The 72,089-nt window shown below is 35.2% G+C and overlaps 1 protein-coding gene and 1 non-coding gene across 2 annotated transcripts; both read left to right on the top strand.

Annotated features, from left to right (window-relative positions):
* Window positions 1-3,722: 3,722 nt before the first annotated feature.
* On the top strand, window positions 3,723-3,794 carry TRNAD-GUC (transfer RNA aspartic acid (anticodon GUC)). The gene has a single exon. It is a non-coding gene; the product is annotated as a tRNA-Asp (tRNA).
* A 13,329-nt stretch (window positions 3,795-17,123) lies between these two features.
* On the top strand, window positions 17,124-57,642 carry LOC150109117 (uncharacterized). Its single transcript, XM_090405670.1, has 3 exons — window positions 17,124-17,360; window positions 35,506-35,589; window positions 56,290-57,642. The coding sequence occupies exons 1-3, from the start codon at window positions 17,159-17,161 to the stop codon at window positions 57,363-57,365; spliced, it is 1,362 nt and encodes a 453-aa protein (XP_090261796.1). The 5' UTR covers window positions 17,124-17,158; the 3' UTR covers window positions 57,366-57,642.
* Window positions 57,643-72,089: the final 14,447 nt, after the last annotated feature.

Here is a 72,089-nt window from a genome sequence, read left to right as displayed (position 1 = left end):
TTGTTTGTGTAATCACTCTTTCTCAAACTTAAAAAAAAATAAAAATAAAATAAAAATAAAATAAAATAAAATAAAATAAAATACAAAAAATTCTGTATAATCTTCATTGTTAATATTAGAAGAACATGCGCTGTAAATACATAATAAAAAGGCAAAAAAGTATTATTAAAAATTTTAATTGAAATCCAATGTAGGAATTGCAGCACTTAGTGCTGAACTCTGTAAAATTATGAGACGCAATGTCACACAAGATGTTTATTGTATGTATAAATATTTTAGCAATCAATAAATTATTATTATTTTTATTATTATTATTATTATTATTATTATTATTATTATTATTATTATTATTATTACGTGACACCTCCAGGGAGTCCATGGACTCATCGAGGGAGGGCGCCTACTCTACAGCTCTCCGTCTCCACCACTCAATCCACCAACTACAACGCCATCTACCGTTAACCAGCCACAACCACTAGTATTTTCACAGACAATCACAAACATTCATGCCATGGCGGAATTCGAGCCCGCAGCCTTTTTGGCCGGAGAGTGGATAGCTAACCACTCGGCCAACCAGGCCGCAATTGTTATTATTACGTGGTACCTCAAGGGAGTCCAAGGACTCAAGAAGAAATTTAGTTGAACGACAGGTGACGTTTGGTCCTAAAATTATATTAGAATCTCAAGAACGCAAACGGGCTAGAGGAACACACACGCGCGCTCGCTCATGCAGAGTTAAATGACGTAAATATACGTCCTCGTAGTTACTTCGGCCGTAAATCCAAAATTGTCAACCTGATGTGCATTTTGTCTCTGGTGAGAAGGGCAGAGATCGTTAAAGATGGTTAAGAGAAATTTTACTTGAAAAAATTTCTTATAGTCTACAATTGACAGACTTATTTTCTTAACACTGAAATTAAGGCATCACAAAGAAAAAATAATAAAGATGCACCTCTTCAAAACGAGGAAATGAAAATTACAAGTAATTAAACGATTTCCCAGTAAAATATTTTATTTGTAAATACAGATCTAAAGGTACCACCAGCAGCAAGCAAACAGTGATCGTTTAATACCAAGTTTTTAAGGCACTCCACAAAGACAGTTACATACTCATTACTCTCCTTAACCTTTAAGGAAACTTCCCTCCCATATCACCGACACCCTGTTGTCGCACCCACAGAGCATATACTAAAACTTAACGCAGTGAATATCAGAGCACGTATGGAACTAAGAAAGAACTTTCCTGATAACTTTATTACGTTATGTTCTATGCAATATACTTAAGGACATCGTGCGAATGTTTTGTCTTTGATGCAAAGGCGAAAAGTTATCACCTGATTGGTGATAACTTTTCGTATTGGTATCTGCTTTGCCCATACTTCCAGTCTATTTAAATCATCCTATGAAATATCAATATCAGTCTTATTGACCATTGCTCTACCTAATTTTGCATAATCTTCAAACAAATGAATATTTCACTTCAGATCATTTCCTATATCATTAATGTAGGATTCAAATAGTAATGACCCCCCGAGTACAGAGCCTTATGGCGCGGCACTAGTCACAGGCCTTCTACATCACTACACACCTGCATAGACTACTATCTGGTATCTCTGTCAACCAATCTCCTATCCTCATGACGAAGTTCATGTCTCCATACCAATTTGAAGTACTTTATGTATCAGAATTCCATGTGGCATCCCATCAAATACCTTTGCAAAGTCCAACAGTATGACCGTGTAACCATTACCTTAATCCATCTCAACTGTCACCTTATTATAGGTAAGTTACTGAAGTCTTCACAAAGCTATGCTATCCCATTCCCATCCACCTAGTTCTGAATTTTGTCTTTAAACAACTTCTCCAATATTTTGACCATCACTTCTGAAATACTAATTAGTCTATAATTAGCTACATCGGTCTTGGAACTACCTTTATGCATTGGAACTATTCTCCTTCCGTTATTATCTAAGTAAGACTTGAAGTAGGTCTACCTGATAAAATTATTAAATTAATAACTTAATGAGCCTCCGTATCTTAGTCGTTACAGACGAAGCCCTTTGGTCGGAAAGACCTGGGTTCGATTCCCGTCCGTGACCTGAGAAATCTTTATCTTTCGGCGAAAGGTGAGTTAGCCGGTCTCGTGTGTAGATAAGGAGTTTTTTCACCGGTAAACTCAGGTTTTTCGTCCCCCAAACAGTCCAAGCGGTCCCGTGAACACGCGCATCTACAGACATAGGACACTCCGGAAATAAGGGTTGATCGACCTATTCAGTGGGATTTCCGGTTTCGAATCGTAACGGGCCATTAGGCCTCATACGTCAAGGAAGAAGAAGATTATTATTAAGATTTTTATTTATTATTTTATTGATTAAATTATTAATTAAGAATATTTTATCAAAGATATCTAAGGATAGTTAAGCAAAGAAAGATAAACGAGACTAATTAAACAAAGATAGTTTAACAATGATAATAAGCAGAGAACAATCGATAATCAATAATTTTAGAGGTGTCGACACAGAAAATCAATAATTTTGTTTACAATGACAATTTCAATGTTTACAGTCCGTTTTTATTTTATACCAACAAGTGCTAGTCATATCTGCTGGAACTAAAAGATTATGCCATATCTCGATTATAAGCATTAAACAAAAAATAAAGAATGGGAGAAAAAAAAAAAACACGAAATGTGCACAAAATTTTTGTTTTCAGAAATTTTAATTTGCAATCAATAATTTTTGAAAGTACAATAAAAACGAATCATATGATCAATTACTTGTCACTTATTTTATTTAGTAATTACTCCAGGCCGATATTACTCTAATTCTAACTTAATCCATTCTAATTAATTAATTTCAGCAAGCCCCTGTGAGTGAACTGAGGCCGACGTCATCAAGTGGCAGAGGCAGATTTGCTTTGAGTGTTTACCCTCTACAACACAGTACAGTCACTTGAACTCGTGCAAACTATGATGGATTTTTTTTTTTTTTTTAAATCTGAAGAACAAAGTTTATGACCAATGATACATTTAATCAAAATACAAAAACTCATCCAAGTTACAAAACACATAGTTAAATATATTCAGCATTTGAAAAGCAAAACACATAAAAATATATTTATTTGGAGCAGCTAATTTTAGCAGAAAGAGTCGACAACGTTTTATGCATATTACACATTGGACCAGAGAAAGGTCGTTAAAGTTTGCGATTTAGTTTTAAATTATATTTTTCTTGGAAAGATTTCATTTCTTGTTGACAATTCTGGCATTTAAAGAATTTCGGTGCTAACAAAAAAAAAAAAAAAAGTATTTATTAATACCAAAAGTCTTTAAAATCTATTGTTATCAACAAGAAATGAAATCCTTCCAAGATTAAAAAAAAAAAAAAAAAAAAAAAAAAACATCATAAGTGTTTATAGAATCTCTGCCTAGTTTAAAATGCTTAATTATAAATATGCCTTGTTATGATTAGTATCTGAAGTTAATTCGTAGTAGATTGTGCTGAAAAAGCCATACTGTTTGATTATGCAGAGGAGAGAGGGAGGGAGGGAGGATGCGATCCAGCAAATAGCAAGACACAACTGGATGAGGACTGTCCATTGGAGGAAAGAATGGAGAAAATTGGAAGAGGCATGCAACAGCTCATAACAACATACAGTATATTAAAACATCTCAATGCTACAAAATAAATTTGAGGAGATTTATTTAAAAATTATACAGAAATTCCTCGGTAGTATAGTGGTTAGTATCCCCGCCTGTCACGCGGGAGACCGGGGTTCGATTCCCCGCCGGGGAGGTTTATTTTTACAAACGATAACTAAGATTGCATCGAATAATTTTCGCTTGATGTTGTCTAGAACAGTTTTCTATCCAGTAATTTGACTTTTCGTTGTTTTGAATTACAATCGAAGAAATGAAGGGTACGAGGCCAATATATTAAATGTTGGCAAGTTCACCTTTTCGCGAAAGGAAAAAAAAAAAATTCTCTCACTACCAGTTTTCTATCCAGCAAGATGTGAATAGTAAAGCAAGCTTATGTGGCACCTTTATATTTCGCAATTTAAAGTTATATAGTTTAGCATCAGTTTTTGAGCAGTTCTAATTAAAATGAGAAATAGGAATAATGAATAACATTTATTAAAAAATTATAAATCAATTATTAGACCAGTCATTACATATGAATGTGAATCATGGACTCTACCCCAAAAAGAAGAGAATTGATTAAGGACTTTTGAAAGGGAAATAATGAAAAAAATTTATTTACCAATTAAAGAGAAGAATAACAATTGGAAAATGAGAACAAGTAGTGAAATTAACGAATTAATAAATGGAGAAGATATTGTTAGATTTATTGTGGCATAATGAATAGCATCGATAGGCCACTTAGAAAGGATGGAAGAAGTAGAGGAGTTAAAAATATATATAAATGGAAAATAATTGGACAAAGAAGAAGAGGAAGACCTGAAAAGAGATGGTTAGATGAGGTTGAGAAAGACCTCGGAATTCTTAAAGTTAAGAATTGGAAAAGTGTTGCACTGAATAGAGTAGAATAAAAAATCTTGTGAAGCAAGCCAAAATCTATAAGGGGTTGTGGAACTAAAAGAAGAACAACAACAACAATCACATTTATTGAAAATAAAAATGCAAATGCATTATATTTAATGCTATATAATTAAAGTTTTATAGTTTACAAACTTTACATATACAGATAAAAATAAGAAAATTTAAAAAATAACAAAACCAATGGAGGTGATTATCAATAATCAATGTCTGCTACGATCCCAGAATTTTTTCGCAACCAGTAATGAATGGGTCGCAACCGACAGTTTATTAACCACTGATCTACGGCACATAAGCCAATGATAGCTACTATTATGGCAAATGACGTCACTGTGTAAGAATATAGTGTACCTTTTTTTTTTTTTTTTAAGATTGTCTAGGATCATTTTTTACTTGTTCCTCTTTTCCTTCATTGCATTTCCGTTTTCGCATTACTTTTTCTTGTTGGTTAGTATTAAAATTCTTCTAAAAAAACTAACTATTTCCGTCTGTTGATAGTATTACTACTTAGGGAAAAAAACTCTTACCTTTTGCATTTTATTCATTTAGCAGAAATGCATATCTGAGTGTATGATTATAAATCATAACATTCCAACTTTCTATGGTTCAATGAGAAACTGCGGACAAATGATTCAAAAAATATATATATTTGCAATTGTACTAGTTGTAATTAAATCTGGAGTCTGAAGTGATGAGTTCCGCTTGCTGCTGCACCATGCTGATGACTGGTCCGCATTTGGAGTAAATAGCATGAAGACTTATCTCCTGGTTGCACAGTTGGGGTTCAACAGGCCGGTGGAGGTGGTATATGGTCTGGAGAGCTTTTTCATCGCACGCCTTAGGTCCGTTGGTTATTATCCCACAAACAGTGAATGGTAAACGCTACAGGGACCTGTCAGCCGACCATCTCCATCCATATCTTCAGGTCTACCCGACCACAGTGCCAACTTTCAATTTTCTGTATCGGGCTGATACAACTACTGAGTGATTGGAGGAATATGACAACGAATTTGCCACATTGACTTGGCCCCCCCCAACTCCCCTGACTGTAACCCTATTGAACATGTGTGGGGTATGCTAGAACGGGGATGTGAGAACTGCCAATCCTCCTCCACAGAACAGCGTGAACTGATGGAGTTGCTGCAGCAAACATGGGTGGAGTTATGCACGAAGGATGTTCGACATCTTGTGGAATCTGTTCCTAGGCGTCTGCGAGCCGTGATTGCACAGAGAGGTGGACCAACGCGTTATTAAATGGTGTTCCTAATGCAAAGGTAACTCAGTGTGTGTGTGTGTGTGTGTGTGTGTGTGTGTGTGTGTGTGTGGATATAGATACATATTATCAAGTTTGACAATTGAGTGCTTGGAAATGAAACCCGATTCATAACTAACAAAATCTCTAGTTAGACTTTTTTGTTGTTGTTGTTTCTTTGTTCTTTTTTTTTAACAATATGCCAAGATAATTAAGTCCAGGAAGTTAACATCATATTCTTCAATTGCAAGCGTACCTCTGCTGTTTTATTTGTTTCCAGAGAACTCGAAAAATGGAGTTTCCTAAGAAAATCAAAACCAATTCGGTATGCATATTGGCTAACTCATATTCTGCAAAAGTTATTGTAAATATTTTTGGTGTTTTAGATATCTCTCCAAATGAAAAAGCAAGCATCATTCAATCCCGTGAACCACGGGGGGGGGAGGTGAGGGGTGTTCTATTCGGGTTGATTCTGCTTCACACATTTCGACATGTTTGGTGATACCTTAAATGCATCTACAATCCCAGTAGTAGCTTGATGTTTCGCCCAGGTCATCGCCATCAAAACAGATGGCGATGACTTCCTTTATTCCTTATTTTATTTTTTTCTCCTCATCATAATAATTGTTCAGAGATGGCGTATTTCATTTTGTAATCACTTAGCTTACTTTGTGGTGTCTTGGGCTAGTTGCTGTCGATCAGATATCTTTGAAATATTTTTCACAAGATAATTTACTTTCAATCACTTCATCCAAAGGATTATCTATTCTTCAAACCGTCTTACGAAATTCAGTTTTCTGAATATTAAGCATTCATTTATTCCAGGTCTTCAGTATTATCCAATTTGGATCTCTTCTCTTTAAAACCTCAATTCTGAAATCATCCCTTCACTATTAGCTTCCTCGAAAATACCACTTTTGATATTTTCCAGTTATTAATTTTCTCATTAAACGTAAATTCCTCTTTTACTTTCAGTCAATTGCAAAATTTTATTTCGGCGTCATTCTCGATCTTTTAAAAATCTTGAGAATTTTATGGCCTTCCTTACTTCAATAGAATGACCTGTACGTAGATGAATACCATCGCAACCAATCATTTCCGATTATTAACAAACTGATCCCAGAAATGAATAAAGCCACAATTATATGCAGTAAACAACCTTCTTGGATTCCAATTAACACCATTGCTTTCACCAAGAATTTCTTCCTGTGAAATCTACGCTTTACGTTAATCAAAATAACCGTTTTATCTTCTGATTACGCGACTAATATCAGAGCAAAGAATCGTTCTGTATCTCCTGTAGTTCTGCATTACCCCAGTTTAAAATAATTCGAAACTTGCCAGCATAAACATATGAACAATTCCCGTCATTTTCCATACAGATATCTTCCCTTTGTTTCTTCGTAATTTATCTTTTAATACGGAGCGTAATAAACCTACCACGAAATAATGGGACTCTTGTGAACCATCTCTAAAATTTGCAACACAAGTACAGCCATATGCTTCAATTCCATTTTAAAAATATTTATTTATCAATTAGCAGAACACTTAAAAGTGAATGAATTTTCTTAGCTTAGATTTTCACAGATATTAAGAAAATTCTAAAGATATTTCAAGGAATGGTTCGTTACTTTATATATAAAGGAGAGGCAGGAAATAAAATATATTGCAATTTAGAAGTAAGTGCACATGTCTGACGATAGATGGCACCAAGAAAAAAAAAAACGTTTTTGTGTTCATGGGCTTTACGTTGCTTTCTTGACCCTAGGTCTGAAACAAAATTACAAAATTCGAATATTCGAGAATTTTTTTTTTTCTAGGACTTTTTTAAACCGATTCCTGAGGTAATCGATCAACAAATACTCATTGATAAAAATATGATCTCTTGATCCATTTTAGACATTCGCGTCATATTTTTGCCGCCAGTGGTTTTAGATTTCAAAAGAAATCGTTTGTCAGCCAATTTCTCTGGAACGCTTTTAATTTTGATGATCACCGTGGCTTCAACATAAGCATAAGCTGAGAGTGAAGAATTTGTGGTCTTTTGAATGCTCTTTCAAAAATAAACAAAAACAGGAATGCAAATTTGATAACTTATATGCTTATAGTTGAGTACAACGTTTCTAATTTTTCTCCAATTTCATATAACGACTTTTTTTTTTCTTATATATATTGAGAGGATCTTCTACTAATTAGTGAAATATTACAAGAAACTCACAGGGGTATATTTACCAACTGCAACTGTGTTACTGCTCTGTATTGGTGGATTACATTCCCTGATTGTTACTTTATGTCATTATCTCCGCATTGAGTTCCGTGTTTGTGCGTTAGTATAAAATTTAGTTAGCTGAAACAGAGCAAGGATGAATTGAGATCAATGACATCGTTGATAAGGCGAATCACAGGAGGTGGACTAAACTGTAATTGGTGCAATGTTCGTTGATCTGTGTACCGCCCCTTCAGCACTACCATGTTGCCAGATTCCCAGAAATCGATAACACTCATTTTCCTCAGCTTCCAAAGTCCACTTCACTTTTGACATGACGGTTTAATGTTCTGCAGACATCAAGGGAAATATGAACTTTGATTTTTAGCTGATTATTCGAGAAATAGAAAACCTGTTTATTTGAAACGTAACTAAAGAATAAAGAGTTTCACTTATTTCTTACACAACCTTTGGAATGAATGGAAAAGCTTTAACTAAGGTTTTTTTTTTTTTTCCTACTCTCAGGAACGAAATTTTGATGGGGTTCCAGAAAGTTTTCATTGAGTTCACATGCTTGGGCCCCTATTGTCTTCTGCTTGTCTTGCAATTCAGAGTTTCACAAAAAAAAAAAAAAAAAAAAAACACTACTAGAACTCTATCGGATTCAAATAGTATTACGCGTAGTAATATTGTCATTTTCACTTATTATGGCTGGGGGGTGAAGAAATGACGCTGATGTCCTGAATAAATGCTGCATTAAATATATATATATATATATGTATATATACATATATATATCCCGAACACCCTGTATATATATATATATATATGTATATATATATATATATATATATATACAGGGTGTTCGGGATAAATTTGACATATTTATAATTAATTATATTTTTCCGTAATTTGACATATTTCGGGATAAATATGTCAAATTTATCCCGAACACCCTGTATATATATATATATCCCGAACACCCTGTATATATATATATATCCCGAACACCCTGTATATATATATATATATATATATATATATGTATATATATATATATATATATATATGTATATGTATATATATATATATATATATATATATATATATATATATATAAGTGCTATTTCTTGTGATCAGATGTTTCCTTGAAGGATTTTTTTTCCAACGTGCAAAAATAAAATAAAAATAAAAATTCTCACAGCTTTTATTCCCTATAGGAAGTAGGCGAGATCGTTTTAGCCCTATCTATCTTTCGGAGACTAATAGATTAAGTCTTCTAAACGTTATGAAGAATAATTTCGTCACAAAATTCACTTGGCGCCATCTATCGATCAATCGTAATAACACGTTATGGAATATAAGGAAATTATTTATTAAAATAAAGAGCCAAAGGCTTCATTTCGGTGATGCAAAATTATATAAATTAAGTGGATATTGAATCCAACATCATTTGAAAGCCGAATATAGAAACTATAAAAATTTCGTGCGAAAATTGACCAGAGAGCTTGCTGGAAAACACAGCCGCAATACTACGAGTTACCCTAGCTCTTTGGTCAATTTTCGTAGGAAACTATAGTTTCTGTATTCGGCTTTGAAATGATGTTGGATTTAATATCCACTTAATTTATATAAGAAAATTATTTTGAAATGTCACTAATTGTAATTATCTGTTTATTTATTTTTTAGTGATTAGTTTTCCTTCTCGATGAATATCTTGAATACCTTCACTGTCAGCAGTATATGTTGCTCTCCTTTAAAACATTGCATGGGTGTTGACAGCAGCAATGCAAAAACTGCTTATAGCAATAAATGTCATCATCATATTAACACTAGAGGTTTTTTCTACTACAGGAAGTTTTTAAAATGTCTGTACGCAATCAAAAAACCAGTATATAATGCTTTTTTCGTGTTTTGCGTATCTTGACACAAAACTACCCAGTAATGTGAACTTCTTAAAAATCACGACACATCATTGATTTATAGGTTATATTTGGATAGTTAACCATAAAATTTAATGTTACATCTCTTCGAATTTAGAAAATTTGAATGAAACAGTAATTTTCCTCTCCTTTCGCCTCTTTCTGCCCTTAGAACAGATCTCCTACTAAGTGAAAAAGGACATGGTATTTTGATGCAGTCGGTATGCTCTTCCTCTGCTGCATCCCCTAAGAACGAGGATTTTATGCCTGTAGATATCTGTGCCGAGCTTTCTTAGCTCAGTCGGTTTCAACGATGCGCTTTAATTCAAAGATTTGAGTTCGAATTTTGTGTCAGTTTTCAGTTGAAAGTGAGTTAGCCGAGCTGCGTAGGCTTTGTGAAATCAGATATAAAAGGTATTACCAGTTAAAGAAGAAGTTATCGTTTGATACAGGATACAATTTTCTTTTTTAGTGATGTAATGTCATTCCACTAAGACGGTTTACACATTTATTACTTCAGTAACTTTTAGGGAGACTACACTCCTGTATCACTCACACCCCCTTGTCGAACCTATAAAGCACATGCTGTCATTAATCCAATGAACATCACAGCACGTTGGACATAAGGGGGAGGGGGAGAATAAAAGACATTAAAGAATTCCCCTAATGTGAAAAAAAAAACGGATATTACAAAAAATAAAATAAAAATACAGTAAAATGAATCAAATTCGCATTTTTTTCCCCCTTGCATTAGAAGTCAGCAATCACAATGTCTCATTTATGATATCTCATGTATCAGGCTTTTATACAATACCACACGAAACCGGATCACCACCTGTTAGCATGCACTTGACGTATTCTAAGAAATGCGTAAAAGTAGCACTTAAACCTATTCTAAGGAATGAGTCCAAATAAAATGTCACCTTTCGTTCATGGTTTCGAAAGCTGTCTGCATGACCCTTAAGCAAAAAACAGAAATTAAGATATGCGTGCTCACGGAGTTCGTTGAAATTAATGGTTCGTATCATGATTATTGAGTTTTTTAAAATAATTTTAAATAAATGAACAAGCAAAACATTTCTGAAAAATCCACACATTAATATATAAATAATTTTATATATTAATGTAAGTTTATGTAAGTTTTTATTTCAAAAAAACCTCACCGATCATTGCAAAGATCGGCTTTATTATCAGCATGATCAGGGGCGGCTCGTGCATAGGTACTACGGAACTGCAGCACCCCCAATTTTACTCGATATATAAATATATTTATTAATTTATTTATATCTGCTTGTAATATTTAATTTTATCATCAACAATCCTATACAATTCTCTTATTTTGTATAAAATAATAATAAAAAGCCATCTTGTAGCACTTAGGAGGGCGAAGGACGTTGGCAGCACCGTGTTTACCACAGTGTCATATTGCTACGCGCGCAAACATATGCGTGTCATTGTGAGATGCGAGCTATTAGCGTAATGCGGCACTGTCCGTCGCGCAGTTCCACTGTTGTTTATGTGCAGTTTATGGCAGTAGTAGATCGTGTTTACTCCGTCTCTTTAAATATTTGGACATCACAATTAAAGACATAACATTTGTTATAGATTTTATTTTAGAATATTATTAGGGTAACGATAATGGATTTTATTTTAAAGTAATTTTGAATTATACTAAACTGTATAATTTGATCGATAATAAACAATATTTTTTCATGTTTATTTTTATTTTTTTATAATTTTTACCATAATTTTGATATTTTATCCAAGACGTATGTTCTTACAGTGTGTATATATATTTCGAAAGTTGCAGCACCCCACGATTTCAAGCCACGAGCAGCCACTGAGCACGATATTTATATACAGTAATATACAAATACACAGTATACTAATCACACGTCTTATATCCTTATACAATGATTAGAATTTCGACTGACGATTAATACTCTTCTTTTTTTCTTTACTTTAGCATCAGTCCAAAGAAAAACGAAGAATCATCCTTCGCATTGTACCTCAACTCTTTTGGCACAACTTTGCGGCAATTTTCTGTTTTTTTTTCTTCTTCTTTATTTTGATTTCGCTTAGAGATTCCATAAGCACAGAGACAGTATGTAATGGGTATCCAATACGCGCGCGCGCGCGCGCGCGCGTGTGTGTGTGTGTGTGTGTGTGTGTGTGTGTGTGTGTGTGTGTGTGTGAGAGAGAGAGAGAGAGAGAGAGAGAGAGAGAGAGAGAGAGAGAGAGAGAGAGAGAGAGCCCACCCGCACATGCTGTGGCTAGTTTTTCTATTTTCGTAGAAAAAAAATCCCATCCTGCTACCGGCTGAGACTGGCTATCTCAGCCTTAGTTGAAAACTCCTCCGAAATGTCCCTCCTTTCTTCAAAGGGATTTGAATTAAAGGTTTTCCAAACAACGGGCACTTGACGTTCTTCCGACTGCACCAAGGAGGAGTCGCGTTGGATTTGGAACTGAGATTTTATATAAATAATTCTTTCCTGTGACATCTTGGAAATCTGGTAAATAGAGCAGACAACAGCGTGAGCCAGATGAAGTCAACTTTCACTGCGAATCATCTTCTCTTCCTCCATCGTTGTTCATCTCTTGGTCTTCACTCTGACTATTTCCAGTATCCATTCATTGAAAAGCTACAAGGAAAATAAGAAATTCGGATTTTTTAAACTGGATTTCTCGGATGGGATTACCCATACGGAGAAACACTAGTACAGAGCAGAGAGTGCATCGTCCCTCCCCCTTCTGACGGGAAAATACCTGGGGCGTTCGTGTCCCCATCCATATCTTCGAGGTTCAGTTGCTCTGTCTTAATATTTCGCCCCAAAATCAGCGTTTCTTTTAGCGCCCATCCTACAAGTTTCCTACACTTATTTGACGAGCTTGCTCTGAGATGGATGCGCCGGTTTCAATCATACAACCCCACTGTGTATGATTGAAAATGATGCAGTGCTCCAATCCCCATGACATCGTTACCTGCTTTTACTGGGTCTTTTTTTTTTTCCCACCGATTCCTTCCGCAGTTAGTCTACCTTTGAATTTTTTTCTTCCAGAAATTTGTTTTTAGCCTGCCAACTCATGAAAATCAACCCATGGAACTCAGGCATTTTTAGACAATTTATAGTGTTAGGGACAATGAGATGGCGGCAAGTGTTAGCAACGCTCTCTTCCCCTATGCCAATTAAAATCATTGATAGTCTTCAGCTAGATATCTGAAATTGGTTAAGAATGAAGACTAACTTACCATCGAAAAGAGCGAAAACGGCGGCATCATCTACTCTTCTTGGGACATAAAAGCTTGTGTTAGCAGATCATTCTGATTCAGATAATAATATATTAGTTACGGTTTAAGATCACAAGATGGCAGCAGCTGTTTGCTATACTCTGAACTTTAACCATTAAAATGCATTTGAACACTTCACCTATTTTTGATGGCTACAGGTGAAACCTGGCTGGCTGCATAACAATTTCGAAAATCAGTTATAGCTAAAGCATCGCTGTCTACTTCCTTTGTACAGAAAGAAAGGAATTACTCGATTGATTTATTTCAAATTTTAGTGTTGATGTGAAGCCCTCTCAAAATGGTATTTGCATTTTTAGTACTCAATACCAGAAGAAAGATATTACAGGCTGATTCTAATCGATGACTAGAGGAACTTTTTCTAGGCCTTTCACCTGCTAGTTGCCAAGTTAGTCGATCTTTGGCACAGGCAAATAGAGTTTTTCCTGCCTAAAATTCGGATTTCTCCACACAGCTGAATCAATCGACTATCGAACTCATACTGTTTCGTACGCTTGTCACACTTTAGGGTCTCCAATCTTCAACTAGTTAGGGCTGAAGGAACTCCTTTCACTTCGTTTATAATCTTATTAGAGAAATTACTATTATTAGGGGTTTTTACTTCCCAGTAACTCGGATGTTTATTCCTGAATCTCAAGAAATGCACCATAGATCTGAAACAAATACAGACGATAATATATTGCTTGGAAAGAAGTTAACGGACAATGTAGTGTGAGAAACAAACAGCCATGGCACCCACTTTTCAGTGCAATAATTGCAGCAATCCTACAGGGCATACTTCCCACAAGCATACGAGAGTGATCAATGGGATTTCTGACCATTCTTCCTGTAGGCATATAATGAGGTCCTGGATTGTTGTGGAACTGGCATCCCTTGATCTCACAGTCACTCCAGTTCATCCCACAGATGTCCAGTAGACTTGAGATCAGGGCTCTGTGGAGGTCAGTCAAGTGTGATGACGTTCATGTTCACAAACTATGCAGTTATGGAAGCAGCCTTATGATATGGTGCATTGTCTTGCTGAAAGAGACCATGGTCAGTTCCATAGAAACATCACAAAGGAAGCATTACATCGTTCAGAATGTTCAGATACTTCTCCAAGTTCAATGTTGGTGGCACCACAAACAGAGCTCCGAGGTCAAACATACCATCTCACTGCCACCTCTGTATTTTATGACTGGGGTTACACAATCTGATAAGATACATTCACTGGGCATCCGCCACACCCACACCATCCCATCTGCTCAGTAGAGGGTGAAGCGTGATTCGTCGCTCCATGATACAACTTTCCAACCTTCCATGTCCCACTTTACATGCTTTGCACTACATCGTCCTCAGTAGTGCTTTGCACTACTGAGGACGATGCCGCATGTTGATTCGGGTAATGTGGGGCTTGTATATTGTGATCCTACCACCGAAACCCATGTTATGAGCTTCGGTTCTGAATGTTTATGTACAGATTCGTGTTCCAGTCGATGCTCGGAACTCCGCATTCAACGTGTCGGCCAACGAATGACAGTTTGACATATTATCTTCGTAGCATCCTAAGGTCACGTTCCGTAGGTGCGGAAGGTCGTCCACTGTGGGAAGGACTAGCAGTTTACTTTCTGCGCTTCCATCTCGGTATGGTATCACTGATTGTTGACCTGGGATGGTCCAATTTGTCAACAATTTGCTGAACAGATAGACCTGTAACAATGCATGCTATCACAACGCCTCTTTTAGATTCTGTCAGTTCCCTTTTCGCAGCCATTTTACCTGGACACAGTTGCACGACTTGGGAGCATCACATTGCTCCAATTTATGCTGGCTACAAACACGTGACTCGTTATATGCAGTACCGTCGACAGGGTGTAGCATAGAAGCAGCCTGCCTCATGGCGCGGCTTAATAAGGGCGCTCATTCAGCCATATTGCGATGGGCGCCATCGCTACAAAAATTGCGAAAAGAAGTTTTTCCAAGGTTAAACTGATTAAAAATTATTTGCGAACAGCAATGACCCAAGAAAGATTGGTTGTTCTAGCAACTATATCGATAGAGGCGGACATACCTTATAATATAAATGTAGAAGAGCTTATAAACAGTTTTATTGTGCGATATCTCCGTAGAGCAAACATTTAATTAATATTATTATGTAATCGTTTTGCATTAATGTTTCTCTTGTAATAAAAACAAAATAGCAATTGGAGATTTTCTTATATTTTTGTCTTATAATCCATCAGAGGCGATATTTAATTGTTTGCCTAAGGGCGCGATCTAATCTAGCGATGACCCTGGTTACATGGCACTCCGCGTCTCGCCCATTGTGGTGTCCGTTGATATCTTTCCAAGCAGTGTATTTTGAGTTAGAGTGATGGACTACGAGATGGTAGCAGTTGACTGCTGTACTCTTTTTCTCGGATCATTGATAATTTTGGCTATCAATGACGGCCAAAGGTGTAGCGTGGCTATAGATTTTCAGAAAACTTAGGACTAAAACGACGTCGCCTATAAAGCGCATTAGTAGAGAAATAATAATCATTATTATTATTCATTTTATTTTATTAATATGTTTATTTATTTTGATCTGATGATTGGATTATCAAACTACTCTTTCGTGCACATGTATAAATTAGCTTCAACTTACACTCTGAAACTTCCCTTTGAATCGCATTAAGAAACGCAGTATTTTCAGAGTAACGGTACCTGGAAATATCAGAAATTAGTTATTGTATTTCTTCCAGGGATTATCGGCACCCACAAATTGTACCATTAAAATATGTTTTCACAACCACTGATGGGAATCTGCATTTTAAATGACATAAATTTCAACTGTTACATTCTAGTAAACACGAAATTAAATGAGTTACTGTTGATCTTTTTAATATGGATGTTTGATCATTTCGATAAAAATGCGTAACAGCGTTGCTATATTTTCAAAATGAAGTAAGTTTGGAACAGGGACAAACGGATAGCACAGCAGTGGCTACTGGAAGAGAAAGTGTGAAAATATTACATTTCCGTAAATCCACAAGAATGTCATAAGGGATGTAAAGTAATAGAACATTTATACAAATTAGATGGTTGCTTCGGAACCGGTGTGAGCACGTGAACACTTTGGCTGTAAATAATTTCTCTCTCTGCTATCAGAAGAATCTGCACGAAGAAAAATGTTACATACAAAAAGATTTCATTAGCTACGAGGACTGTTCTTGCAGCATGCCGCCTTAAAAAAATGCTTCGTCTTTATGTATGCTGCTCATGTGTTGTGAATAAGTATGCATTTTTCTCTACATTTCTATTGTTGAAAATATGAACCCTTCCCTCCTCCATGACAAGCTTTGCAAACAGATAAAATAAGAACCATTTTGGTGGAGCTCAAAACCGATAAGCCAGGCTAAATCTTTATTTATCCTGGCTATATATAACAATGCAATCTAATAGGCACTCCACGGATTTTTGTTGTAGTCATAAATAAATCTTGTGGTTGTTAACATTGGCTAATATGTTCAATTCAGAGAATGTGTTTTTCTCTTTACGTACTAACTTGTTCATTTTCCTCACAATCGATTTTAAAAAAAAATATTATGTTTTTTTTTTTTAAATCCCATATATATATATATATCGAGTGTGTAGAAAAGAATATTTTTCTTCTTTCTTTTCCCTTAGCATTTTTTTTTTTTTTTTGTATGACTGATCTTATCAGTCACCTTTCCAGGAAAGTGAAAATGTTTCTGATTATTTCGAAATAAGGAAAAATAAAGAAACTATGAGGTTGCCGAAACTTGATGAAAGAGAGCCCATATGAACTGCAGTCGCAAATATTTTCTGATTGGTTAGTTAGCGTCGCCTGAGGCGAGGAGTGTTTTATAGTTGTTGCTCCTGCGAAGGATGTTAATATTCAATTTAATTTATGTTTTTTTAGCAATAAGAAATGGCGGATTTCCCAGAGGAAGAGTCAGTAGTTCGTATTCAAGAACATCGGACATTATCAATTACGCATTCAGAATTTAACAGCATTACTTCTAACGAAACTGGTTCACCTGAATCGGATGATGACCATATTAGAATCGCTGAGGAAAAGCTTATCAAACACGGGGAAGATAATAATTTCGTATATAATCTCAATCCCAGTGGTAAGTTGCTATTCGTTATAAGTAATGAATGTGAGGTTATGACCGGTTCTCATTCCAAAACAAAAATTATCAATTTATAATATTATGTGTGTGAAATGCCTTCCATCTGTTTTCTGATTATCACCGTGATCTTTGATGAATTGGAATTGGTACTGGCAAGCTGTCAACAAAATTGTTTAGCAGCTCTGTATTAGCTGCTATAGATAATGAGTTTATGGGATTCATTCTTCTCCCCCTTATAATTTTACGAAGTTCCGATTTAATCTATGATAATATTAGATTACTATATTTTTTTAATTTAAATTTAAATAGTGCTCCTGAAGTATCATTTATTAGCATTTCACCGATTTTTTGTTTATAGAAGGACAGGATGAGTAAAAAAAAAAACATAACCGAGAAAGAATAGAATCACCCTGATAAAGATGACTTGAAACATTGTAGTGGGGTACTAGTTTTTTTTCTTTCATTCTTTTTTTTTTTCCTCCTGAAGTATGAAATTTAACAGTTTTCTTAAAACATTACAGTTGCGTAATATTTTATGAAACAGATTTTTTAATGCAGTGTAACGTCTGCTACTTTATTTATCTAATTCTATACTTCTGAACAGCGAAATAATAATAATAGTAATAAATTTCTGTTGGTATGGAAATATTTTACAGGTGACTGAAATAATTCATGTAAATTTTGCAATAGCCTTAATACCAGGAATCTAGAAGTGCTTCCTTGTACCTGCTACAAACAAAAATGAATTGTTCTTCCCCACCCCTCACAAAACAATATGATATTAAACCCTACCAAAAGGGCTTTCTTAAGTTTTCAGTGCAGTGCCACTTGATACCATCATAGCTATATTCTTGCCTAGTGTCTTATATCCATTCAGCTAAAAGATTTGATTGGCTGCTCTGCAGATTTCTTTTTTGATGGAGAGACAATTGTGGAAAATGCACTTAAATAAGAAAACACACATAAATGCAGCAAAGATTTTTTAATAAGTTCATACTGTAAAACACGGATATTTCAATTAGTGCATCACTGACAGTCTTTGGTGTAGAATAAACAATGCAAAATTCGAATATTTGCTATAAACAGTGGTTACCTATTGAAGTGTCAGGTTGCAAACTCCTACTACACTATTAGGATGTTAAAAAAAAAAAAGTTGACTACTGCTACTAATAACAGTCTCTCAGATTATGGGTATGGGAGAGTTCATCATTGAGGTTTAGGTAGTAAACTGTAGGATGTAGAACCTCAGCAGTCATTTTTGATTAGGCGTTCAAATTTGTAGATATTCTATGTAACAAGTTTTCATCATTCCAAAGGATCCTGTGGTTGGCATGTTCTGCACACTGGTCTTATACTCAATCAATTAAATGTCACAAGTCCGACCTTACAGAAGAAAATGTAATTAACAACATTAACCACAAGATCCTTTGAAATGATGCAGAGTTGCCACATAGAAGCATCTACAAATTCGAACACTGCTGCAAAGAGTGCCAAGGTTCTTTTTCATCCCAATCTAAACCCCAATGATGAACTGGCTATCCCTGATCAAAATTTAGAAAATTGTTATTAGCAACTTTTGTGTCTTCCCCCCCCCCCTCCTCCAGAATTCCAATAGTGTAATAGCTTGCAGCCTTGGCACCCTTGCAATGCATATGACAAGATAACATTATTTATGTCATACAGTTTTAATTTGTTGTATTTTAATTTTCCATTGTTTATTCTATGCTGAAGATGGTATCGTTAGACAAACCAAAAGATATGTATTGTATAGTATAATCTTATTAAAATATATTTACTGTAGTTAGATTTAGTGTAATTACACGTTTCTTATGAAATGGTGATGCTCTGAAGGTTGTAGATGCTCTTTTAGCCTTTCCAGAAAAAGCTATGAATCTGAATTTTATTAAATAATTTTTATAATTTCTCTTTCATTTTTTATATTTCAAAGCATATATATATATATATATATATAATGCTATGTATGTATGTATGTTTTATTTGATAAGAGTTATTTGTTAAAATTTCTCAAAATTCAATTATTTGTTTCCTGTTAGACTGGTAAATTATATATAATTTGTCAGTGGATGGAGAGAACAGTCAAGTGTGCATTTAGCCATCCCTGAAACAAACGAGTGTATGTACAGAAATGAGGTTGCAATGCTGAATGAAGTTTCACAAGTTTCAATTCTGATGGGTTGGTAATAATATTACACAAGGGGATTTTGAAATGCATCTACACAAATGCCAAAAATATTAGAAATAAAGGAGAGGAGTTTGGGGCATTGGTCTGCTCGACTTGGTCAAAAATTATAAGCATCAGTGAAAAATGGTTGACAAAAAATTATACTATTAGAGGGATAGAATGTAAAATGGTACTGTATTTGCAGGGAGGATAGAGGGAATAGGATAGGAAGTATGGTGTATTGTGGATGATAACTGAAAAACTTCACCAAAAAATTAGAAGAGGATTTAGGTCTAGGAGAGATAGTTAATTTGAGACTATCTGGTGTGAGATAGATGTCAATAGGTCTATAGCAGCAACCAATAATATATTGTTGGTTGCTGCTATAGGCTAGGGGATCCATAGAAAATGTAGATACCATGCATTGGCAAATTAGCACAAGTGCAGGCTGAGCAATTATTATGGATTAGAGGGAGGAAAGGGAGCATGGCAAGATGGAAGTGAAGTTTATACAGTTACTAATGGGCAATTACCTGAAACAATTACCAGGAGTTTGAGGGTGCTGATTTGGTAATAGCATAAAAGTAACTTGGATAGAGGGAATAGGATAGGAAGTATGGTGTATTGTGGATGATAACTGAAAAACTTCACCAAAAAATTAGAAGAGGATTTAGGTCTAGGAGAGATAGTTAATTTGAGACTATCTGGTGTGAGATAGATGTCAATAGGTCCTCCTACTTGCACTTAATAAAAAAACTCTTTGGGATTTCCTTTTGCCTGCTCTGCTAACTTCTCATAATCTGATTTTGCCTTCCTTACCATTTACCTTTCTTTCCATATACAAGTGACTTCTGCATTACTCCAGCCTTGGTATCACTTCTGAGTCCCACTGATGAGACCTGAATAACGGTCGAAACCAGTCTTGGTTGTGGCCCTTCCCATAATGCATAGCATTATACATGTCCATAAGGATATGTGCTTTGCATTATGGGATACTAAAGCAATTGATGTGAAGTCATTAGCCTCTATATACGAGTTGTCCTCTCATGAAGTTACTTCATTCAAAAACTTTGTTTGCTTACACTTAGATAAAGGATGAAACCAAGAATATAATTTCTTAGCATCTTTAATTTATGGCCAGATAGAAGTTGTTGGTATCAGATTTTCACTTTAAGAAAAATAGTTGAGAAATCATGGGAATACAACAAGGATCTGTATTTAAGTTTTATAGATCTGGAAAAGGCTTATGGCAAGTTGGACAGTTTTACTCTTGCCTTACCATTTCCTCTGAATTAGTTCTACAATTGTATGGTGTAACCTGGTATTATAAACAATATGTGGTCTGTATTTAAGTTGTAAGTCAGTAGTTAGAGTAAATGCTTAGAAAGACATTCATCTATATACAACAGAATGGTTTCAGGAAGATGATTTGATGTAAAATAAGGTGCAAGACAAGGATGCACACTACCTTTACTTTTATTCATCATCTATGTGTAATAGGGTAGCCAAGTGATTAAGGTGATGAACTGCTAATCCATTAGTTTAAATTCCCATCCTCATTGTTCTCATATTTTATAATATAAATGGTTAGTATGAATGATCTTGGAGGTAGCATGAATTGAGTGATGATAGTTCTGAGGTTAATGTTATGAATTGTGAAGCAGAATGGTGTGCAAGAGAAATTACAAGCATATTGTCCAGATGTGATAATGCGGAATTGAGGAACAGGACAACAATAATGAATGACATGACAAGTGAGAATGTGTTTAGAGATCTGGAATATGTGGAGGCTTGCAGTGCATGTGAAGATGGAAAGATGTCATCTGGAGAGACTGCTGTTTTCTGGATAAGTGAGAGTGTTAGAACAGGGGAAACTCAAGTTGCCATGGCGGATGCCGTTGTGGGGATAGCTGCTTGGGAGATACATGAAGGGTATGGTATATTACCATTATTACTGGCAACTCCAAAGAGTTCTTAGACTTGTCAAGGGAGGCCCTAAACATCGTGTCAAGAACTATCAAACATTTACACCAGTGGCGGCCTGTACATAAGCACTGTGACACTGCAGCACCCCCCCCCCCAAGGAAAAAATGAAAAATTTAAATTTTGTTTGCGTTTATAAATAATAACAATGCTTACAACATTATATAAATGCAATACAACATGTTAAAGGTTACAGCTTATGTTTTGACAGTAATTGAATAGTTAATAATTGGAATTGTTCGATTAACGCTTTAGATTATGAAACAAATACACTGCGATCTAACGCAGTGTCGATATTAATACATTCGACCAATCGTAGTCAGTCTCAACGATATTCGTTTGTGCTTGTAATTGCACGTTACAAGTCATTCCCGACACTGCTCATTTGGGCAGTGTATCGCATGCTTGCAACGTTATTTTTATGAGATATGAAACTTTTATTATTGGTGTTTGTTCATGGTGAGGGTGAAATATTTTTAATAAAGCAATTTTTTAATATGTACATTTATTTATTAATAAATTGGTTACTGATTAGGGAAAAAAAGAATTTTTATTTATTTTTTTATTTTGTATATACAGCACCCCTACTTAAAATTTTCACTGGCCGCCACTGATTTACACAGTCATATTTATCATCTATCATACTTTGCTTTGAACTCATTCACAGTCATGGCACCTACAACAGACTCTGGCAACCTATTCCACTCATTCCAATTGAAAAAAAAACTAGTTCTAATTCCCTTGCTAACTACACTCTTACCCTGTTTCCATGGATGGCTCCTAGTTTTCCCACCACCACACCTTTTCTGAAAAATTTCCACTGAATTAATCTTGTAAAAACTCCTTGCCTTTGTCTCAGTCATATCATCCCCTTTCTGCCTATCAACCAGTTTCTGTAACCCACAAATCTTCAATCTGTTCTTGTAAGGTTCAATCTATAGACCTGTTACCATCTCGGTCACTTGCCTCTGGATCCTCTCCACCTCCTCCTTATCAGTGTGGAAGGATATGATGTGTTTCGTGAAGATAGAAAGAGTAAAAAGGGAAGGGGGGGTGTGCTATTGATGATAGAGAAAGAGTTATGTCCATTCAAGATAGAGATGCAAGGGTGAAATGATGGTAGTGGTTTTGAGGCAGTATGGTGTGAGATAGAGGTGAATAGAATGAAATACTCAGTTGGATGTTGTTATAGACTTGGTAATGTGGATGGTAGTGACCATGAAATGTATAATCAAATTAGCCAAGCAAATAAGAAAAGGGTGATCATTATAGGCAATTTTAATTATGGCAGTATAGACTGGGATGATGAGTTAGCAACCAGAAGTAAAGAAAACGAGTTTCTTGATATTATTATAAATAATAGATAAATTAAAAATAAATGAGATGTCAAATCACCTGCCAGTTGGTGAGAGTGACCATGAAGTGATTACATAGGTGCTTGCCAGCAGTGTGAGGATCTCTGTGAGGAAAGGATATTTATGGAACTACAAGGCTGGTGATTATGAGAAGCTTAGGAGACAGCTTGCAGGGGTATGGGATCAGGAGTTGGCTGGAAAGGAAATCAGTGCTGCTTGAGTGATATTCAAGAACTGTCTAGTAAAAGCAATGTCTAAATGTATTCCAAGGGTCAGAAGGTTAAATAAGGTAGTTGTGAAATGAATGAATGAAGAGATTAAGCATGCAGTACAGAGGGAAAAGGCATTATGGAGGCAACATAAGAGGTAATAATCAATTCCATGAGAATTACAAAAAACAAACAAGGAGGGTGACTTGGTTGGTAAGGGTAGCAAAAGTGAAGTATGAGCAGCAGTTAGCTAATGAAGCCAAAAAGAATCCTATGGAGTTCTTTTGATATGTAGTCAGCAAAAAAGAAATAAAGAATGATTATGGAGGGATGACATTGATTGGAGAAAATAGTATAAGGACAACTTCTGCAGAGGATATAGTTGAGATATTTAGTGAACAGTTTGTAAAGGTCTTTCATTCTTGTGAATTTGACATCATGGAGAGTTTGTGAGCAGTTGATGCTGAGAAGGAGAGACTGCCTATAAGTGAGAAAGAGATATATGAGAAATTGAGCAAATTTGATGTTAAAAAGGCTGTTGGTCTTGATAATATATCACCATGTATTTTGAAGGAATGTGCTCTTGTGTGTGTGTGTGTGTGTGTGTGTGTGTGTGTGTGTGTGTGTGTGTGTGTGTGTGTGTGTGTGTGTGTGTGTGTGTGTGTGTGTGTGTGTGTTCTTGACATGTTTGATATGAGTCTTGCACTGGGTCAAGTTCCAAAGGAGTTGAAGGAAGGCAAGATTGTGCTGCTACGTAAGGGAGGTGACAGAACTCAAGCATTAAATTATAGGCCTATCTATGTGTCAGTTGTTGTAGTTAAAGTGTTGGAGATGCTGGTGAGAACCACAATCCAGAATTAGATATAAAACAGTGATATTATCTTTTGATGAGCAGCATGGATTTGCTAAAGGGAGGTCACGTTTTAGTAATCTATTTAATGGACAAAGAGATGGATACACAGTAGTATATTTGGATTTTGCAAAGGCTTTTGGTAGATTACCACATTATAAGTTGATAGTCAAACTAGAGCAGATGGAGCTGGATATTAGACTAGTGCATTGGATTGGAGATTGGCTATCTGATATGTGTATGGGGGAGCAATGTCCTGGAAGAGGAAAGCCACTAGTGGTATGCCTCAGGGGTCTCTTTTAGGGCCATTTGTTTAACTTGTATGTTAATGATATTGGAACAGAATTAGAAGGGGATATTGTTTGAAGATGATGCAAAGTTGGGACGAACTATGAGGAATAGAGCAGATGTGCTGGCCTTATAAAAAGACTTGAATAGAATGAGTGAATGGGCATGGAGGTGGAGATGCCAGTTCAATGTTGCAAAATGTAAGGTTTTAAAATTTGGGAAACAAAGATAGGATATAGAATATGTGCTTAGTGAGGATATATTGTTGGAGGCGAAGAAAATAAGAGATCCGGAAGTGATGGTAGATAAGGATCAAAATTTAAAGAACATATTGCCAAAATTGTGAGGACAACACAACAAATTCTGGAAATGATGTGGAGGACACTGATTTATAAGGAGATTCTTGTTCCATTGTATAAGACATTGATTAGGCCACATAATGACTGCTGTGCATGCATTTGGTCACCTGGTTTACAAAAGGACAAAGAGATGTTGGAAAGGGTCCAGAGGTGAGACTAATGTAGTTTCTGATCTCTGGAATGTTGAATATGAGGAATGGTCAAGAAGTTACAATTTACAGAGTCTAGTGGATAGGAAGAAGAGGAGTGATATAATAGAGATGACAGTGGGTAGGGGATTGTTATAGGATTAGTGTTGAAGAGATTTTTCATGAAATGGTGGAAGATCAGGGGAAAGTAAGAGATCATCTCTGGAAGCTGTATAATGAACAGGGGAGTGAGAAGTAGGGTTTTTTTGCATGCAGAGTTGTGAATTATTGGAATGCCTTGTCTAGAATGTGGTGTCTGCAGAGAATTTGAAGGTGTTTAAGGCAAGATATGATGAGGTGTGTGTGTGTGTGTGTGTGTGTGTGTTAGATGAGCCTTTGACTCAATGGAGGCCTTAGGATAATAATAGTAATAATATTTCACCTCCAGTTTCTGAGACATTCTCAATGTTAATCAAATCAAAATATGGCATGCTTTAAGACCTGCTGTTTCCTTACAAATGGGGAAATATTGTAATCAGTTATGCACCTCTGCAGCATGGTTGGAAGAACAATATGCCCTTTGATTAGAAAAGACTTAAGTTCAGTTCTTGTCATAAGAGAAATTTTCATAATGAAGTTTTTTTTTTTTAGTTGAAAGTTGAAAGAAATCAAACAGAAAATGCATGCATTTAACCAACAAACTACAAATAGTGGGAAGTAGATGGGGTAAATAGATAGGGGATGGCAGCTTGTAATGGATTAAGTGGTGTCTTCTGTGATGAATCCTTGGACTTGTCAGAGGTGTCATGTAATAATAATGATGTTATTATTATTATCTACAACCTTGCTTAGCAAACAAGCCATTCAGATCCTTAGTCGAGGTCTTATTTAATACTCTAACAAATGTCTGGAAGAATAAGAAAATAGTAGCATCTCCCTTACTGGCTCTTGTTATGACTATTATATCCACACCAATACCTAAAAATAATACACTGCATATAACTGATAATACAGATTACCCTGTGCAGAACTCAGCCGCTGTATAGAAAAACTAAAACTAAAATGTATCAGCTTATTAGTGATCTTTGACATCATGCCATCGTTATTCACAAACATCCCTCTAAAAGAAATGTGAATCCCAAAAAGTGAAGATTTTTGTCTGACATCACTTGTGCTCTTTAAATTAGTAATTCAATCAGATTAGTTCATATGGATAAAGAAATCCATTTAACTTCTTTCACTAAGTATTTTTAAAGTGCAGTTTGAGGGGGGAAAAGCACTAACATTTGCTTTCTAATGTTCTCCAAATAGCTACTTTACATCATTATTATTGTTGTTGTTTGTTGTACGAGTCCTATAAAACTCTTTAAGTAACTTAAACATTTCTATCATATCCCCTATTTTTTTGCCTATCAACCAACTTCTGCAGTCAAAGCACCATCAATCTCTCATCATAGGGAACATTCCATAGACCACTCACCATCTTTGTTGCACTCCTTTGAATCCTGTCCACACCTTTCTCATTCCCAGGAGACTAGACCTGAGCACAGTAATTCAGATGTGGATGTATCAAGGACTTATAAAGAGGAATGACAACTTCCTTATCTCTACTTGTGTGTTCTTCAATAGTCAAGTATTATGAGCAACCTTAGCAATATGTCCTATAAACTTTAACTTTCTATGTACCTACCCACCCATAAATCCTTGGCTTCATCTATTTCATGGAGTACATATCCATCAGTGTGGTACACAACTTGTAATCTGTTCATCCCAAAATGCATAACTTGACATTTCTCTACATTAAACTGATACCCATTATCTTTTGTCCATATTGCTGGCCTGGTTGGCCGAGTGGTTAGCGTATCCACTCTCCAGCCACAAGGCTGCGGGTTCGAATCACACCGTGGGCATGGATGTTCATGATTGTCTGTGAAAATAGTAGTGGCGGTGGTTGGCGGTAGATGGCATTGGTGTAGATGATGAAGGTAGTTGCAGTTCTTTGTAGTTGGTGGATTGATTGGTAGAAATGGAGAGTTGTGGAGTAGGTGCCCTCTTTCAATGAGTCTTTGGACTCCCTGGAGGTGTCATGTAATAATAATAATAATACTGACAGCCTGTTTAAATAATCCTCCAAGCTTTCCACATCGCCTTGATTCATTATTTTGCATTATCAGCAAGCATCTGAATATTTCCTTTCAGGTAATTTCCTGATGTGAGATAAAGACCAATAAGAAAAAATATATGGTTGAGCAATTATTATGGGGGACTTCAAGTATGGAGATATAGATTGGAAGGAAAGAGAAATCAAATAGCAGGAAGGAAATGGAATTTATACACTTTACTGTGAGAGATAATGATTTTTGATAGCTTGATAGAGATAATTTGAGCGAATGGGTATGAGGCTAGTAGCATGGATAGAGGGGTGGCTGATGGACAGGCACTAGAGAGTAGTATATGGTGGAGTGGAATCTAGGAGAATGATGGTGACTAATGGAGTACCTCAAGATTTGATAAAGGTCACTATTCTTTAATTTGTATATCAATGATATAGGGAAAGATTTAAATGGGGATATTGAGTTATTTGCTGATGATGCAGAACTGGGGAGAGCAATAGTTGATAAAGGTGACTTAGATATCTTGCAGGATGATTTAAATAAATTGGCAATTTGGGCAAAGAATAATGATTGTCAATTTAAGTTTGCAAAATGTAAGTTTATGCACTTCAGGTTAAAAAGGTTGCATATGGTGTATCATATTGATGGTATTGGATTGCAGGAAATTGATGAGGTTAGGAACTTGGGGATAATGGTGAACAAAAGAGTTGAAGTTCAGAGGGCATATTGCAAAAGTTAGTAAAATAGCTTGATTAATTACTTGGATGTTGAAAAATATACTAACATGTAAATTATTATTAGTAATAGTGCAGATGTGGTAGTCATGCAAGAGGATTTGAATAAGCTAGACAGATCGGCAAATGAATAGGGGTGTCGGTTTAATGCAGCAAAATGTAAGGTCTTTAGGTTTGGGACACATCGATGGGACGCTGCATACTTTATTAGAGGAGATATATTGTAGGATGTAGGGGAGACGAGATCTGGGGTTGATGATTGATAGAAACCTGAAATTCAACGGACATATTGCAAAGGTAGTGAAGGTAACACAAAGGATTGCTGCAATAATGAGAAGGACGCTGACCTGCAGAGATAAAAGAGTTATCATTCCATTGTATCAGACCACACTTAAACTATTGTTCTCAGATTTGGTCCCTGGGATTTGAAGGGGATAAATTAACTGTGGGAAGGGTACAGAGGCAGATAACAAAGACAGAGTTAGTTATGAGGATCGGCTGAGGGAATGTGGACAGCAGAGTTTGGTGGATAGAAGAAGGAGAGGTGATATGATTGAGACTTTTAAACTGTTGAGAGGTGGTTACAGGGTTGACACTGGGGGAGTTCTTTTGCTTGGTTGAACAGCGGGAAAGAGTGATGACAAGGGGCCATCCCTGGAAGTTACGAAAGGAAACTGTGAGCAAGAGGGTGAGGAGTGGTTTCTTTGCATGCAGGGTGATTGAACCATGGAATTCATTGCCTGATGGAGTGGTGAGAGCAAGAACGGTCAATGAATTTAAGGAGTGGTATGATAGATTTTGTGTTTCCTAGGAGGGACCTCCCACGGTGAGTCTTGATAGACTTGTGTTTCCTAGGAAGGACCTCTCGCGAGAGTCTTTTGACTCCTTGGAGGCCTAAATAATAATAATAATGTAAAGATAAAGAAGTTATTATCCCTCTTTATGAGACTATGATTCAGCACATCTTGACAACTGTGCAAAGATTTGGTCTCCTGGGTCTGGGTTTCTTGGGGACCAGGTAGAGAGGATTCAGAGACAATTGACCAAGATGATGACAGGTCTGTGGAATACTCCCTGTGAGGATAGGTTGAATGTTTATGGGTTACAAAGTTTAGTTGATAGATGGAAAAGAGGTGGCATGATAGAAACTTTTAAGCTATTAAAAGAATTTTATAAAATTGATGCAAGTGAAATTTTTCAATATATGACAAATAGTCAGACAACTAGGGGACCATCCGTGGAAGTTGTGTAAGGGTGTGCAGACCAGACTTTTTTTTCATGGAAAGTGGTGAGTGGAATGGATTGCCAGAATTGGTTGTGAGTTCCCTGATGGTGAATGGCTTCAAGGAGAGGTATGATAGGATTTATGTGTATAATGCTTAATTAGGGTCTCCCATGATGCGTCTCTGGACTTCATGGAGATGCTGTAAAATAATAATAAATAATAATTACTTGTGGCAGCATGTGATAGAGGTGACTCAAGGTGCAAGACTATTGAACCTGGTCATAGGATCAGAAGAGTTATCCATAACTAGGATGGCTGCATTGCCTTCAATTGGGGGAAAGTGACCATGCAGTCTTGACTTGTGAGATTGTAAAAAGTGATGAACATTCTATCACGAAGGGGTATATGTCACACGTGGTCCACACAGCCAATGTATAAAGAACAGTAGTAGAAGATATTCAAAGGAATGCATTCAGTATGTGTGTGTAGGTAGGAAATATATATGTAGAAAATTGCTATCAGAAATCTGGAAAAAGGCAGCTGGAGTAGCTGATATTCGATCAGAAATGGTCAAACATGTAAGTACAAAATTTTATAATGGCTTCACTGCATAGTTTGTAGGGTCTAGTGAGAGCATTGAATTTCAGATGATTGGAGTACAGATTTCATATTTCACATCTATAAAATGGGAAAAACTTTATGTAAGAATCATAGAGGAATTTCCTTATTGAGCATTTCAGGTAAGAATTATGCAAGCATACTTGAGAATAAGAAAAACTGAGAAAAAAGAAACTTGTGGAGGAACATGCTGGGCTCAGGCCAAATAGGCATTTGTCAGAATCAGAATTTTACATGAAGACAGTTAAAAAATTGTAAGAATATTAAAATGATTTATATTTAAGTTTCGTAGATCTGAAAAAGGTGACAAGAGAAAAGTTATTTAGAGCACCTTCAGTTGTATGGTGTAAATGGAATAATATATAGAGCAATATGCGGCTTATATTTAAGTTGTACATTAGCTGTTACAGGAAGATAATTTGATGTCATAACAGTGGAAATTGCCTTACAGGTGTAAGGCAATTTCCATTGTTATTCATCATCAGTATCAGTGACATCATGAAAGAAAGTGCATTAAACCTGACATCACAATCTAAATTTCAACTCAGGGCTTTACTTGAATTTTTGAATGAATGTTAATGAAGTTGGTGAAAGTGACCATAAAGTGATCACTTGGGTGGTGGCGGTGGCTAGCCATATCAAGACTTTTGTGAGAAAGAGTTTTTGGTGTGAACTATAAGGCAGGTGATTATGGCAAACTCAGGAGGCAGCTTGCAGCGATATCATCAATGAGAAATTGATGGAAGGAAATCAGTTCTGCTTGGTATCTACTCAGGAATTATCTGGTAGAGGCAATGACTGATTGTATTCCAAAGGTCAGGAGATTAAATACGAGGGGGGGGGGACTGGAAAGTTCTGATAAACACCTAGAACAAAAATGATATTAAAGCACCTTATATAACCACAAGAAAGGACATATTTTAAAACATCATTACAATTTGATGAAACATTGGGATCAAAGTTTCATCAAATTGTAATGATTTGTTCTTTTTCTTTTAGAATATATAAGAAGACAATTGGAGGTTTTGAAGAAATTCGAAGACACAGAGGTGAGGACCATCATCAAGTTTTTTTCGTGTTGCAAGAAAGTCCTCAGCTGAGATTCACCACAAACTTTGTGGGAGACTTTAGAGGACTGTGTCCCAGCCAGTGGTTAAATTCATAAACTTTTTTTATGAACTTTCTGTTTTGTGAATTTTTTCCCTTTACAGTAATTATGCCTACATTATTGTGCTATTATTCAATAATTGTTTACAGTTTTGAATGTGTCTATAAAGTCGATATCAACAGTCACCCAATTATGAATGCGTGATGAAAGGGATGGGGGAGGTTTGGAGCTTCCTGTAATGCATTAACATGCAGCAATTGACAAGCAAACTATATTGCAGAATTTTGACAGACTTGTAGCGATATTTTGTGTTTTCTGGTTGGCAACAGTCAGTAACCAACAGCAGATTAGCAGTTGTTTATCACAGCTTGTGATTGTGAGAAGCACAAAGAATATCGTGTAATATTTTTGTGTTTATGTAGGCCTACTACTGCATTTACTTGAATATAACACGCACTTTTTTTCCAAAATTTTGTGAGAAAAATCATTTAACCCTAATATGCAGGGATTTTTGGAATTATCTGGCAGTTTTCAGGAAGAAACTGAAAATGGATATGACTTACCAAGAATCTCCTATTCACTATTGCCATTTCCGGCCTAGAGAGCGGTTTTCTTGTGTGTATCCTACCCAAATAACGTCATCTTCTTTTCCATTATTTCAAACAAACGTTACCAGTAATCAGGGCTGTCGCCAGATTAAATTGCATCCTGAGGCAAATAATTATATATTGCTCTTGATGGATTATAAGACAAAAATATAAGAAAATTTCCTATGGTTGTTTTGTTTTTATTGCAAGAGAAACATTAATGCAAAACAATTACATAATAATATTAATTAAATGTCTGTTCTATATAAAATTTTTAAATAATAAAACTTTTTAAGCTCTTCTAATTTTAAATTATAAGCTATGTCTGCCTCTATTGATATAGTTGCTAGACCAACTAATCCTTCTTGGGTCATTGCTGTTCACAAATAATTTTTAATCAGTTTAAGCTTGCAAAAATTTCCGCATTTGCTCTGGGTATTTCTCTTGGAAGAACAAAATCTACAAGGAGATAGAGGGAACCGCCATAGGTTCCCCCCCCTCTCACCCCCCCTTGCCAATTTCTATATGGAAGATTTCGAAAAACAAGCCATAGACTCAGCCCCACTCAAACCTTCTATCTGGCTAAGATGTGTAGATGATGTGTTCTTTATTTGGCCTCATGGCCCAGACACATTAGACTCCTTCCTCAGTCATCTTAATTGCCTACATCCAAGAATCCAGTTTACTATGGAAAAGGAAAAGAACAACTGTTTACCCTTCCTAGACACCTTAGTCACATGCCTGCCTAATGATACACTTGCCTTCACTGTATACAGAAAACCCACACACACAGGCAGATACATTCACAAACTCTCCCACCACCACCATCCCTCACAACAATATGGCATCATCAAAACTCTTACTAAGAGAGCCCACAATCTTTGTTCCAGTGAAACCGCCCTTACTACTGAGCTTAACCACATACACAACACTTTCCTCTCCAATGGCTACAGCGAACACAGTATCAAAAAAATAATCAGTTCCTCCCCCATTCCCCGTCCTTCTCGTCATCAAGATTTTAAAAATGCCATCACCATACCCTACATCCGTGGCACATCTGAAAAAATAGCCAAGATACTAAAAAAGTACAACCTACACACAGCATATAAGCCCTACCGCAAACTTGCTACCCTTATCCGTTCTACGAAAGATCAGCTCCCTCCTCTCTTGCTGCCTGGAGTTTACAAAGTACCCTGTTCCTGTAAGCTGGCGTACTTTGGACAGACAGGCAGATCAGCATGCATCCGCCTGGAGGAACACAAGTCTTACATATGTAAACATAACTATGGCCATTCAGGCTTGGCTGACCATGTTTTGGACACCACCCACAGAGTATCATGGAAGAAAACCACCATGCTCCACCACAGCAAATTCAAGAAAGAGAGACTTTTCTTAGAAGCAGCAGCAGCAGCTCTCAGAAACCAACCAAATCTTAATAAATACGGTTGCATTAAGCTTCCGAAGATTTGGGAAACACTCATCACCAGAGTTCCCCACCTTACATTCTAGGCCACCTACTACCGCCCTTAGAGGGCACTCCACCTAGACAGGACTTTAGTGTCACCCACGTGGTTGGGCTTAGTATTGTAAGATTTGTGTGTGCATGTTACATTAATTGTTTTTGTAATCCCCGTAGATGTCCTAGTGACTAGGACGAAATATAGGAAGTATTAAATTCTATTTTAATTCTTTTTGAGTTTTGTAAAAAAATCCATTAAGCCTCCAACATGATTTTAATAATGCTATATTGTTGGGAGGGGGTGGTGGTGGGAGAGTTTGTGAATGTATCTGCCCGTGTGTGTGGGGGGTTCTGTATACAGTGAAGGCAAGTGTATCATTAGGCAGGCTTGTAACTAAGGTGTCTAGGAAGGGTAAACAATTGTTCTTTTCCTTTTCCATAGTAAACTGGATTCTTGGATGTAGGCTATTGAGATGACTGAGGAAGGAGTCTAACGTGTCTGGGCCATGGGGCCAAATAGAGTACACATCATCTACATATCTTAGCCAGATAGAAGGTTTGAGTGCGGCTGAGTCTATGGCTCGTTTTTCGAAATCTTTCATATAGAAATTGGCAAAAGGGGGTGAGAGAGGGCAATCAAAAATTACCAAAAATCCACAAACCCAATTCCCCACTTAGACCTATAGTAGATGCCACCAATGCACCTTGCTACAGACTGTCTAAACAGCTGACCAACTCTCTGACCCCCCCCCCCCTCGCTGGAAGGTCCACTTCCTATATAAAAAACTCGACCCACTTTAAAGCCCTCATAGAAAATTTAATCTTGAATAACGCAGACATATTGGTAAGCTTTGATATCTCCTCTTTGTTTACCAATAATATTCCCTTAACTGACACCTTATCTTTCTTAGAAAACGTTTTTCCGTCTGACATCTTAGATCTTTTTCCTTTGCCATTAACTCTGGGTATTTTTCTTGGAAGAACAAAATCTACAAACAGATAGAGGGAACTGCCATGGGTTCCCCCCTCTCACTCCCTCTTGCCAATTTCTATATGAAAGATTTCGAAAAATGAGCCATAGACTCAGCCCCACTCAAACCTTCTATCTAGCTAAGATATGTAGATGATGTGTTCTCTATTTGGCCTCATGGCCCAGACACGCTAGACTCCTTCCTCAGTCATCTCAATAGCCTACATCCAAGAATCCGGTTTACTATGGAAAAGGAAAAGAACAATTGTTTACCATTCCTAGACACCTTAGTTACACACCTGCCTAATGATACACTTGCCTTCCCTGTATACAGAAAACCCACACACACAGGCAGATACATTCACAAACTCTCCCCACCACCACCACCCCCTCTCAACAATATGGCATTATTAAAACTCTTACCAAGAGAGCCCACAGTCTTTGTTCCAGTGGAACAACCCTCACTACTGAGCTTAACCACATACACAGCACTTTCCTCTCCAATGGCTACAGTGATCACAGTATCAAAAAAATAATCAGTTCCTCCCCCATTCCCAGTCCTTCTCATAAACAAGATTTTAAAAATGCCATCACCATACCCTACATCCGTGGCACATCCGAAAAAATAGCCAAGATTCTAAAAAAGTACAACCTACACACAGCATATAAGCCCCACTGCAAACTAAGATTGCTACCCTTATCCGTTCTATGAAAGATCAGCTCCCTCCTCTCTCTCTCTCTCTGCCTGGAGTTTACAAAGTACCCTGTTCCTGTAAGCTGGTGTACTTTGGATAGACAGGCAGATCAGCATCCATCCGCCTGGAGGAACACGTCTTACATCTGTAAACACAACTATGGTCATTCAGGCTTGGCGGGTGTCTTGGACACCACCCACAGAGTATCATGGAAGAAAACCACCATGCTCCACCACAGCAAATTCAAGAAAGAGAGACTATTCTTAGAAGCAGCAACAACTTTCAGAAATCAACCAAATCTTGATAAATACGATTGCATTAAGCTTCCTAAGATTTGGGAAATACTCATCACCAGAGGTCCCACCTTTCATTCCAGGCCACCTACAACCGCCCTTAGAGGGCGCTCCACCTAGATAGGACTTTAGTGTCACCCACGTGATTGGGCTTAGTATTGTATGATATTTGTGTTCATGTTACATTAGTTGTTTTTGTAATCCCCGTAGATGTCCTAGTGACTAGGATGAAATAATAATAACCATTATTCCTCCACTTAATTGTTGTGCTTGTTAAAACATCGGCAACCACCTAGCATTCCTTTTCAGTACAACTGCAAACATACCAAAACTACTTCTCCTCTCCCTCTGTTATTCCATTTACTTCCCCCCTCTCCATTCCCCTCTGGAACAGCCTTTCTCATGAAGTATTCCCCAACAATTACAACCCTGAATGCTTCAAGAAAAATGCCAATAAATTTCTTCTTGAGATTGTTAACATTCAAGAATGTGGGAATAGAGCTAATTTAAGGTGGTGTTGTCATGGAGAGGAAAGGCTAGCTAAACAGGTATTTGATAGCAGGAAAGGACCCAGAGTGTGACCACAATATAGATGGATTGATGCAGTTAATAGTAAAATGTTAGATGTGACCATATTGAAGACCTGATATGTAACAGATTAATTTGAAACAAAATTGTTGATGGTGAACTAATAATAATGCAAACTTTATCTTAGTACTGTCATTATATCTTGCACCTCATGAGGTGCAAGATATGATGAATACATATCAATAATTTGATGATGTCATACGATGTTTAAAAATATGAAAATGCTACAAATTAAGAATTATTTCTCTTGTAGTTTATGTGCTGCAATGATATTTTCTTTCAAAATAATTATATATCTATTGCAGTTTGTGACTCATGTAAGAGTGCATTTTGTTTACAGAAATATGAATTCTTTTGTTATTGTCACTTACCATAGTTTTATTATTGTTATTTTTAGATACCATTTGTAATAGTCCAGTCCATGTCATTGATACTAGTTGTGATATTGATGTGGATGAAAGAGATAAAACATCATTCACAGGTGAGGCAGCACATATGTTTATTGATCAGTAATTCTTTTACTTTAGGTTCAAAATTTATTCTGTAATTTTAACTTAAAAAAAAAAAGTGTACGGTGCATTTCCTCGGCTTACTTTTCCAACGATTTAATAGTTCCTACAGTACAAGGTATGATAAAAAAAAATTCCTGGTTGCCAAATCATGTTGTTATGGTTAGTACAAAACTTGTCTGCCAGATATGGGTGGAGTACAATCTGCTGGATCATTCACTGTTGTAGCTTTCATTATTAAGAAGCAGTACCTTGTAAAGTGTGAATGAATGTTGTGTCCTTTGAGATTTCTGTTACATCTTGCATGTGTATAGTCTTTCAAACTAGGGAAAGTTTCCACAGAAACTTCTGAGATGCAAACTTTGCTTTCAGAGAGAGAGAGAGAGAGAGAGAAATTAATGAGCTGAATTCAAATGTTTGATTGGTTTTTCGAGTCAAAATTGGAGAGATGTTTGCTGATGATGATGCTAAATGTTGAGGACATCCTGAGCATAAATGATGAAAATTGGTATAGATCAAGCCTTGAAAAACAAATGTATCACTATCTAAAAGACGTGCAATGTAAATAACTCAAGAAGTAGCGTACCATAATGCCAAGCACAGAACGAAGTGTACTTGGCATTAATCATCACCCCAAGTGTAAGCAAACCTTGTTTGCTTACACTTGGGTGATGATTAAAACAAGAGTGCAGTTTCTAATCACTCTTGCATTTCCATCCTTAAGATATAACTTGTTTTACAATTTCTTTTCCCCTTTTGATTTTTAGACTTCAGGGTTTGTTTTTCTGTGCTCACTATGATAACCTGAGTTTTTTGGTGTGTGTTTTTTATTTAATATAATGCCACAATTTTTACTTTGTGTATGTATTTGCTATATTGATTTTTTGTGTCTTTCTCAGCAAATCAATACAATATTCACTGCACAATGGAGAATATTTATATTTCTTCCTTCTTATTTTAAAAATTGGAACACTTTCTTCATTGTAGTGATTGAACAGAATGGGAGAAAGTTTATGACCCAATCTAACACATTTCAATATTCGGAAATTAGACAGTTCTTTGTTCGTTTTTATATTTGCAGTTTGGTACCAGCACATATAACAGATTAGTGTACTAATCTCCTATCAGCAGTTTTTCCTTCAAATTAGAATGTCACTTGTCAGTACTCCACACCTTATTGTTTCTTTAACATCTGACCTCCATAGAGTTGTGGGAGGTACACACAAGGCCGTATTCATGGGTGTGCGAACTTTGCGGTGGCACAGGGCACCTCAAAGTGCAAAAAATTTGAAAAAAGAAAATCAATTAATTTTTAAAAAAATTATTATATAAATTAATATTGTAATTATTATATAAAAAAATATTATTATATAGAAAATATATGTATATAATTTTACAACCAACTATTGTTATTATAGTAAGCGAAATAAGATCGTAGCAGTAGTATTTGAAACTACTCTAAGATATATAACAATATCGTACAACATAGTGTTAAATAGGGAAAAGTGCATTTCAAAACAGGTGTTTTTAATAATCTTAAGGAGTTTTTTGATTTTAGTTTATGATTTTATGAACAAGTAAGTATATTATTATTATTACCACCCCAAGACTTCTTGGAGTCAAAGACTCATCTGGGAGGTCCTTTTATCACACACACAGCTCATCATACCGTGTTTTAAACACATTCAAACTCTTTGCAGACACCACATTCTCAAGCAAGGCATTCCAATCATTCACAACTCTGCACGAAAAAAAACCTGCCTCTCACTCACCCTACTCACACCCTCTTTATACAGTTTCCAGGGATGACCTCTGGTTCTCCCCTGATCTCCCACTATTCTCTGTAAAACTTCTCTGGCATTGATCCTATAATAACCCCTTACCAACTTGTATAGGTCTCTATCATATCTCCCCTCTTCCTCCTGTCCACCAAACTCTGCAAATTACATCTTCTCAATCTTTCCTCATGCTCGACATTCCAGAGGTCAGAAACTACCGTATTCAGTCTCCTTTGGACCCTTTCCAACATCTCTTCATCCTTCTGAAAACCCGGTGACCAAATCTGGGCACAATAGTCCATCTGTGGCCTAATCAAAGCCTTATACAATGTAACAAGAATCTCCCTACTTCTATAAGCCAGTGTCCTCCGCATCATTCCCAGAAGCCTTTGTGTTGTCTTCACAATTTTGGTGATGTGTCCCCTAAATTTTAGATCCTTATCCACTATCAGCCCCCAGATCTCTTATTTCCTTTACCTCCAACAATATATTCTCACCAAGCATAAATTCTGCATCCCATCTTTGTTCAACATTGAATCACGTCCCCATTTTCGTCCCCAATCACTCAATCTATTCAAGTCTTCCTGTAAGGCCACAACATCTTCACTACACTTCATGGTTCGTCCCAACTTTGCATCATCTGCAAACAACTGAATATCTCAATCCAAATCTTCACCTATATCATTAATATACAAGTTAAACAGCAATGGAGACTAAAACAGACCCCTGAGGCACTCCACTAGTGACTTTCCTTTTCCGGGATATCGCTCCCCCATACACAACTTGTTGATACCTATCAGATAGTCAGTCTCCAATCCAATGCGCCAATCTAATATCCAACCCCATCTGCTCTAGTTTGACCGTCAACCTATCATGAGGTAGAGGAAATGTGAGAACTAGGATCCAGAGTTGGGTTGATAACAATGGTATTATCTTTGATGGGCAGCATGGATTTGCTAAAGGATACACAGTAATATATTACTGTGTATCCTTTTCCTCTGTCCAAAGAATCAGTCACTTTATTGTAATAAGTAAATAGATTACTAAAACATGACCTCCCTTTAGCAAATCCATGCGGTCCATCAAAGATGATACCATTGTTATCAACCCAACTCTGGATCCTAGTTCTCACAAGCTTCTCCAACAAGTTAACCACAACACCTGACACGCAGATAGGCCTATAGTTTGATACTTGAGTTCGATCACCTCCTTTATGAAGTATATACACATACTGTCATGGCAATTTTTTTGTGACATTACTTGCAAAACATCTTAAAAAATATATTTTGTAAACTGATTTTAGGTTATCCTACATCAGAATTTTTCTTCAATAGCAGTTTTCAATCTATATTAGATTTATTTATTTTCTAATATTATCTATTTTAGATATATTTTATTTATCAGGTAAGTAATTTTGTTTTAATTATTAACTATTTTATAATTAAATCTATCGTATTTAATTCTAGAGCATGACTAGTCTTGAGAGAGATTATTATGGAAGAAAATACCCAAGTGGGCATGAAAAACGAAAGCGAAAACAAGAAAAAGAAGCAGCTGAGGAACGTCAAAGAAATTCACTGTTTAAATTTATGAAGTTGAACTCATATATTTGTTCAGATATATTAGTTGATAACGGGAGTTCTGAAATAACTACAAACAGTTCTTCGGCCTCAACAATAATTAATAATGCGAGTTCTGAAATACTCAAAGGAAGTGGCGAACATGATGCGTTTGGTCAAACAATGAGTATTGAAGATCCTAAAACTGAGACACCAGAGGAAGGTGAACTATTTACTATTGATGATCCAGCAACGTGGCCCAAAATTTTAAACAACGCAACACTAACACAAATTGCACAAAGTGGTCCACCGTCTCCTCTGACTGAAAATGATTTTCCAAAAGATGACAACAAGAGGTGTTTTTCCACAGCTCACTATGTTAGGACAATTGCAAACAGAGAGAAGCAAAACAGAAGATGGCTTGTATATTCAAACTCTTCCAACTCTATTTTTTGTTTTTGTTGCAAATTATTTTCTTCTGATGATAATTTTTTATCTAATAATAATGGCTTTTCTGACTTTTATTTATTCATATGGAGTTTCCTCCCTTTTTCCCTCATCCCTACTGGAGCGAGTTGAGTCCCCTCATGGAGGGATAAGTATTTATGGCTGTAGATCCGTTTGTGTTCACGGGGCCGGTTTGCTTGCATGCGGGATGAAAAACCCCAGATAAACTGGGGGGAAAACCCTGCTGTTCACACCCAAGACCGGCTAACTTGGCTATGGCGGAGGAAGATCATTAAGCTCCTCACGTTGGCGACGGGAATCGAACTAGGACACTCCTTCCCCAGGCATATGGTTGCGAAGCGCAAAGCCACTAGGCTAACATGTCGCCAGTCAGAAGAGTATCCACTAGTGTGGACGCTTTTTTGACGGGCGACATGTAAGTGAAAGATTAAAGTCGCACAAACGAAATCCAGTGCACATGAAATGCATGTATTCATGGACACAAATGGAATGTAATTTAAAAATCACAATACAATTGATCAGGCAAATCAAAATGTCATAAAATTTGAAGCAGAATGGTTAAGAAATGTTTTAAGATGAATAGTAGCAGCAATTCTTTATTTATTTATAATTATAAACATAATTTAGCTTTTAGAGTTAATTTTGATACTTTGTACACAGCCATTAATGGTAATTTTTTTGGAATCATAGAATTAATTGCAGAATTTGATCCACTTTTAAAAGATCATTTAATGCAATGTTTGGGGGAAAAAATGATAGGTAAGAAACAAAATTCGTATCTATCACCCATTGTGCAAAATGAATTACCGTAATTGTTGATATGGGAACCAAAATTCAACAAAATATTGTAAATATGATACGACAGGCAAAGTACTATTCAATAATTCTCGATTGTACTCCTGATGTTAGTCATCAGGAGCAAATTTCAGTAATTTTTAAATTTTTACATATATTTGAAGCAGATATTGAAATTCGTGAACACTTTTTGATGTTTTTAACAATGACACTATTAGTAAAGGGTTTTATATATGAAAATATAAAATCACTTTTGAATAAATTAAATCTTAAATTGTCAGATTGTAGAGGGCAAGGGTATGATAACAGAGCGAATATGAAAGGAGTATATAAGGGAGTCCGTGCTTACATTTTAAATGAAAACGAAAAGGCATTTTATGCTCCTTGCACCTGTCATAATTTAAATTTGATTTTAGGGGATGTTGAAAAATCATCATTTATAGCAATAAATTTTTTTAATGTTATACAAAAAAAAAATACATTATTTGCTACATCAACTTCACGTTGGGACATATTAAAGATATTTGTTAAACAATTAACTCCAAAACCGTTATGTGATACAAGATAGGAATTTAGAATAGAATCAGTTAGAGCGCTGTACGTTTTCAAATTCCAGAATTTTTAAATGCACTAAAAGAATTATTTAAAACTGCATCAGATAATACTATCAAAGTAGAAGTGGTTTCAATATATGAACAAATAGATTCATTTGAGTTTATACTAAGCCTTGTAATTTAGTATGAGCTTTTGTCAAAAGTTAATTTAGTAAGTAAAGTATTACAAAATGCAAAAATTCCCACAAACGTAGCAACTAAGCATATTAAAGAGTTAGTGCAGTACTTTGAAGAGCAGAGAATATCAGGATGTGATAACTGTTTTGAGATTGCTAAAGAACTGTCAAATCTATTAGGAATAGAAATTAAATTTAATGAAAGTCTAGTATGTTGAAGAAAAGTATTTTTTGATTATGAAACACCTGATGAATCACACATAGTGATGACAAAGATAATTTTATGATAAATTTCTTTTTTGTAATTTTAGATACTGCTCTATAATGTGTCAAAAAAATAATTTGAATTGTATGAAATTCACCAAAAATCATTTGGATTTCTTTATGATATGAAATTAATAAGAAAAATGACAGAAAATGAATTAAAATTTTGCTGCAAACAGCTGTATCAAAAATTAAATACAGATATTGATAAATCTGAATTTTACAATGAATTAATTATTTTTAGAAATATTGTTCCAGAAGATGCACCCATTAATATTTTAAAATTCATAATTGCAAATAATTTGTTGGATATTTATCCAAATATTACTGCGACATTTAAAACATTATTGACCAGTCCAGTTACGGTGCATCAGCAGAAAGGTCATTTTCCAAATTAAAATGAATAAAAACCTATTTGCGATCTTCTATGTCTCAAGAACGTTTGTTGTCCCTGACAATAATATCTATAGAGCATGAAATTGCAAAAAATTAGAATTTTGATAGTGTTATAAATGATTTTATTGATAAGCACATTAGGTTAAATAAAATTTAATATATTAAGATTTCTTTTAAATCTTATAAGTTGTTATATATATATTTCATTCTTTATAGTAAAAATGGATATTTTTTTCATATTTTTATATTATTATTTATATTATTAAATAAATCATTGTTCTGCCATATTTATATGATATTTATATGATAATGTGTACTTACATAATAAAATAATATATCATGTACATACAAACACATTTATTTTTTAACTAATTTTTTCCCTTTATTTAAATTGATGCTAAAGAGCATACTTGTTTATTTATGTGCATAAATATTTTTCATATTCGATTTAATTAATTAACAAGATATTCTTCCATTTAAATTTCCATAAATGTTACTAACTTTCAGGGGCCCCGCTTTTCGATTTCACACAGGGCCCCACAAAATGCAGAAACGGCCCTGGGTACACATCACCCACAAAGCTCATCGATCTGCGCCTTAAACTGATTCAGTGTATCTACATTCACAACACACTCAAGCAATGTATTCCACTCAGGGCTGGATTAAGACCCACAGAGGCCCTAAGCACTTAAAAGATTTTGGTGCCCCATATATATGTAATTCAAAATATAAACAATAATAAACCATAAAATATATTTTTATTTTTCAAAATGAAACAAAACTTATAGTAAGATGGAAAATAATGTTTATTTTTGTGTACTTCAACTTTATTTAGAAAAGTTTTCTCCTACTTTTTTTAATTGCAAAGTCTTTGATCAGATCCTCAAAATTAATCTTACGTAACACATCTGCTTCTATACTCAGTAGAGATAAGGCATTCAACCTGCCTTGTTGCATAGTTGTTCTTATGGGATTTTTAATATACTTCAACTGAGAAAATGAATGCTCAGCTGAGCAATTTGTGACCATTAATGTTAAAAATATACGAAAGGCAATGTATATATTTGGAAAGGTACACTCAATATTGTCTTCTACAATTATTTTATAAAGTTCAGCATGACTGAATTTTTGAACAAATACTTCTTTTTACATTTTTTCTTGCACTGAAATTATGGGGCACATATGAGTGAAACTGCTGAAGCTCAGCTGAGAAATTAGTATTCAAGTCCTCTGGGTAAGCATCAATCAGCTTTTGACAACACTGAGAATACCTTTCAATTTTAGTAGATGATGAAGTCACTGAAGTAACATTATGTGGCACATCACTTAGAAAAGAAAATCTCACCGATATTTCTTTGTATATATCTCTACTCTTCTTCTCATCTGAGTTTCAAGTTTGTCAACAATTGTGTAAAAGATGGTGATGCGAAATTTATCTCTGGCATTCAGATATACTTCTAGAGCATCTCCTTCATTGGGTACCTTCTTTCTGATATGTTTGCGAGTTTGAGCTGCCTTGTAATCAACATCTGGTAGCACTTCCTTTGTAGCTGCTTCATATCTTTCAAATTCATTTCGTGAGGTGCACAATTGGTCAGCTAATTATCCATACAGATCTGCACATGTTTTTAAGTTCACATCCTCATTCTGTAGAATTTGGCTTACTCTATGAAAATTTTGCAAAATCTCATCCCAAAAATTCAACATAAAAACGAATTCTAGCTCATGCATCTTATTTGCAATATTATCTGCTTCTCTTCTAGTGTCTCCCTTTTGTGACTGGTCTTCGGCTATACAGTCTAACGCTTCTAAAATTTGAAGGAAAGATTTCAAAATTGCTGCTGTTACCATAGCATGTGCCTCCCATCTGGTATCAGAGAGGGATTTTAAGATATTTTCATTTCCAATACAACCTTTAAGAATTGTTCACCGGCTGGTTGAGGCTGAAAAAAAGGTATAGAGCAACTGCGCTGTAGAGAAGAAATTAACCGCCTCTTGACAGCATTCAACAGCACTTCGGCCTAACGAATTTAGTGAATGAGCTGCACAGGGCACATATATAGCAAACTTGTTTGTTTCTAAAATTTTTTGCTGCATCCCCTTATAACGCCCAGATATGTTAGCAGCGTTGTCATAAGACTGACCCCTACATTTTGAAAAGTTTAGCTGACAAACTTTACGTAAGCCATTTCCTCACTGGTATGGCTTTTCATTTCCAGAAAGGTTAAAAAGTGTTCAATAGGCTGTCCATTTTTTAAGTACCTAAGCACAACACTTAACTGGTCGATATGTGACAGATCTGGTGTTGAATCAACTGAAAAACTAAAATAACCAGAAGATTTTACTTCATCAGCAATAAGTATGTGGACCTTTTGAGCCATCAGTTGAATGAGTTCCTCACAGGTGGCTTTTGGACAGATAAGAAGCCACAATTTCCATATTTCACAATGTGACCTGCTAAAAATGGATCAAACTGACTTAGGAGCTCAAGCAGCTCTAAAACGTTCTCATTTTGCACTGATCCAAATCTTTCTTCTGTTCCTCGAAAAGCCAAGCCACGTTCAGCTAACATACGAATAACAGCTATGACACGCCTCAGGACATGTTCCCAATATCACACTCTTCCTGAATTTGTTTTTTCAACTGTTGTCCAAACCCTACACCTTGTCTGTGAGTTAAGTATGTTAGCATTGAGTCTCGGTGAGTAGTGCTTTTTTCATGTTGATCAATTACAATAGTATTTCGCCAGTCACTGAACCCTTCTCTTGTAACAAAATGTGAGAAAATTTTAGGAGCAAACAGTTTACAAACAAAACAATAAACTGATTCCACTGATGGTAAATAAATAACCACTCTCTCTTGTATTCCTCACCATTGGCTTTTGTCCCAACAAAAAGTTTCTGTGTTTTGCAACAAAAAGTGTCCCAGCAAAAATTTTGCTTTTGCAAAATACTAAGTATGCCTGTGTATATGCATCTCCCTTGTCCAAGACATTTGTCACCTAGTTATAGTACATAAGTAAGTTAGTATTCTCAGGGCTCACATTGGTGAGTACGGCATGGCAAACCCGAGATATCCAAGCTAGACCTGATCTTACTTCGTACAATATACACTTGGTATATCATATCTGGAGACTGGCCTTCTACTCTTCTTTCCCTCTACTCTCTCTCTTACTCCTTACCCTCCCCCCCAGTGCTATTAGAGCAATTTGAGGGTGAAGGGGTGGCTCTTTCCTCACAAACTGTAGTTTTCACTATCTACTAAAAAAAGCAAGCCTAGTTTTCTTAAGGTGGCAGCCCCACCACTAGGATACCTATCGTCATGCTAGTCACTTGACACAGGGAAACACATATTACTTCCAAGTCTCAATGAAATCCAAACCAGACAGGGAAAAACATGGGAAATGACCCCAAACTGGAAAAGGTTAAGAAACTTTGGAAAAAGAAAAATGTGGTGAATATGCTACATGGAACATTAGAAGCATAGCACATAAAGAAGAATTAGATAAAATTTTAAATGATGAAAATATAGAAATTGCAGTTGTTGCAGAAACAAAAAAGAAACTTAAAGGAACAAAAGAAACAGCTAACTACAATATCATATATTGTGGAGTGGACAAACAAATACATGCAAAAGCTGGTGTAATGATTTGGATCCATAAATCAATTAAAGCAAAAATAACTAATTATACATACTGGAATGAAAGAATATTAGAAATGTGATTAAAATTAAATAAAGAAAATTTAACAGTTGTTGGAGTGTATGCCTCTGAAGAAGGAAAAGAAGAAGAAAATGATTACTTTTACAAAGAGTTGCAAGGAATATATGAAAAATTAAATAAAACACACCATATAATTATAGCCGGAGATCTTAATGCCAGAATAGGAATGAAAAAAATTAACAATAATTTACAAAAAATTTGGAGAACCAACAGTAAACAAAAATGGAAAGTGACTCATTGATTATACAATATATAATAATTTAAAAATAAATATACATTTTACAAACATAAAAATATACATAAATATATGTGGTGTGCAAGAGGACAAAAATCAATAATAGACTACTTTATAGCACGAGTAGTTTACTATTTAGTACAGGCAAAACTAAGATTTTCACCAAACTGGCTACAAAAAAATAAACTAGAGAAACAATCTAATTACAAAGTAAGACTACTTTGTAATCAAAGAGATAATCAGGTAAGAGTACTTTGTATTTCAGTTATCTTGGACTAAATGATTCAAGTATAAGAAATTTATACCAACAGAGGATTAATAACTACTTAGAAAAAATACAAGAAAATGAAGACATTGAGAAAGAATGGAATAATATAAAAGAAATTATCACATCAGCAGCATATAAAAGTCTAGGAACACACAAAAAATATCATAAAAATAAAAAAATTACATATATGGGACAATGAAATAAAAACAATCATTGAAAATTAAAAGCTGGCTTTTAAAAGATGGTTGAGTAGCAATAAACAAGATGAAATTGAATATAAAAAAAGACGAGCAATAGTCAAAAGAGAAACCAGAAAGAGAGACAGAGAAAGCTTGGAAAAATTTATATGATATCTGGAAAATGACATATACAAAATAAGACCCAGTGCATACAAAATACTAAAACACATGAATGCAGATATAAAAGAAACTGCAAATATAAATTGCGAAATAGATGTAAAAGAATTCTTGGTGTACTTTACAGATCTTTGGATAGATAATACTGGCATCAAAAATTATTGCACCAGAAACTTACAAAATACCTTAAATGATATGATAACAATGAAAGATTTAAAGGACAACCTAAATAAAATAAAAAATGGCAAATCAGCAGGAGAAGATGGGATAAACTCTGAACTGTATAAATTTATTGGAAAAAATTTCATCAAAGATTACTAAAATTTTTAAATAAAATATATACAAATGGACAAATACCAATAGAATGGAATACAAGCATAGTAATACCTATATTTAAAAAAGGGGATAAAACAAAACCTGCTAACTACAGAGGTTTATTGAATACATGCGACAAAATATATAGCAGAATACTTAATGAAAACTAAAAATATACAGTGAAAAAATATTATTAGAATGGCAAAATGGATTTAGAAAAGGATGCTCTACAATGAATGCAGCTTTCAGTTTAAAACTACTTATAGAAAAAAGAAGAGAATTTAATTTGGAAACTCATCTTTTGTTTATAGATTACGAAAAAGCATTTGACAAAGTAAAAAGATATATACCGTTTGATATTATTACAAAGAATAACTATACCTAATATTTTACTACATGCAATGTTGAATATATATAAATAAAATAAAATAAAAATAAATGAAAAGTTGTCTGAAAAACAATCAATAAACCAAGGAGTAAGACAGGGATGCCCTCTGTCTCCAACACTTTTCAATATTTACATTAATGAAATATTAATAAGTGGAACACCTTAAACAATCCAGGTATAGAAATTTCCAGGAATAACAAAATAAACATGCTATTATTTGCAGATGATCAGGTAATAATATCAGATAAGGAAGACAATTTACAGAGAGCAATATATAATTTAAATGTTATAGTAGAACAGTTTGAAATAAAAATTTCCATAGATAAAACTAAAACAATGACATTTTGTGGACAAACTCCAGTTAGAAGCAAAAAAGTTATTAATAATAAAATAATAGAACATATATCCAGGAAAAGGAAAGTCACTAGTGGAGTGCCTCACGGATCTGTTTTAGGGCCATTACTATTTAACTTGTATATTAAATATTGGCGAAGATTTGGATGGAGATATTCAGTTGTTTGCAGATGATGCAAAGTTGGGACGAACCATAAAGAGTAGTGAAGATGTTGTGGCCTTGCAAGAAGACTTGAATAAATTGAGTGATTGGGCAAGCAAATGGGGATGTGAGTTCAATGTTGCAAAATGTAAGGTTTTAAAATTTGGAAAACAAAGATGGGATGCAGAATTTATGCTTGGTGAGAATATATTGTTGGAAGTAGAGGAAATAAGAGATCTGGGAGTGATAGTGGATAAGGATCTAAAATTTAGGGGTCACATCGCCAAAATTGTGAAGACAACACAAAGACTTCTGGGAATGATGAGGAGGACACTGACGTGTAGAAGTAGGGAGATTCTTGTTCCATTGTATAAGGCTTTGATTAGGCCACACATGGACTATTGTGCCCAGATTTGGTCACCTGGTTTTCAGAAGGATGAAGAGATGTTGGAAAGGGTCCAAAGGAGACTGACTAAGGTAGTTTCTGACCTCTGGAATGTCGAGTATGAGGAAAGATTGAAAAGATGTAATTTGCAGAGACTAGTGGAGAGAAGGAAGAGGGGAGATATGATAGAGACCTACAAGTTGGTAAGGGGTTGCTATAGGATCAATGGTGGAGAAGTTCTACAGCGAATAGTGGGAGATCAGGGGAGAACCAGAGGTCATCCCTGGAAACTGTATAAAGAGGGTGTGAGTAGGGGAGTGAGAAGCAGGTTTTTTTCGTGCAGAGTTGTGAATGATTGGAATGCCTTGCCTGAGAGTGTGGTGTCTGCAAGGAGTTTGAATGTGTTTAAGACCCGGTATGATGAGATGTGTGTGAGATAAAAGGACCTCCTAGATGAGTCTTCGACTCCATGAGGTCTTGTTTAATAATAATAATAATAATAAATACTTTCCGTTATCTTGGATGTGAAATATCATATGAAGTAAAAAAAGACATAAAATTAAAAACTTCAAAATTTTTACAGATTATAGGCCTGATAAATAGAACACTCAACCCAAATATAGTACAAAAAGAAACATGCTTGAAAATATACACTACTTTAGCAGTGCCCACATTATTATATGGCAGTGAAATTTGGACAATAAACAAACAAGTTAAACAAAGAATAAAAACAATTGAAATGAGATTTATGAGAACTGCAAAATACACATTATTAGACCAAAAAAAGGAACGAAGACATTTTAAAAGAACTAAAAACAAAGTCAATAGAAGAAAAACTAAACAATTATAAACAAAAATGGATTGAACATGTAAACCGAATGGCCACCATCCTAAACAAATACTATATAAGCCAATTGGAAAGAGAAGGCAGGGTAGACCTCAAAAAAGGATATTGGATGGATAATGAGACCGGAACAAACCAATATAATCTATATCCATAATTAGTGTTATGATGATGAGTAAGTTAGTAAACAATGATCTCCCTTTAACAAACCCATGCTGACAACCACAGTGAAAATTGCTGTTATCAACCTATTTCTATATCCACAACTCCAGATTATATAATTTGTAACCACAGCCTTATCACCACCTTTATGCAGTGGAATAATTTTACTTCTTTTCACTCTCTTGGAACCTGTGTTGTTGTATGATTCTTATTAAATAGGCATCCCAGTGCTACTGCCAATTCTCTAGAACATTCCCTTACAATGTATGGTAAGATTTCATCAAATTCTATTGCCTTATGACATCGAGGTGATTTATTTCCTCAAATACCTCCTGCACAGTTACAATTTAGCCATCCTCTCCTATGTTCTCTACACTTAAGTTTCTCATGATTTCACCCTGATCAGGATGAATAAAACACCCTTATATAAATTGATCTCTGAATACCTCAACAATGTCTTCTGCAGCAATTACCATTCTGCTATTTTCATCCATTAACATCATCTTACCATAATCATTCTTCCTTCTACTTGCCAAATATCTAAAAGAAGTTCTCTAGTTTTTCTTTGCATGATTTGCTAATTTCTGCTCATACTGCACTTTTGTTGAATCACTGAGTCACTCTCCTGGTTTTTTCTTTATACTCTTCATGTAACTGATTATAACTATTATTCATCGTGTACTGTGTCAGAACTGCTGCCTTCTTCTAGATGTCATGCTTAAGCCCTTCATTCATCCATTTTACACCTACTTTATTCTGACTTTTGACCTTTGGAATGCATTCACACATTGATGAATTTCTTTGTCAGTTCCCAAGCAGTATTTATTTCCTTACTTTTCAACTCCTCATTCCATGCTATAGCTCCAACCTATCTCCTAAGTTTGTCATAATCACCAGCCTTGTACTCCCGCATATTTCCTTTCCTCACAGAAGTCTGCATATGGCTAGTCACAACCCAAGTGATCACTTCATGATCACTCTCACCAACTGGAGGAAAGTGTGAAACTCCACTCATAATTACATCTTCTGATGAAATGATCAGACTTAAAATTCTTGATCCTCACAAGCCATCTTTTATGCCTGAGATAGTTGTCTCTCAAGAAATTCATTTTCTTTATTCCCAAATCCTATCTCTTCATTCCAATCTATACTGCCATAATTAAAATCACCCATAATAACCTTTCTTTTGTTGTTTATACATAACTACTCTTCCCAAGTTGTTTATACATTTCTTCATCACCACCCTCCATATTCCCTGGCCTATAGCAACATCCAACTAAATATGCCTTCTGTCTCTGTCTACCTCCACCTCACACTACACTGCCTCATTGCCACTATTTCCCTCTTTCATGTCTACTTTATGTGGACATAATTCCCCTGCTATCATCATCAGCACCCCCCCCCCCTTCTTGTTCTTTCTATCCTCGTAAAAAACACTGTACTCTTCCATTTCTATTTCTGTTAGGGATATCATCTTTATTCAACCATGTTGCACTTATGCAATTTATCCAGTTATACAGATTAACCAGATCTTAAATTTCTTGACTTTTAGACACTTCTCACTGCATCAAGTCCATCTAGATTTTGCTCTTCCTTTGGTTTTTTTTTTTTTTTTTTTTTTCCCTTGTCAAAAAACCCTACTTTTGCCAACCTTTCCTCTCCCATTCTGTTGAAGTGATCATGCCATGTTATATTAGTTTTGCTCACATGTTCTTGAGTAACAACAATGTCATATAATGTCAAAGTAACAACAATGTTCCTTCCTAATGTCAGCATTTTTTCATGTGATTCTATCATTGATGCTGTCAGTTCACTCCCTTAATTTTTCTCAGACCTCTGATATCTATGATCTGTAGTCTTTGAACTGATTTATTTATAATATAAATCTCAGATCCATATGTTAAAACTAGTTTGAATTCTGTCTTGTATACTACCAGTTTAGTGCTTTTCCCAATCTCTATGTTATTTCCTATACATTTATTCAGTTTGCTCTCCACTACCATTGCTTATTCCATTGTTCGTTTCCATATTCAATTTGCCATCTTCATTAAAAATTGTGCTTAAATATCTGAAATATTTTAATTTTTTTTATCCATTGAGAATGCAGTAGAAGTTTTCCCGTGTTTCTGCCTATTTTCATGGTTTTATCTTTTCATTGCAGTTAACCTTTTCACTGCTGAGAAAATAGAACCAGCCAAATTCTCCTTACTGACTTATTTTCTATTTATTATTATTATATGGGTATCTCTATGGAGTTAGAAGACTAATCGCAGGAGACCCATTATTCACATAAATATTCTACCTCTCCTTGAACTCATTTGCTGATGAAGCACTCTTATCCATGCCAACCTGTTTCATCCATTCATCACTCCAAGCAAAAAAATAGTCCTAATACTCTTGCTAACCACACTTATATAGTTTCCAGAAATGACCCCTTGTTCTCTCCCCTCCTGCCATGTATTGAAAAAACGTTTTTGGTGTCGGTTCTATAAAATCTCTAACTTATATGCATCTATCATATCTCTCTCATTTGCCTATCAGCTAGTTTCTAAACCCACAGACTTCAGTCTATTTTCACAGACTATTTTATAGAGCTGTCACAGTCTTGATCACTTGCCTCAAGATCCTCTCCACCACTTCATCCCAGTTGAATCCAGGCAACAAAACCTGCACGCAGTAGTCCAGATGAGGCTTTATTAAATTCTTATAAAGGGAACTAATAATAACCTCCTTATCCTTGCTTGTCAGTGTTCAACAGCCATGTAATCTGATGTGCTGTTTTGGCCATATTTTATGTTGTCTAAACTTCAACTACCTGGCCACAATCACCCCCATATCCCTGACCTCATCAAATTCCTGCAGTTCATTTCCATCACGATATTTCCTTGAAAAACCAGGTAACCACCAAGTAGAGTATGCCATATGTTGCTGATCAAGGCCTTTACACAAGAACTACAACCTCTTTGCAACTACATTTTAAGATCCTCTTCATTGTTGACATAATCTGTTGTGAAGTTCTCACAGTTTTAGCAATGTGATGCCCTTAATTTCAAGTCTTAGTCCATGACCACCCTTTGACCTCCTCCTTCATAATTTCTTCATTAATTTTATGCTCTGCATCCCATCTTTGCCTACCAAATTTCGAGACCTTACACATTGCAACATTAAACTGGTAGCTCTACTATAAATTGCTACATATCTCCAGTTAAGTCTGTCCCGATATCATTAATATACAAGGTAATCAATAATTGTCCCAAACAGATCCCTGCAGCATGGCCTTCCTCTTTTGGAATGCCACTCCTTTATATATGATCCATTAATACCTATCTGATATCCAGTCTCCTCAGTTTCAGTTTTGTGGCCAGCTTGTTATGCAACAATCTCAAAGATCCTCTCCACCTGAATGTTCATTTTCCCTTATCCAGTGAATTTGTCATCTTGTTGCAGTACCTAAGCAGATTGCTAAAACATCACCTCCCAGTAACAGCCCATACTAACTATTACAGTAAATACGGCTATTATCAACCCAATTCTGAATCCTAGCCCACACCAACCTCTCCAATACCTCAGGACATACAGATTTGCCTATAATTTGTAGCTTATGTCCAGTGGCGGCTGGTGACAATAGAAACAGGTGGGGGCCAAAAACAACTTAAATTTTTTTTATATTTATATAGCGGTTCTATTATTGATTTATAGTTATTATTTCTATTACAATAATGTTTAGTCAGACTCCACTGATGCATTTAGCTATTAATATTTTTAAAATTGGAAAAACGAGAAACGTTTTTCCAATAAACTATCGATTTTGATCATAGTTAAAATATATTGTTTATGGAAGTAATAAAAATTTAAACTTTAAAATAAATTATAACAAAAAACGACAACAATAATTAAATACAATAAAAACAATACAACAGAACAACAACGAGAATAAATAATAAGATAATGAAAGAATCGTGCGCTATTTACTTACAAACGCAGTGATTGGGCCAGGCTAAACGGGCCCCAAGATAAGTGTTGTGCCTGGTAAACAAACATGAACGCTACTGCACATACCTCATACATGCCCTGTGTTCTACATGTATAAAATAGGGCCAGCCGTGGCTGGCCCCAGAGACCATGCTAAGTTGCATTATACAATATTGCCACAAAACTCTACAGTGATTTTTTATTAAACATTAAAACAGATCAACAACGAGAATAAATAAGACGATGAAAGAATTGCGCGCTGTTTACATACAAACGCAGTGATTGGGCCAGACTAAACGGACCCCAAAATAAGCGTTGTGCCTGGTAAACAAACCAGATTGCTAGTGCGCGTGGTTCACAATCAAAGAATCACGTGCTATGTATGTATGTGCAACACAGTGACTGGGCCAGACTAAACTGGCCCCAAGACAAGCGTTGCATCCGGTAAACAAATACGATCACTAGTGTATGTGCTCATACATGCCTTGTGTTCTACATGTATAAAATAGGGCCAACCGTGGCTGGCCCCAGAGACCGTACTAAGTCTCATTATTCATTATACAATATTGCCACAAAATACTACAGTATTTTTTTTTATTAATCAATAAAACGTTGTGGAAATAGATAAAAAAAAAAAAAATAATAATTACAAGAAACATATTTTTTAAAACTACAATTATTGGGCTACTTATACAAATATAGGTGGGGCCCAGCCCCTATATATGAGCCGTTCCTGCCTGTCTTATTTCCCCTTTCTTAATTAACAGTTTTACCCCCTGTTTCAAGACTCATTATTAACCCTTATTAACATCAACTTTACATAATTCCTCATATACCTCCAGCTCGCTCACTATCGGTCCTTCCTCCATACCCTCTAAGTTCAAGCTCCTCATGATGTTGCATTCATGAGGAGCTTGAATGCAACATCTTGAATGCAACAGATGAAATACCCTGATAAATTTCTAATTGAATATATGAATTTAAAAGTAACTTATTTAAGAGTACATCATCATCTGCATAAAATAAAGAGCTGAGATTAACAATCTAATTTTAATATCAGGGTTAATGCCACTTTCCTTCATAATGTAATCCATATAGAAGATGAATTACAGTCGAAGTAGTGAGCATCCTTGTCTTACACCTGATTTTATATTACACTATTTTCCTATACCTCCTTCAGTTTTAACTGACAATTTATAAGTTAAATATAGACCATGTATGTATGTATTGCTCTACAGTTACATGGTGTAAATGACCCATTTACACCATATAACTGTAATCAGCATCACTTTTAATTGTAACATTTTGAACAGCTTTTCTCATGGTACCTTGTCATGTCTTTTCCAGATCTCCAAAACTTAAATACACATCCTTTTTTATATTTCCATTATTTCTCAACTCTTGTGAAAATTCAATCATGACAATTTATTTAGCCTGAACCCAGCTTATTCTTTCCCAAGTTTTTTTTCCACAATTTTTCTTAGCTTCTTCTCAAGTATGCTTGTTAAATCTTATCTGGAACACACAATTGGGAAATTCCTCTGTAATTCTTAGATTAGTTCTATTTCATTTTTATTCTGTTTGTAATTCTGTATATCTGTAATCCTTACATTAGTTCTATTTCTTTGTGAGAGCTCTACCCCAAATGATTGGAGTAGAGTTCTCATAATGACAAAACTTCCACTTCTTTTCTTTTGATATTTTTATATTGATGGTGACAATCTGGAATTTTACTGATGCTGAATTTGAATTTATTCCAATAGCTTACTTTTCATTATTCACCTGGATCTCTGTCTTGTTTAACAAGGTTAACACCCCAGTCAGTATGGTATTTCATTTTGTTCTACCCTCATCATATTTATTTTAAGCCACTACAGAATGCAGTTTAATCAGTCAAACCTCAAATTGTTAATTCATCATCATTTTTTCAGTATCTAAGTAGATACCTATTAATCGGGGTGTTACTGCAAGGTGAGGATTGCCATTAGGTCATGAGCCCTTCTTTAAAGGCTATGTAGAGATCTCTTCCCAGTTATCTAGCTTTTATTCGTGTTATTCAATCACGTGTTAACCTTCACTCTCCAATCAACAGGCTGTGGGTTCAAATCTTGCTATGGGCATGGAAGTTTGTGATTGTCTTTAGGTGGAAGATGAATTTCATTGCCCAGTATGAGACTACCGCCTCTCGTATTGGAGATCTGAAGTGGCTTAAAAAAGTTCCATCATGTTTGATCTCTAGAGTTTCTGAACTTTGTAAAAAAAAAAAGTAAAAAATATAAAAACACATAAAAATTCAATAAAAAATGGAAAAAAACCTTTAGTCCACTCACGATATGAATGTACTATAGGGTTACAAATAAACTATTTTGTGGATGGTGCCAGCATAAAAAAATATAAAAAAATAAAAATTATCTACTTTGTCAAACTACAGTTAATAAATTGTTAAAATGTTACTGAAAGAAGTGCTTCTTTTTACAAACAAATGCTACCCTTTGCAAAAATTCTTATTATTGATTCAATTTTGCAATTGAACTCAAAATGCTTGTTCTGATACCTTCGCTACTATCACACCTAAAACTAACTGGACTATAGTTTGTAGTTCAGTTAATTTGATGTCAAATAAATTAAGGGTACTCACCGTGATCACCGTGCAAGCCTAAAAGAAAGGAAATTAAGGGTGCTGTTAGTCCCATCACTCGCCCTTTTTATATATGAGCAACTTCCCATTTAGTCCTGTAGTTCTGATGATTATCATTGAGCTTACTTGGTATTTCAGACATTTTACATTTATCATCTTCAAATCTTTCCTTATTCCCCCCCCCCAGTATAATTTTCAATGCTTTTGTTTCTTTCCAGTATGAAATATACGGTACTTATGAAATGTTCATTGAATATATTTACTATATCCTCAGGTGATGCCATTTCTTTGCTGTCTCCAACATCTAATACACTGCTGGCTGAAAACACCTGATACCTGCCTTTATTGCATTTCTCTTTCTCTTCAGCTTCTGCTTAATTTCATGATACAGCTGCTTCACATCTGGTGTATTTACTTCTGTCTCTCACACCTCATTTGATGCCACAAGAGATTGCCAAACTACTTCCTAAACCTGTCATAGTGTTTACATCTCAAAAATCACAAGATTTCATTTATCACTTTTCCAGAGGTGTTTGATATCTGGTGGAAAATTGGTGACCTTTTCTGTTAATCCTTCTAAGGATTTATTTCTAAATCCAACACTAATTGTGATTCAATCTCATGTTATTAAGTCATGATTCCGAAGAAATGCATTTTTCTATTGCTCACTGTAGAAATCCATTGAGTGGGTCTTCTATAGTGAACCTACTATCTGAAGGTCTTTAATAATAATAAATAGGGGGAAAATAATACTTGGTTGTGTTATTATTTGATATACATGATGTCATTTGCAGAGGTAGTCTATTTTGTATTATTTATAGTATCATCATTATAGTTTTAGCAATTACATTAGATTAAGAAGAATTGATATTTCAATATGGTATTTTTCTCATTTGTTGTAGAATATATCTGGAGCAATTCTAAGAATCCCAGTATAAAATCTATGGAATGGGCAGCTACATGGAGACTAATTGAAACTGTTTCTGATCCAGACATACAACGACGGATGTATGATGGTTGCTATAAAAAGAAAGATATATGGGATTTGATTGCAGCACAGTTACGTAAGGAAGGTTTTCTGTTGGAAATATCTAAAGGAGGAGAGAAGTGTCATCAGAAATGGCGAAATTTGAAAAGAACATTCAAAGATTATCTTTTATCAAAGCAAATAGCTGGCAGGAGGAGGAAACCACTTCCTGATTTTTATCAGCAGCTTGAAAAAGTTTTAAGAAAGGAACTTAAAACTGATATATTTGGTCAGGACAACATTCTTCAGGGAACTATTTTAGAAGAGAATACAGTAGAAAAAATCCAAAGACTATCTCCAGTTGATCTTACTAGCACTACACCTAGTCTACTTGATATTCAAGACTGTCATTCTCCCAGTAATTTAACAAGTCATGATCAAAATATTCTTCTTCCCAACAAAAATTTGACTGTAATCCATGATAACCAGTTGCAGAGGAATTTTCAGGTCTCTGCTTCTCATCATCCTTCTGAAGGTACTGTTTTAAAACCAGAAGATCAAATATCAGGTTCACTCTTGCTTCAGGAATTAAATTCTCATCCTCCATCTGCCACATCTTTGCCATTATCAGCAAGTAACAGACTTGGGCTTGAGCAAGATATTTTCTTATCAAGATCTATACTTACCAAATCACATTCTCCTTTTCATTCACTATCTGATGTACCCATTCACTCATCTGGAAGTAGTGCATCAAGCTCAGATCAAAAGAGTAACAAATCCTCACATACCAAACCTAGATGCAAAAAGTCCCACTTAAGAGAAATATTTAGATTATTGAAGGAAATGAGGGATGATGAGTGGAAAAGAGAGAGAGAAAGGTTGAAAAGAGAGGAAGAAAGGTTTAAAACCTTACAGGATATGATGGTCAAACAGCATGAAGAAAGGCTTCAATGTATGTATGCTTTTATTGATGTTCTGAAAAATGGAGTAGGAATGAAGGATAATGGATGACATGCAAATTACTCATACTATATTGTTCATTGATAATGGTGAAGTAGACATGATTTTGTAGTATATTTATGATTTGTTAGAAAGAAATGACCACCTTTTTGTAAGAGATATTTAAATGTATATTATTTGCCGAAGGAAAACATCTGTATATTATTTGTCAAAGAAAATCCAGGTATTCAGGATTGTGTTTTTATTTTCTTATAGCATTTTGAAATATGTATTTTATTGTAAATATGGTAAAGTGTGTCAAGTGTACAGTAAAGTCAGTATACAAATACTTCAAATACTCTTGGTTAAATTATTCGTATTATAATTTTTCAAGCAAATAGAGCAAAAAGAATATACAGTCAAATCTCACTATAACAAAGTACTGATGTCTTAATAAAAGCTTAGGTAAAATGCTGTACTAAAAGAAATTCACTATAACAAACAATCCACTGTAATTTATTATTCCTATGGTTCCATTCGCTTAAGTGAGAGTAAACTGTAATAAATTCTAACCACTCTGAACTGCTGACTTGTTTCAGTCTGACTGGCCTTCTGATAATATAGTTAGAAAGTTGATCATTACAGGCATAATGATCATTGCTAATATCTTTTGTTTCATATTTTTTTCCATTAAAAAAAAATTATAATTGTATCTGTTTGCCTTAAGTTTACCTTAAGGTAAACTTGCTGGTAATAATTTATTATAATCTAACCAAGTGAAAAATAAACTTTCAACATCTTTCTCTAAATCCAGAGTAATTTAATAAAAAGGTGGCACACCGTTTGGCAACTCCTATAGGTAAAGATGACCTGCCATTGCTTCTGCCTGGTATCTCCACCTCTGGGCCTGGCTCCCACTGAAGAGACCTCAATAAAGGTTGAAACTAGTCTGGGTAGTGGCCCTTCCCTTAATGCATAACATTATATATATCTATAAGGAGATATGTTTTGCATTATGGGAGATACTGAGATAGGAGTGATGTTAGCTTGCTCCACCTTTGCTGTGAGTTGCCCGGTGTTGTACTACCTTACCACAGTCCTGAAGATATTTTCAGGTACAAACTTTGTTTGCTCACACTTGGATAAAGGATTAAACTAAATTTATTATTGTTAGATAAGCATTTAGAATTTGTGAGTTGGGCTGCATATGGAACCAAAAATTGATCTAAGGAGGCAGCCATTTTTATGCGATTCAGTTAGATTATATATTCTAGGTGGTCAGGCATGATAAATCTATAGTTTTTTTTTAACTTGTTTATCCAAAGAGATAACGATATCTCAAAGTATGTTGAGCTTGTTAAGCTGGCTATTGGTAGGACTCTGATATTACCATTATCTCCTCCTGTGTTGGTAAGTTCAAGTGAAGAAAATGCTTTAGAACAAATGGCAAATTTAAACCTGTTTATTTATTTAATTAATAAATTAAATAAATAAACAGGTTTACAATGGCACCTTTTCCTCTACATGATAAGATAATTTCTTACGACATATAGTTTCAGTCTGTTGGTTGAATTTTCCATTGTTATTACTTATGTTGAAGATGGAATGTGGTCCACAAACCAAAATCTCTGTACTGTTTAAATTACCTGATGATAATTAAAATTAAATTATGATACAGTAAAAGAAAGCAAAAGCATGTTTGCAGAATGTAAAAGAATAATTAGATTACTAGAAAATTTAAAATCAAATACTGGAAGAATATGAAAATGATGGAAAGATGGATTGCAAGAAACATTGTTGTAAACGTTCTAAGATCTCTGGTGGAAGAAGAAAATTATATAGTGTATTGCAGAGCCCACAGGAATCTGGGAGAAGTAATAATTGGTATAGGAATACTGATAAGACATGTTTCCCAATACAAATACCAGAATTATCAGAAATAAAGGAAATGAATTGATTACATTGATAGCTTCAACTTCTCTAGAGATGATTGGTATCAGGGAAACTTTGTTGATAGAAAATGATGCCTTGGCAAGTATAGAAGTGGAGAAGTATAATATATTTTAGCAGAATTTAGAGAGTATGGCAGAGTGTTGCTTATAAGGGATGAATTTTCCCTCTCAAGGGAAAAAACAAAAAATTGGAAGGAAACAGCACTGCTGATTTTGGGAGTGAGCAAGGCAGGATATTTGGTGAGGTATTATTACATGTTAAAATAGAGGATGATGAGTCAGAAATTCAAGTGATTATTTGGAGATTTTAACTATAGCAGTATAAATTGGGCAGAGGAAACAAATATCTTATGACTGAACAGAATTTAATGAAATTGAGTACTTTTAGAGGCTTTACTAAAATTTTTCAAGATATCACATTTTCCTTTAAATCAGACCATACTTAGACAAAATGATTTGAAATGAATCATATATGAAAAATGAATACAATTAATAAATAAACTGTGCCTGATATCCGTATAATAATATTATTATATTTAGAGACAAATCAGTGACTGTAGAGTTTCAGTTGTGATAATGTTTCACTATACACAAATCATTTCCAGATCTGATTGCTCTTCCTTCATATTACTGAATACAATCTTAACTTTATAAAATAATTACAGGTATGTTTTTAAAGTTTCATTATGTCAGGATTTTTTATTATCTTATAAAGTTAAGATTGTATTCAGTAATAAGGAGGAAAAGCAATCAGATCTGAGAATTACTACACATAATATAAATTTGATGTTTCAACATCTCAGTACTTAATTTCGCTTCTGCCAAACGTTACTTATTTACATACTCTACTTAGTATTTGCCTCATTTTGTTTATTAGCTGGACCAAATTATTAAAAGAATGTTTAGCAATCACAATTCCTTCAGTTACTTTGTTTTTTAGCATACACTAACAATTATAGGTCAAGAGATGTGAATGGTATTTTATCATGTAGAAACAGATCATTTGGATCATTTAATGTCTATATAGGACTGAAAGTTGTAAAAATTATTTAAGGATCGAATTGTTGATTAATAATTTAATCAATGCATTCCTTATCTCATTTATTCATCTGTTCAGGTGCAACTTCCCACTGGCAATTTAAGAAATGCAGAAAGGTTTAATTGAAATTGACACTGTGGCATCTCTGTTTAATTTTTTTCTTGAATTTTGAATCATAAGTAAACAAATTCTCTAATGCCTTCTTTTCTCAAAGGGATTAAGCAGCTCTTTTTTTTTTGCCATAACTACCTTCTTGAAGATCAATAGTCATCCATCACTGATGGTGAGCTTGGTTTATCAATGAATCAAGGCTTTCAGGGAATAAATTACAGGTATATATTATGGAATTGAAATAATGTGAGTTTTTAGGCTGTTTATTAGCTTTGCGATTAAAACCCAGTTTCCCCCAAAAGAAAGCCTCCTTTCCTTTTCCAAAGATAAACTAATTTGGGAACCAGCCAAGGAAAGGCCTAAAGAAGTTCCTCTAGTAGGCACTGAAATAGAACTTATTATTATTAACATCTGACCTCCATAGAGCCAGAGGCTCATCGTGGGAGGTACACTGTTGCACACAGTGCTCATCCAACCTTGCCTTAAACTGATTCAGTGTGTTTCTACATTCATTCACAATACTCAGGCAATGCATTCTACTCTCCATGGAAAGAACCTACTCCTCACTCCTCTGCTCACACCCTCCTTATACAGTTTCCAGTGATGGTCTCTTGTTCTACCTCACTCTCCCTTTCTATGAAAAATCTCTTCTATTTCAACCTGATTTACAACCCTTGACTAGCTTATATATCTCAATCATATCTCCACCCCTTCCTCCTATTCATGAGGCTCTGCAATTTACAATTCTCTTCTCATACTCCATATTCCAAAGACCACTGACCACTTTGTGAATCTTCTCTGGACCCTTTCCAGCATAACCTTATCACCATGAAAACCCAGAGACCAAACCTGTGCACAATAATCCATGTGAGGTCTGATCAAGGCCTTATTAAATGGCATCATAAAACCTCTTTATTTCTGCTTGTCGTGGACCTCTACATTATTGCCATTATTTGATGTGATCTTCACAACTTGTGCAATGTGGCCCCTGAATTTCAGGTCCTTGTCCAACACCACTCCCAGATCTCATCTCTACTTCCATTAAAGTTTCCCCACCAAGTGTATACTTTGCATCCCATCGTTGCTTACCGAATCACAAAACCTTAATTACACTTTGTAACATTGAATTGACAGGTCTACTTACCTGCCTATTCATGCCATCTATTCAAGTCCTGTAAGGCCATTTGCTTGATTCTGCACTGCTCTCCCCAATTTTGCATCTGCAAACAGCTGCATAATGTCTTTCTTTGGGAGTCATAGTATTAAAACAAAATGCAATTATGATATCACTGAAAATTAATTTGGAATATTTTATTATATTTCAGGCAAGTTTTATTAATATCAATATTGTACAAAGTAAAAAATAATAAATCCTCTAATGCCGCTTATTCCCTAAAATTAGTAAACGAGGCAATTTAACCCTAACTTTTGAAAACTTGTGGGAAGCTAGTTTTAATGTTTCACATCGGGGTTGGAGAATATGGCAGATGACTGCCATATCTTTTTTTTTTTTTTTTTGCCATATATATATATATATATATATATATATATATTTTATTTTTACCTGGGCTGGCTGAGTGGTTAGTGTATCCGTTCTCCAGCGAACAGGCTGTGGGTTCAAATCCTACATAGGCATGGATGGATGTTTGTGATTGTCTTCTCCCAATATGGACTAGGTCACCATGGGAGTAGTAGACCCAGAACAGGCTGTGGGTTCAAATCCTACATAGGCATGGATGGATGTTTGTGATTGTCTTCTCCCAATATGGACTAGGTCACCATGGGAGTAGTAGACCCAAAACCTTCCACAATGGGAGAAGCCTTCACCCTGCAGTGGGTAGGAAAATGGGCTGCTAATTTTTGTCGGCCTCGTTGGCTGAGTGGTCAGCATACCCACTCTCCAGCCAAAAGGCTGTGTGTTCAAATCCCACCATGGGCATGGGTGTTTGTGATTATCTGTGAAAATACTAATGGTGATGATGGGCGATATATGGCATTGATGTAGTTGATGATGGGAGTTGCGGTTCGTTGTAGTTCTGGATTGAGTGGTGAAGACAGAGTTGTAGAGTAGGTGCCCTCCCTCGAGTCTTTGGAGCCCCTGGAGGTGTCACATAATAATAATAATAATAATATCCTCTAGAATTGAACTTAGAATAAACTTTCTTTGGGCAACATAGTGTTGTTGATGCAAACACCATTTCCACAGGGTTTCCTAGGTCTTTATTATTTTCATTAATATTTGTTGGTTTATTTATTAATATGAATCTAGAAATTCGAAATTCAAGGGACTTCTTGCAAAGGTAGTGAACACAACTCAGATTTGCTGCAACATTAAGGACATTCATAAGTACAGATAAGGTGACAGTACTAATATATAGTGCTGTGGCATCAAAAATAATTACAATTAATTAGATAACGTGGCATCAAAAATAATTGCAATTTACATTTACAGGAAGACAATTTACAAAGAGCAATACAGTATATAATTTAAACATTATAGTAGAACAGTTTGGAATGAAAATGTCCATAAATTAATGAAAGAATTAAAGGACAACCTAAAGAAGATAATAAATGGCAAATCAGCAGAAGATGGGATAAACTCCGAACTGTATAAATTCGCTGGGAAAAAAATTTCATCAAAGATTACTAAAATTTTTAAATAAAATATATACAAATGGACAAATACCAATAGAATGGAATACAAGCATAGTAATACCTATATTTAAAAAAGGGGATAAAACAAAAGCTGCTAACTATAAAAGTATTAGTTTATTGAATACATGCTCCAAAATATATAGCAGAATACTTAATGAAAAACTAAAAATATACAGTGAAAAAATATTATTAGAATGTCAAAATGGATTTAGAAAAGGATGCTCTACAATGGATGCAGCTTTTTGTTTAAAACTACTTATACAAAAAAGAAGAGAATTTAATTTGGAAACTCATCTTTTGTTTATAGATTACGAAAAAACATTTGACAAAGTAAAAAGATATATATTGTTTGATATATTACAAAGAATAAATATACCTAATATTTTACTACATGCAACATTGAATATATATATAAAAATAAATGAGGAGTTGTCTGGAAAACGATCTATAAACCAAGGAGTAAGACAGAGATGCCCTCTGTCTCCAGCACTTTTCAATATTTACATTAATGAAATATTAATACAGTACAGTGGAACACCTTAAACAATCAAGATATAGAAATTTTCCAGAATAACAAAATAAATACGCTATTATTTGCAGATAATCAGGTAATAATATCAGATAAGGAATTTTACAGAGAGCAATATATAATTTGAACATTATAGTAGAACAGTTTGGAACGAAAATTATTATTATTATTCGTGACACCTCCAAGGAGTCCGAAGACTCATCGCGGGAGGACACCTATTGTACAACTCTCCGTCTCCACCACCGCACCGATCCACTGCTACCAATTATCTACATCAGCGCCATCTGCCGTCAAACACCACTACCACAGCTACTATTTTTTTTACTGTAAATTGGGTGTGTTCTGAAGGCTGCTTGTCTGTATGCGGGATGAAAAGCCCGAGTTTCCGGTTTGAGATCGGCTAACTCACCTTCGATTGTAAAAGTCCATATAAAGATTCCTCCCGTCATGACGAGAATCGAACTTAGGCCTTTCCCAGTCGAATGGTGCTATGTACTGTCGTTTTTCCAATTGCGCTACGGAGGCACTTAAATTTCCATAGATAAAACTAAAACGATGGCATTTTGTGGACAAACTCCAGTTAGAAGCAAAATAGTTATTAATAATAAAGTAATAGAACAGATAAACACCTTCAGTTATCTTGGATGTGAAATATCATTTGAAGGAGAAAAAGACAAAATTAAAAACTTCAAAATTTTTATAGATTATAGGCCTGATAAATAGAACACTCAACCCAAATATAGTACAAAAAGAAACATGTTTGAAAATATACAATACTTTAGCATTGCCCACATTATTATATGGCAGTGAAATTTGGACAATAAACAAACAAGTTAAACAAAGAATAAAAAACAAGTGAAATGAGATTTATGAGAACTGCAAAATACACATTATTTGACCAAAAAAAGGAACGAAGACATTTTAAATGAACTAAAAACAAAGTCAATAGAAGAAAAACTAAACAATTATAAACAAAAATGGATTGAACATGTAAACCAAATGGCCGCCATCCTAAACAAATACTAAAATATAGGCCAATTGGAGAGAAGGCAGGGTAGACCACAGAAAAGGATTTTGGATGGATAATGAGAACTGGAACAGACCAATATGGTCTATGTCCGTAATAAGTGTTATGATGATGAAGGTGACAGTACTATTCAGAAAGGGTCCGATCATACCACAACTGGATATCTGTCATGAGCTGTGTGTGTGTGTGTGTGTGTGTGTGTGTGTGTGTGTGTGTGTGTGTGTGTGTGTGTAAGAGTGGGACCACCTGCAATGAGGCTTTTAACACCTGGAAAGTCTGAAAATAATAATCTTTTATACCTTTGTAGGAAGTAGGCAAAACCTTTTTTTAGCCATATATATCTATCTTTTGAAGACAGATCAATCTCTACATGTAGCCAATCAGAGATAGATGGCCCAATATTATCATTAATTTTAATAAGCATTCAGTGAAGTGATGGAAAACAAGTACCTCCATCTCATGGTACCATACCCAAACACAATATGTGATTGTCTGAAACAGTATGTGTTCAACAAGAGGAACAAAAGTTCCTTTTGTTGACGACTAGAATTGAACTTAGTTTCGTCTATGTGACCTAAGCTTGTATGAAAGTAATAATAGGATATTTTGTGCTCTTATTGCACTTTCCTTGGCCAATATCTTGTAACCTTTTGATGGTAGATTACACTGCATACAGTGTAAAATTTTATTTCAGTGTTGCGAATTACAATAGGACGTTATAAAATCCTCACTACATTGGTGATGGCCTCTCCCATTGTGGGAGAATTGGGTCTACTTCTCCCATGGTGATCCAGTCCAACTTTGGGAGAGTATATATATATATATATATATATATATATATATATGATGAATTTCTTTGCAAATCACAGCAAATGAAACATAACATAAATTACATTAATCCAATGTCCAAGAGAATCTATCTGACTTAAAAGATTAGCACCATGAACATCAGAAAATTGGACATTGCCATATGCAGGGTGTAAACTCGGACATAGTAACGTGTAACGTTACTATGTATGAGGTAATAAGGAGAATTTATCATACGTGTAACGGACTGTTACACGTTTGATAATTTCACCTTAATTTTAATCCTCTTAAATTCACCAAATCAAACTACTCCTACAATTCATATTTCCCAGAAAGGAAGTTTCATTACAAGAGATATTGTCATGAATGAAGAAGTAATGAAAGCCATAACGGAGCGTCTATATCATTGGAACATTTGGAGAGGGTTTTTTCATTAGAATTCTAAGAGAATTTGAAACTGAAATTATTTCTTGATCACCTGCATTAAAGAAAAAAAAAAAAAAATTGAGATTTTTGCCACAGCTGAGTTGGAAGAACGATGGTTATTAGCTGTTCGATTGGAAAATACTAAGTTTCAATTCTCGTCATGATATATGTATGCACTTTTCAACTGAATATCAGGAGATGCCAGGGATTTCTTCCAGAAATTCTGGTTTTTATTATTATATTAATTATTATTATAATATGGGTATTATCTGCATGACGAATCGTGTATAGCTCAGGTGGTATGGTTGGAGCTGTTTAGTTGGAAATGTCTAGGTTCGAATCCTGTCTGTGAAGCGAACTTTCATCAGCCCTATTAAATTAAAGGTGAGTTAGCCCGCCTCATACGGAGGTGGTACTCTTTTTCATCCTAGAAACTCGGGTTTTCGTTCTTCTTCAAACAGGCAATCGGTGTCAGGAACACACCTATCTAATTATATAAAATACTTATTGGACAAGGACGGTAACGAGAAATCACCTTGTTCTGTTATATTCTTCAGTAAGTTAGCATCACAACAAAAAAAGCATTAAGTTGAAGGAGGTAAGATCTTCATCGTGTCAGAAGACTCTTCGCGAGAGAGAACCATTATTTACACCAGCGTTTCTCAAACTTTTCCTACGGCGGAATACTTCACAAATCATGAAATTTTCACGGAACACCTTGGTTATTTTGCAATGTATTAATTAATAATTAATTGTTAATTTAGCTGATTTTATTATTAATTAATAATTGATCATTAACAATTAATTAAGCATCATTTAAACATAAACATCATTAAATTAATTTGTGCTGATTTTCATTGTCATATCTCATTCTAATCACCAAAAATTTATAATATTATTATAAGTACTTACGAGTGAATGCAGACTTTTTCTCCTGTGTTCTGGTAGTTTTCCCCTCCTTTTGTACATCCTGGAGATCTTTGTAGGCTTGAGGTGGATGACTCGCTATCTGTTCCGTCAAAACACCTTCAATAAGAGATTTCTTAATACCAAAATTAAACAAAGTCCCTTGTCTCTTATTCATATTAAAATTTAAATCTGCTGGCCTATTACTTTTAAAAAATCGCAGTATTACGGTTTCGAAACTTTCACCTTACAATACTGAATACTTGCGAAGAAAGTATTCAGTATTTCTAGATTTGAGAACCGGATACAGACTACCTTGATATTCAATTTTAGTGGAAAAATTTTCTCTATACTTCCTTGCTGATTGGTCACTAACATTTGCAACACAGATGTCATTTCCTTCAGTTTTGAGAACACAGGATACGCTGCCCATTGTTATAATCTGCTTGCAGGCAATTTTTAAGACCGGTCATAAACAGTGATATTCCCTTTCCCAAATGCTGAAAGATTTCGATGTGTAAAAATTAACGATACACAGATGTTAATAGGAGTTCTGGGTCTAAGCTTTTCGACATATTCATAAATATTATTCTCCTCAGAATATTTCCACTATAAAATATTTATTCAGGAAAAATGCTTTGAAACTAAAATGACAAATTCCAGGAGAACTTCTCGCGGAACACTAATTCACCTTCCGCGGTACACAGTTTGGGAAACCCTGATTTACACAATGCTTATCAAGCATTTTCTAGAACACGTTTACTGACGAAGCATTCACAACCATTCTATCCATTCAAGATCTAAGTTTCGAAGGGTGATCTATTGTACTATCCTTTAGTAACATACGTTTCTATCATATCCCGTTTTTTTCTTCGCCTATTAGCAAGTTTTTGCAGTTCACAGACCTCAATATATTCTCATAAAGAACATTCAGCAGATCTTCCACGGTCTTCATCCCTTGCTTCTACATTTCTCTCTCTCACCATTATAACATCCAGGTGATCAGATTTCTGTGCAGTTGTCCAGATCTGGTCTTATAGCCTTAAAAGGATAATAATATGACTTCCCAACCCCTACTTTCAGTGTGTTCTTCAACAACCATGCAATCTGCTGTACATTTAAACTTTGAAATATGCCTTCTAAACGTCAACTCCCTGTCCACAATTACTCCCAAATCCTTGACCTCATCAGTTTCCTGCAGTTCAGTTCCATGAATATAGTTCTATCAAAAGTGCCCCAGCTATGGCCGAGTGCATCTGTGCATGCTAAATTGGCAATCATTTACCTTTGACAATACTGCCAATCTATTTAAGTTATCTGCAAGATCCCGACATCATCTTCATTAAGAATCGCTCTTGTCAGTTTTTTTTTCATCATCATCATCAGCAGCAGCAGCAAACAACCGAACATTTCCTCTGAAATCATTTCCTATATCACAGATGTAAAAATTCAACAGCAGAAGACCAAGCACATAATCCTGTGGTACAGCACTAGTCACCTGGCTTCTCGACTCAATTCCTCCATAAACCATTCTTTGATATCTGTCTTTCGGCTACCCTTGAATCCATCACTGGATTCATATCCATACTCACGTTCCAATTTTTGCAACAGTTCTATAAGTAATACTGTCAAATGCCTTTGCCAAGTCTACCAATATCAATGAGTATCCATTCCTTTATCCAACTCCATTGTCACGTTATTATAAAAAGTAATAAAATTACTAAGGCAAGCTGTATCCTTCACAAAACCATGCAGCCCCTTATGGAGTATCATATTCCTATCCACCCAGTCCTGAACTCTGTCCTTCACTAATTTCTCCAACTCCTTAATCATCACCTATGATTTGCTACTTTTGTCTTGGAGCCACCAAAAGAATGCATTGCGATTATGTTGCGCTCTTTCCACTCCACTGGCACCTTCCTAGTACTGAGGCTTAAATTAAATCCCTTGGTCAGAGGAACTGATAATTTCCTTGCACATTCCCGTAATACATGCCCGGATATACCACCTAATCCCATGGATGTTTGCATTGAGGTTCTGCAATGGTTTAAGCACCTCCAATTCATCATTCTCTATTTTCCCATGAGGCAAGTATCACATCTGGCACTACAGTATCACCACCTACATTGTACATATTTGCAAAACGAGCACTCAGTAACTTAACTGTTTGCTTTGCTTCTGTTACCTACCTCTCGTTAGCTGCGTCAGTCATTCTTTCGTAGTCATCCCTCCTTTCACTTGTTACAGAGAAAGGGAATGCTTAAGGATTAATTGTGGTCTCTCAGCTAGTTCCCCCCCCCCCTCATAAACTGCTTTGGCATTCCTTACCATCCAGGTGATCACTTTTCGCTTTTTACTCGTATATCATCCACAGCTTTTTCTTTTTCTGCAACTCTGCTTAATAATGCTATTTGTCTATTTAACTCCTATCTGATTTATCCTGCTGACTCTGGGAATACATTCTGATACCGGTTTCTTTAAACCATCCCTTGACCATCTCCTATGCACTACCAATATCTCTCCCCTCCAAATTCTTCTATCACGGTATGGCTGCAAGCTGATCCTCAGCCTGTCATTATCACTTACGTTATAATTCCGCATATATCCCTTCTTAACGGAAAATTCTGTGTCTAGCAATCTTCCAGATCAAGATCAAATGATCGCTTTCTTTCAAGCAGATGCAACGTGACTAGATTGGTCCTTGGTAAGTTCTCTGGTGCAATGACTGGATCCAGCACTATCGAGCCGCGTGTTCCCTTCATTACTTGCTGTCTTAGGCAATTATTAGCTAATAATATATAAATTTCATTTCCATCCCTTTCCCATAATAATTACTCGACCTGCACCCTCTCTCTCTCTCTCTCACACACACACACACAATCCTATTCTCTGAACTTAATTCTACTCTGTTTGACTTCAGTTCTGCTATTGATAAAACCCTTTCGATTAATTAATCCATCGATTAATGCGCGCTAAGTGAAATCGCGTTAAGCGAATGCAATAAAGAATAGAAATAATTATAATTCATCCATCAGTTAGCGTAAATTTGGAAAAAAAATTACAATATTAGCTATATTAGAGGATAAAGCCATCAAAGTTAATAAAACTCAATTGCTGAACTTTTCATTTAATGTCTAAACATTTGATTGAGCTACTTTTTTACGAAAAAAAATTAAGTAAAGATGTTCGAATCATGCTCGACTTTTTCATCTTATCATGCAATTTGCGATAGCTGGCGATCGATTTATCGAAATTCCGGCGGACTTTAAAGCTTCGTTCCATATCAGGATCGGCATCAAACAAAATTTCCTTAGCATACTCAATGTGATTGAAAACTTGGTTCTTTTGCAGTTAGCTTCTTAGTAGTAATATTCTCTTGTTGTTCGCACTCCTTATCTTCTTCTTCGTCATATGCACGCTGTTCTTCTAATTGAAGGAGATCATTCTCGCTTAACTTTCTGAATGGGAATCGAACAAATTTCTCACATCTTCATTATTCAGTTCATTAAATCCAAGTTCTTTTCTAGTTGTGCTGAATTCTTCGATAATGTTAGATCTTGGATTTTGAGCACGATAGGCTTGAGTTTAAAGTCGCCTACTGCATTGCCTCCTAATAAAAGCGTAAGACGATCTTTAGATACTTTGTGTCCTGGTTGAGATACTTCAGTTTTAGCTTGGAAAGTTTTTGTTGGCATACGCTTACAAAAGAGACCAATTTCGTCGACGTTGAATATTTGCCGATCATCATAATCACCTCCTGAATTATCCTTTGCAATTCTGGTACACATATATATTACAATTATAACAAGGAAATTTCAAAGCCAAATCATCCAACTTTGGGTGATTTTTGAATTGTCATAAAAGAATGGAAATCGTATCTAACAAATACCTCTGTGGAACCTTGTCCTTGGTGTTGATAAACGGAGCATTCTCGTGGGAAGCATGCTAAGGTGACATCACTGACATAATTAACAAGCAACATCACGTTCACACTGCTTAGTTCTTTTTTGTATTTTTTCTTTCTTTCTTTCTTTTTTTTTTTTGTTTTGTTTTGCACTTATGAAAGAAATCTGACGTTACCATTCTTTGCTTCGAAATTTTATTTCTGGTTTGTATGGTTTAATCAACTTCTAATGTCAAAGTGATTGCAATTTATTAACAGACACACGCGGACGTTGACGTTGTGACTTCCATTTCAATCCAGGCATATAGTTATTGTTTTATAAACACGTTTTACACCAGCAAATAGCTACCCTTCATATAATCGGACATGCACCGAACCAGTCTCACTTATGTCGCTGTGCAATATGACTGATGTAAATAACATCTCTGCTGCCATCTACATGACAGACGCACACCCACATATAATCTCAAATTGCTGTCTGTTTAATTTCCAACAATGCTATCATGTATTTCTTTTACCCGTGTAGTATACAAAGTACTTTTCTTATAATACTGTAACGATTTAATTCATATCTCATTACATAAAATATTTATTTCACTAAGATGAATGCATCGTGATGGATATACTTCTATGATTCTGGCAAAACTTTTTACCTGATGGCAAAGTAGTTATTATATGTTTTTGGTGTTTGCGAAACATACCATTAAAGAAAGATGGTATTTATTTATTTATTTTACAAACCTGTCCAGTATGCTGAGTAGTCTGTTTTCTTTTGTTAGTGTTGAAATATCGTCATTCTCCGAAGATCTACTTTATTAACAAAGAAATAGTTTGTGTACGGAAAACTTTGGAAACAAATCCATTTCTTTCAAATGCGAATCGCAATTCGCATTTGAAAAAGAACCAATCAGCATGAGAAAGTTTTTGCTAACAACTTTAATCTCCGAATATTGTTTCGTGATTTAAGTATTCGGTCATACGTTTCGAAGAGTTAATTTAAATTCTATTACGATTTACGACTACCATTAAAGAATGTTGAGCTAAGATTCACTTCGTTGTTATTAAAAAGGAACCGGATTTATGATTTAATATATTCTGCCATTTTAATATGATAGTATTTCATTTACTCATGAAAATGGAAAACGTTTTATTCCGAATATTCCTTCTAATTATTGCATACACAATGATTGTTTCTATCGGTAGTGTTATCCACAGATTAAGGTTTCGGTACATTTAGTAGTGTTAGCGCCTACAGCGCCACTGGTGGGCGAATTTTCTATTTTTCTTAGTACGGTGCAAAATTAAAAACGCGGATTTACAAACATTTACTTAAATAAATAAATAAATAAATAAATAAAAGGCACCAAAACAGTTTTGGGCTCCAAAGATCAGAAAACTTAACGAAAATCTTGAATATTATATATGTAAACTTTTAAATAA

The sequence above is a fragment of the Typopeltis vanoorti genome, chromosome 2, assembly GCF_054136105.1.
Source record: "Typopeltis vanoorti isolate ZY-2024b chromosome 2, IOZ_Tvanoo_1.0, whole genome shotgun sequence".
In the NCBI taxonomy this organism is placed as follows: domain Eukaryota; kingdom Metazoa; phylum Arthropoda; class Arachnida; order Uropygi; family Thelyphonidae; genus Typopeltis; species Typopeltis vanoorti.
The sequence above is the reverse complement of the archived record's forward strand: the minus strand, read 5'-3'. Positions and strand labels throughout refer to the sequence as shown.

What these genes read in the sequence shown, in the direction of transcription:
- LOC150109117 (XM_090405670.1), top strand. Translation starts at nt 17,159, where the DNA reads ATGGCGGATTTCCCAGAGGAAGAGTCAGTAGTTCGTATTCAAGAACAT. An exon ending in ATATAATCTCAATCCCAGTG is followed by an intron (nt 17,361 to 35,505) that starts GTAAGTTGCTAT and finishes TGTTATTTTTAG; the next exon opens with ATACCATTTGTAATAGTCCA. An exon ending in AGATAAAACATCATTCACAG is followed by an intron (nt 35,590 to 56,289) that starts GTGAGGCAGCAC and finishes CATTTGTTGTAG; the next exon opens with AATATATCTGGAGCAATTCT.